Below are 68,735 nucleotides of genomic sequence, written 5' to 3'. Positions count from 1 at the left end.
CGGCCCCATCCACCGCGCATCTGGCTGTGCGGGGCCCCTTGGCCTTGGCTGGCGGCCGCCGCCGGCAGACCACGGCTGCTGAGCGGTCTGCAGTGTCCTTTCTCCCGGCAGCGCCCGCCCAACGTGGGCCTAATACAGGCCAGAGGATGGGACCAGGAACTTCGGGGGCTAAAAACCTCCCCTACTTGAGCCGGCTAGGGTGTGTGGGACTCCTTGACGGCGGCCACCGATCCGGAGGCGCCGAGTTCTCAGATTCTGAAGTAGAGAGAAAATGAGCCAAGTAGGAGTCTTTTGTGTCTGTAAATAGAAAGAGGCTCGGCCCTTCTCGATCCCTTTCGGTCATCTCTGTAGACCCCTTTACTGAGTCGGTGGTAGTCTCCCGGTTGCCCCTTCGGTTTCTTTTCCCCTTGGCGCGATGGTACACAGTGCAACCCAGAGGGGCGTCCTGGGGAGGCAGCTTTTAATTTGTCCCTATCCATCCTATCTCTAAAGAGTGACAGAGGCGGCTCATAGGTCTAATTTAGGGAGACTCTAGGAGCCCTTAGGTCCTCTTAGGCCCAGAGCCTCCACCCCACGCTCCTGAAGAAGACAAGAAAGTGCAAATGCAAACCAGTTTATTATGATGATTATTGATTATTACAAATGCTAATTTCTTGCTAAGGCGACCTTTCCAATTTTCTCTGGAAAGAACTGTGCCAGGGCGACAGTCATCTTGTTACAAATATGGGTCTACATCTCCTTTACGATGCAATATTGACTTATTATTAATGCTAACTGCTCTGGATGATCTAAAGATGATTTTTTTTAAATACCAGCCACTACATTAAACACTGAGCAAAATAAAAGTTGCCCTTAAAGCTGCTGCCTTTTCCTTCCGTTTGCTTTGTGTCGCTTCTAAGGTCTTAAGGCACAGTTTCTGTCTTCACTTATAGTATCTTCATTTTGCTCAAGTATTTAAATTCTACAAATCTAACATATTGACAAACTTGCCTCTGAGGACTCGGTCTGAAGGCAGAAATTCAAAAGAGGAAAAAATAGAATTTTGAGAGAATAGATTGCATTTTTAAATTAACATACACATTTTTTCCCCTGTCTTTGAGTGGAGATCTATTAAACCCTAATCCAATACAAGGTGACTTTGAGCTTGAAGCATTAGGGGCACTGAAACAGAAAGACCCCCACACAGAGCAGGCAGAGCTGCCCCTACAACTTCACTGAAGACTTACCAGTTCAGGAAGGAATTGCTTGTTTTTAGACTGGGTGTTTTCTTCGTGTATAAATAAAGATTATGAAAGGGCATTTGATGGGCATAAAATTCCTGATTAGATCGAACAGCCCTTCCTTGCTTGGGATTAGAAAAATCGGGCAGTCGAATTCTGGGCAGCTCTTCTGGCCGAGATACAAGGCAACACAACGCTAAAGCGCCAAGCTGGCGTCAGGGCGACTGCCGAGAACAGGGAAGGCAGCGGGCACTTTGTCCAGCCCTGGGCACGTTTAGCTGTAGCTCAGGATTTGATCGCCACAATGTAAATAAAAAGGGAATTTTTGAGGCGCTAATCAGTGGCTGTTAGGTTTGATCAGGATCTTAGCAACCTAGAGGCAAACGTTTCAATTTTTTTTCCCCTCTCCTATGCCTTACTTAACACCTCACACCCCTCCCCAGCTTAAACACAGCCACCCCGGTGGAAAGGTAACGTTTAAGTCTCCGGCTTCACCACCGGGGTGCAGCAGGCAGAGCAGTTGGAGGCGCCAGGCTTTTAACCTGACAATGATGTTGTATTTGAACAGCTGCGTAAAGGTTTAAAAGGTCTGTCTCATTGCCACCGTGGAGTTTTTTAAAAGGGGTTATTGTTTGGGCGAGGGCACTGAGAGGGGGCTAGCCAATCGGTCCCAAGGCCGAAAATAACGTTCAACGCCTGTTTTCATCAGGCCAGGAGAAATTCCTTTAGGGGAGGGAGGGGACAAAGGACTTTTTTTGGGGGGGGGGGAGTGAAATGTTTTTGTGAAGGAGCAACTAGGTTTCCCCAGAACTGGCTTAGGCGCCTTAAGGAGCATCGAACCCCAAAGAAATGATCTGTTGAGGTGGAAATCAGATTTACCCACAAGTTCAGTCTCTGGGCCTGAAATCCAAGGCCAGTCCATTCCTGGGTGAGTGGGAAAGAAGAGAACACAGATGTCTCCTCGGACTGGGAACTGGTTCACGGTCACAGTTTCCGGGTCCGTTTTACTTTCTTGAAGGGGCCCCGGAAGGCCGAAAGACAGCTCCCACACACAGGCAGGGACCCTGGTCCAGGGCAAGTCTTTGGAAATCAAGGTTAAAGTTCCCCGCTGCTGTCCTTAGGCCCCGGCTTCCGCAGGGCGGCTCGCCGCCTGCAACCAGAGAAAGAGGGAGGAAGTTGTTCAAGTTTCTCATAAAACTCTGAGTTTCCATGGTGGTGGTGGCGGTGGTGGTTCTTTAATGACCTGGACCACAACCCCAGACCATATCCTCTTTATAAAACTTTCCCTCGCCAGAGGAAACGGAAGACTAAGATTCTCCCATCTCATTCCTCCTCTCGTCCAAGCAAAACCTTGTCAAAGAATTTTAGGGATTGCCTAAAACTATAAAATTTAACTTGTGACAAAAGTATAGCTTTTAATATTTGACGATTTGTGTTAAAACAAAAATTGACCTTCTTGGTTAGTAGCGAAGGGGAAAAATCAATAGTATAATTTTCAATAATTCATAAAGCGAACGCCATTATGCTAAATCTTAACTATTAATCTTATCCTTTACAAAGTCTCGATTGATTTGTTAATAAAATATCTTCCCGTTTGTGGCAACAGTGGGTATAACTCTTTAAAAACCCTCAGAAGCAAGAAAATTACCAAGGAGCCCAAGAATGTAGATGAGAATTTTATTGATCGCCCTGATTCTTCTTAATATGTATTAATAAATTCCACAACCTTTTGTACCTTGCACTTGTCAGAAACCAATGCTTTTACAAAATCCATAAAAGGAAAACATATTTTTCCTTGCAGAAGCCTCAAATGACACCTTTGCTTTGCTCTCTCTTTGCTCTGGCCCCGCTTTCTAAAACTTGTGGAGTCCGAGGGACCGAGTTTTCCCCTTTCTTTTGAAAAAAATGTTTTCTTTTATCCTTCCTTCCTCTCTGCCCTGTGTTGTCAGGGAAAGGAAATCTCGGTTTAGCTGTCTCTGGGAGCCCGAGGAACACTTTCGCGGATAGGGAATGGCTGGCGAGGATTATCTCCATCCAAGCTAGAAGCTCCCAGCAGCCGGTCCCTCAAAGGTCAGGGTGTGGTTACTCTGACAGTCTAGGCTCTAGGAGCTCCTGGGTGCCGAGGCGCCCCGAGTCCGGGTCGAATGGTCGAAGGAGAGGGTAACTACTGGCTGGAATTTTTCTCCGTGCTCCGGATTTGCCCAGCTGCGTGGCCTCTCGACCTTTCGCGGCCCTTTTCGCTAGTGCTTACCGCGACACCTTGGTCGTATCATCTTTGCAGCAGAGAGTTTTTTCCTTTGGGACCCCTAGGGGGGATGTTTCAGAACCAGAGGAATCGGACTCACCTTCCCAACTGCCCAGTACTACATTAACCAGCCCGCGCCCCTACCCCTTGCTCGGAACCGGCCCTCTTGGGTGCGTTCTGCCTGGGTGTGTGTAGGGAAAAACGCTTCTAAGAGCAGGCGCCACCGCGCTCTGACTTTCCTCAGTGCGCGTGTCCTCCCGGAGGGCCCTCGGATCAAGCCTTTCCTTCCGCCGGCGTGGCCCAGTGGCCGGGTGGGGGGACTCGAGTGGGGCAGGCAGGCAGGCCGGCCAAACAAGCCCCGGGAGACCGGCTGGCCGGCCAGCAGCAGAGCCCTGGGCCGGTTGTTTTCAGCGCGCACTATCACCGGCGCTTAGTAGATGTCGCTGTTGTCCGTGCTTACGCGGCCGGCCGGCCGGGCTCTGGAACACGTGACCTGCAAGGAGGCTGCGGCTCAAGGCCATTTTCAAATCTCATTGGCTTGGTTGTCATGTGGTCGGCAGAGGCATCCACAATTACACCGGGAATGTTTTCCTAGAGATGTCAGCCTACAAAGGACACAATCTCTCTTCTTCAAATTCCTCCCCAAAATGTCCTTTCCCAACAGCTCTCCTGCTGCTAATACTTTTTTAGTAGATTCCTTGATCAGTGCCTGCAGGAGTGACAGTTTTTATTCGAGCAGCGCCAGCATGTACATGCCACCACCTAGCGCAGACATGGGGACCTATGGAATGCAAACCTGTGGACTGCTCCCGTCTCTGGCCAAAAGAGAAGTGAACCACCAAAATATGGGTATGAATGTGCATCCTTATATACCTCAAGTTGACAGTTGGACAGACCCGAACAGATCTTGTCGAATAGAGCAACCTGTTACACAGCAAGTCCCCACTTGCTCATTCACCGCCAACATTAAAGAAGAATCCAATTGCTGCATGTATTCTGATAAGCGCAACAAACTCATTTCTGCCGAGGTCCCTTCGTACCAGAGGCTGGTCCCTGAGTCCTGTCCCGTTGAGAACCCCGAGGTTCCTGTCCCTGGATATTTTAGACTGAGTCAGACCTACGCCACCGGGAAAACCCAAGAGTACAATAACAGCCCCGAAGGCAGCTCCACTGTTATGCTCCAGCTCAACTCTCGTGGCGCGGCCAAGCCGCAGCTCTCGGCTGCCCAGCTGCAGATGGAAAAGAAGATGAACGAAACCGCGGGCGGCCAGGAGCCCACCAAAGTCTCCCAAGTGGAGAGCCCCGAGGCCAAAGGCGGCCTTCCAGAAGAGAGGAGTTGCCTGGCTGAGGTCTCGGTGTCCAGTCCCGAAGTGCAGGAGAAGGAAAGCAAAGGTCGGTATGAACAGAGTTGCCACCCCAACGGGGCGCGCAGTCCGGTAAACCCTCGGAAAGGGAGCGCTCGGGTACCCAAAGCGGAGTCCAGGCAGCGGAACCCAGCGCCCGACTGGGCAGGTGCTGCTCCACCCGGCTTTTAGAGGGGAGATCTCAGCCTTGAAAAGGTCCCTGATTCTCTCCCGCTGCTCTGGCCCTCCCGGCCGCTCCTGGCCCCACGCTGATGGCGCCTGGGTAGAGGAAAGGCTTGGCGGGTTTATCTGTCCTGAGCCAGACCCGAAATCCAACAAAGAGCTAAAAGGAGACCAACGGCTTGTAAACAGGGTTCCAGTGGCCCCTTTTCTTAGGCTCAGATTTGAAACCCTAGTTTTGCCTTGCATCCAGGGATCATTTTAAGGTGGCCCAAGACATCGTGTCTGTGTTCAAGGGTTTGCACCCCGCATCCTGCGATCTAAGAGTGGAAGGAAATGGTTTGGCCGCTTGGTGCTTGGGTGAGGAAGCAGAGGGCGTCTTGCCTTTGCTGGGCTAGGTAACCTTGGCTTTGTCTGGGGAAAGTGCTGCAGGCTTTGCAACCTTATACAAAGAGGGCAAAGGCGGAAGAGGGGGAGAAGGGACCTGCATTGCCCACTTAGGGCTGGGATAAGGCAAAGATCCAGGGCTATGGGTTTCTAAGATGGAATCTTACCCACCCCAATCCCCGCAGTCTGTCCTTGAGTGTCTACCGGTGGGCCACAGAGTTATGTTTCTGGAGGCGTGCTTTTGTGTGAAAGCAAAGAAACATTTTAAAATTGAGGGATTTCTTGGGGGACTGCAACAATGTCCAGGCAGGGTGGAGAAGGTATTCTTGTTTGTTTATCTCTTGAAAGAATGTGACTCCCAATAAGCCTTGTTGGGGACTCCCTGTCTGCCCAGGAGAGTGGGGTAAGAAGCGGCCGATTTGGGGCCTTGAAGCAGCAGGGAGATTGGTAAGCTCAAACTGTGACTTCTATTCCTGTCCTGTCATGGACTGACCACTTAGAATGTTGCTGGGGAAATTGGTAAACTTTACTATCATAGTAACGTTTTGTGCAAGTCAGAAAGTTGTGTAGCAGAGAGAGAGAGAGAGAGAGAGAGAGAGAGAGAGAGAGAGAGAGAGAGAGAGAGAGAGAACCAACCCCTGGTACAGAATATTCTTCTGCATTAATCGTATTAATTTAAGTCTTTAGTTCTAATTTGGTATCAATTTAAAATTCCCTTCATGCCCCACCTTTGTGGGTAATGTTTAATACCAGCATTGTCCAAAGCGGCCTGTCTGCCAGCAGGGTCATGGCCAAGGGTATATTTGAATGGACTGAGAGAAAAAAAAAATTCTTGATTTTTTTTCTTCTCCCTTTAATTTTGTTAGAGGAAATCAAGTCTGATACTCCAACCAGCAATTGGCTCACTGCAAAGAGTGGCAGAAAGAAGAGGTGCCCTTACACTAAGCACCAAACCCTGGAATTAGAAAAAGAGTTCTTGTTCAATATGTACCTCACCCGCGAGCGCCGCCTAGAGATCAGTAAGAGCGTTAACCTCACCGACAGGCAGGTCAAGATTTGGTTTCAAAACCGCCGAATGAAACTCAAGAAGATGAGCCGAGAGAATCGAATCCGAGAACTGACCGCCAACCTCACCTTTTCTTAGGTCTGAGGCCCATGTGAGGCCAGGATCCGAGAGGGGGCACCGTGTTCCAGGCCCGAGTGCTGGAGGACTGGGAAGGCGGAAACAAAACCTTCATTGCTCTTTGTTTTGTTTTGTTTTGTTCTGTTCTTTTCCTGCTAGAATGTGACTTTGGGGTCATTCTGTTCGTGCTGCAAGTGATCTGTAATCCCTATGAGTATATATATTAAAAAACTTAGCACGTGTAATTTATTTTTTTCATCGTAATGCAGGGTACCTATTACTGCGCATTTTCATTTGGGTCTTAACTTATTGGAACTATAGGACATCCATCCAACCATTCACTCATCCTCCCATCTAGCCAGCCAGCAATGTGACTTTTCCACGTTTTCCCTCACATAAAACTTCTCTGTGTGTGGTTAGCCCATGAATCCATGTCATTTTGAAAACATCTAGTACTTTAAAAAAAATACATATTATATATATTTCAAACAAATAAGAAAACCCACAAGCTTTGGGGGGGAGGGGGAACTTTAAAAAGCACATTACAATGTATCTTTTCACAAATGAACTTAGCAATTGTCCTTGGTGAAATGGAGTATTGATGACTTATGCCTTGTAGCCTTTCCCTTGTGGTGCATCTGTGGTCTGGTAGAAGTACAACAGCAACCTGTGCTTTCTGTGCATGTTCTGGTCGCATGTATAATGCAATAAACTCTGGAAATGAGTTTGTTCCCTCTGCTTTCTGAAATGGAAATACATACGTCATGGTCATGGTGGAGATGAAAGCCTTTGGGAAGGGTCTTTTCTGACTAAGCTGCCAGCTTGGGGCAGTTGGGGTAGGGAAGTGGGGATGGGCTGGAGAAAGGGGATAGGAGGGGTAAAGCTGTAGGGGACCTAAGGGTGCTAGACTGGGCAATGGCGGTGAGAATTCGTCCTGAGACTCTTCCTAACTGGGAACAGTGTCCCGGCTTCTCCCACCCTCCAATTCTGTTCATATATTTGCTTTCTCAATGGGACGAGCTTCCCCCTAGCCTGAGCCTGGTAAGTAAGCTTGGTGCTGGTTTTTACTTTCAGTTCCCCGTCTCTGTGTTTTCTTCTCTTTGGTTTTTGGTTATGTTATTTTTAATGCTTCCAGTGAGCTCTTGATGACTTCTGGCTGGGGAATCCGCCATCAGGGGCTGGGTTGGAACTAGTAATGCTCACCTGGAACCTGTCTCCAATACAAGAACAAGCAGCAGCCTAGCATGGCACCGGATCCAATCCCTTCCCCCCTTTCTCATTCCTACCCATCCCAAGCTCAAGACAACCAGGCCCAGGGACACCAAGGCTGGGTGAGTTCTCTCATCTTACTTCACCTTGGTTCCTTTCTGAAAGGGATTTATGTTCCGCCATTACCTTTCAGGGGCCCACATGGATTTTTTTAAAAGAAAAAATGGAAATAATTCTCCCCAGTCAAATCTCCCACTATTACAACAAAGTGCTCACTGTAGCCGAGCAGTGAGGCAACTGGAGAGAATTTGCAGGTAAACGTGACTGCCCAACAAGTCCAATGGTCCTTGTACACATAGATTGGAAAATTCAAGCCAGCTTCTGTGGAATGCACACCATTGAGCCAGATTCATCTGGTCCTGCCAAGGAAAGGGGACGAGGTCCTTGTGGGAAGAGGTGACCGAATTCGTTGCCCTAGGTCCAGCCTGTGGTTTCATCCCACCCTCAAAGACCCATCATAAAACAGGTTTGTTTTTTCTTTCTATTTCTTTCCTTCCTTCCTTTCCTTTTTTCTTTTTCGTTTTTTAAACACAGGCCCCGTTCCTCCCCAAGAACAATCTCTGTAGTCTCTTGGAACTTCGGAGTCCCCATTCAAACCGTCTCAGTACCTACTGTTTTAAACTTTCTTCCCCAAACCCCCAATCCTCCCAAGTTCCAAGACAGATCCCCTTTGGGGTTTATTTCCTGGGGCTGGTAGAGAGAGGTGTCTGACTCAATACTAGCTTGAGAAGACTGGAATAAATTTGCCCCTGATTTACCTTGGATAGGCAAAGAAGAAGAAGAGCAATATTAACATCTGCGTTTCTCCCAGCGATGTGGGGAGTGCCATTAGTTTCTGATAGGGGAAAACCTGTGCTACAGGAAAAGGGCAGGCCCCCTGAAACAAAATCAGAGAGCCATTCGTAAAGGCAATCAATCAGGCCCTAAGTAGCTATTTACCCCCTTTCTTTCCGGGGCTGGAGGTGGGCTGGGAGCCCTCCAAGGGTGAGCTGGGCAACTTGTAGAGCGAGGAATATGCCCTTCTCAATCGCCGCCGGCGTGCGGCTTTTGTCTCGGCTCCCAGCCGGGCTTTGTACCATGGATTTGGGAGTGACAATGGGCATTTCTCTCAGATTCAAGGCTGCCCGGCCTTACCTCTGAAGGCAAGGAGGGAAAATTGAGAAGGTAGCGGCTCAAAGACCTGTCCTTTCCTCTGGATTTTGAAGACATCTTCAGAATCCGTTTGCAGGCCTCTCCGTGTGAAAGGCACGCAGCGGTCCTGCCCACGGAGATACGATTCCTGCCGGCCTCACTGAGGCAAGGCTTATTTGGCCAGTGAGAGCTGACCTTGCTGGCGTTCGGGATTTTCCCTCTGTGGCATGTTTTTCTTCCAGGCCATTCCAGAAGGCCAGAAAAAGATGTGGCACCACCACCATCATTGGGACTCCTTGGGACACCAGTGCTCACCGCCCATCCGAGGGCAGAGAGAAGCCTCTCGGAGGCCGCCCCTACAGAGACCGCACTGAGCTGGACCAGGCCAGGGAGTCCGGTTGCCCCAGCTCACTCCTTGGGCCTTGGGCGTGTGCCTAGCCTCACGTCGAGGATGTCTGTGTGGCTGCACAGGGAGTGTGAGAGTGTGGTAGAGGGAGGGGGCCCTTCGAACTGCTCCATCCGTCCGTTTTATTAGGGACACATTAATCTATAATCAAATACACCTCATAAAATTTTTATTGAAAGGCATAATATCATTACAGAGGTCTTCCACCTGTTTTAAACAACACGACAAGCTGTGAGAGCGTGTGTGGGTACGTGTGGGGAGGGGTGGGTTTAGGTAAGAAAAGAGGCGAAGGGAGAACAACTCCCCTTGGGCGCCAGGGGGCCGCCCTTAAAGGCCTGCCTGTCTGGGGCAGCACCTACCCCGAGAGTCTCCGACTGCTCCGGCCTTTGGGTAAGCGCCTAGGTGTGCCATGGAAGTCTGACCCAGGGCTCAGAGCCCAGGAGTCAGAGAGCCAGAGCCGGGGTGGAGACTGCAAGACCCAGAGCAGCAAGAAAAGGCGAACAAATAGTCCCCAGCGCCTCCAGCGGCCGCAGTGAGGCCTGTGGTCGCCGCCGCCACCCGGGCGGGCTGGGCCGGGCCAGGCCGGGCTGGCGCGTGGACCTGGGCCCGGCAGCTCTAATTGCAGAGCTCCTGTTGATGATGATTTTTTTTTTTTTTTTAAATCACAGCAGCCCCCAGTTTAGCGGACTGATTTACTCCGGGTATTGGTAAATATGATCACGTGGGCCGCGCGACCAATGGTGGTGGCTGCAGCCTGCGAACTAGTCGGCGGCTCGGGCGCCGGCGAAGAGCGGCTCGGCGGCGGGCAGTGTAACCTTGGGTGGGAGCGCGCGGCGCCTCAACAATGTCGTCCAGTGGCACCCTCAGCAACTACTACGTGGACTCGCTCATAGGCCATGAGGGCGACGAGGTGTTCGCCACGCGCTTCGGGCCACCAGGGCCGGGGACACAGGGCCGGCCCTCAGGTGTGGCCGATGGCCCGACCGCCGCCGCCGAGTTCGCCTCGTGTAGTTTTGCCCCCAAATCGACCGTGTTCTCCGCCTCGTGGTCCGCGGTGGCCGCCCAGCCCCCGGCGGCGGCGACGATGAGCGGCCTGTACCACCCGTACGTGTCCCCGCCACCCCTGGCCACCGCCGAGCCGGGTCGCTACGTGCGCTCCTGGATGGAGCCTCTGCCCAGCTTCCCTGGCGGCGCGGGCGGTGGCGGTGGCAGTGGTGGCGGCGGAGGCCCGGGTTCCGTTCCCAGTCCCGGCGGCCCAGCCAACGGGCGCCACTACGGGATTAAGCCTGAAACCGGAGCGGCCCCGGCCCCCGCCGTAGCCTCCACCTCCTCCTCCACCTCCTCGTCCTCCTCCTCCAAACGGACTGAGTGCTCCGCGGTCCGCGAGTCCCAGGGGAGCGGCGGCCCAGAATTCCCGTGCAACTCGTTCCTGCGGGACAAGGCGGCGGCGGCGGCGGGAGGGAACGGGCCCGGGGTGGGAATCGGGGCCGGGCCTGGGGCGGGAGGTTCGTCTGAGCCCTCAGTTTGCAGCGATCACCCGAGCCCGGGCTGCCCGCTGAAGGAGGAGGAGAAGCAGCAGCCGCAGCCGCCGCAGCAGCAACTTGACCCAAGTAAGTGCAAAAGAAATTGCCCCCTGATTTATTGCTGAAACCTGTAAGGCTCGAATGTGCAAAACTGATAGTTTTACTAACCTATAAAAACGTCTAGACGCCGACCCAAGCCTAGGCGAGCAACATGCATCCATAAAAAAGCTTCCCATAACCACCTACATTGGGTGCGCGGTTTGTACGGTAAACAGAGCGCGAGTATTAGGGCTTTTTATGATAATTCCCCCCAGTTGTGAAAAGCGTCCATCCTTGGTGAAATTAATTTAACGACCTCTCTTCCCCACCCTGTGTCTCTCCCTGCCTCCCCTCCGCCCCTCGCTCCCTGTCTACAAACCCCCCTCTTCCTAGACAACCCCGCAGCGAACTGGATCCACGCTCGCTCCACCCGGAAAAAGCGCTGTCCTTACACCAAATACCAGACGCTGGAGCTGGAGAAGGAATTCCTCTTCAACATGTACCTCACCCGGGACCGGCGCTACGAGGTGGCCAGGATTCTGAACCTTACAGAGAGACAGGTCAAAATCTGGTTCCAGAACCGTAGGATGAAAATGAAGAAGATGAGCAAGGAGAAATGCCCCAAAGGAGACTGACCCAGTGCGGTCCTGGCCAGCAGCGGTCAAAGGCAGAGGATTTTGGTTTTGTTTTGTTTTTTTTTTTTTTCCTTTGTGGGTGCTTGATTCAGAAACTCTTCAGGAACTCGGACTGTTTTCTTCTTTTTTAGGTAGAAGTGACTGTGTGGTTGGTCTCTGTGAGTTATTTGGGGACACTGTATTTGCTCGCATATGTGTTGGAGAAACAAATGGCTTTGGGGTTTTGTCCTATCCCCCTCTTTCCCTTTCCTGATCCGTTGGTTCCTTAGGAAATGCTCTATTTTGTGGGTGCACGCAGGCTTGATGAAGCCCCCTCCTGTGTAACTGTCCCTCATGTTTCTGAAAAGCTCTGTAGTTTAGACTCACCCCATCCAGCTTCCCAAACAGGGCCAACTATCCAATTCCGAGACTCTGAAGGCAGAGGGAGATTATGGACACCCCCGCTGAGATCCCAGCCTAAACGCAACCCAGCTGCTCACCGCAGGAAAGCCCCTTTCCTCAGAGGGCCCACGGGCTGACTTCCAGTGAGGCCTGCCGAGAAGTCCTGGGCCCTGGGGCTTCGCGGGGTGCGGGGAAGGCTTAGTCCTCTGTGCCCGGGAGGAGCTACTCTTTCCCCAGGAGGGCTGGACTCCCTTGGAAGGCCCCGGGTGCTGGCACTCCATGTTTTTGCTTGAGGACCAGTTGTAAAATGTTACCGCTTCCAACAAATAAATGCTGATCTGAGCAAACGGAGCCCAGCCGCTGGCCCTGAACGTTGTGTGACTGCTCTCTGTGTCTTTGCAAAATAACATGATCATCAGACTGCCCCATCCCTAGGAAGGGACACATTGCTAAAACTTGGAGGCCCTAGCACCTGGAGGGTCTCTAAGGTGTTTTGGAGCTTCCTTTTGTGTGCGCACATCTGACCGAAGAGAACAATTTTGGAAGGTGTCTGGGTGCTTCTCCTTCCGTGCTGCCAGGACTACAGTAAATTCCAAGCCCTAGGCCCTGAGTGAGCCTCTGCAGAGCGCCAGGAACCGCGAACCTTAAGCTAAGGCTTTGACACAACGCCCCGCTGGCCTACTTCTATTCTGGAGACCCAGCAGCCAGTCCCCATCTCCAAACAAGGGAATGGACAACTCTGAGCTGAGGAGTAACTCCCCCAGGCCCGTGAAGCTGGCTGACATCGGGAGGTCCTGGTCCGTTAGGCAGTGAGCATCTGCCCCTCCCCACCACAGCCCCAAAGTGACCTTAGAGGATCCAAATGGTCAAGACACTCCCCCCCATACCCTCCTCCTGCCGCCCCCTTCCCTCCACCCTGCTTCTGTGTATGTTTAGCCCCCAGCTTGGCCCTCTGAGGACTCATTGAGAGGCTAAAATGAAGGTCATTGTGAGGGTTCAGTCGGATCACTGGCGTTGCAGGCCCTAGAGGAGGCCACGGCGCCGGGTAGCCTGGGATGGGCGGAAGGCGGGGGCGATGGCAGAGATCTTGGGGATCCTGATGAAAGAGGGGGACTCCAAGAAAAAGCAAATGGGGGCTGGGAAGGAAAGCCAAGGCCCAGATCCGGCTGAAGGTGCTGCATCCCCCGCCCCTTAGACCAAGCGGATACCTACAGCTCTTTGAAAACAGGAAGAGCCAAGGTGTCATAAAGCCATCGAGTCGGCGAGACGTCTGGAGGTAATGAGTTTACGACAGGCCAGGCGCTTCGCTTTGAAACCATCTCATTTTGATGTTTGTGGGAGGAAAGGAAAAATGCAGACAAAACTGGGTCTTAAAATCTGGACAATAAAATATAAACAAGACTTGGACCAAGAAGGCAGGGGCTAGGAAGCCCCCAGTGAGGTGTGAGCATCCAGAAAAGAAAAAGGAGAGGTGATATATTTCTGAATTTCTTTTTAAACGGGGCGAACGTTAGAGGCAGCATATAACCGGTGGCTCTTCAATATTTTGACTGTGGCCATGATCGATAGATCATGGTTCTTTTAAAAAGAAAAATAAGACAATGATACCCCTCCATTACTTGAGCTGGGGAAGCCAGTGATCTTGAGCCATTAACTCAAGCAAGTATCTCCTGGAATGATGTCTTATGGGGAAAGGGGACATTACACGCCTCTTCACTGGCCCATCACTCCAAATTCCCAGCAAAAATATGGAGATTTGTTCACTTTTCACAGATACAGTCATTACAGCTAGATTAGCAGAAAATATTTCTGAAAATGAGAGACAGAAAGACTAATTTAGAAAAAAAACACCAATTTGGTAATACTTGCTTTTTCAAAAAGGACACATATACCGCTTATACAATTCGGTTCAATCATTTACACAACTTAAAAAATCTCATTTATTATCTGGAGAAATTTGAATAAACATAAGCCCAATAGGGACTTTCCAGACAGGCACGTGGGATGCAGAAAAAGCTTTTAATTTGACTTTAATCCGCCCCAAATTATCCAGTTTAATGGGCCCAAAACGTTAAGATTAGAAGTTGAATTAGCAAATATGCATCATTTAATGTTGAGACTAACAGCCTTTAAGAAAAAAAAAACAATATTTGACTTCTAGAAAATTTTTTAGCTGTCAAAGTGGCCCGTTTCTTGACAAACAAAAGTCTCATCAATTAATATTTTTAAAGTTTTGATTTGTGTTAAACATCGCCTGTCCTACAATTGTGTCTAAAAAGCACAGCTGGGAGATTACAGAATAGGGCACTTGCCGTGTCTGGCAACCGACCTGCTGGAAGCTTTGGCAAACACACTACTTGCAAGCTCTTGTGAGCCCAAATGAGAACTTCCTCTGCATTCAGGAGCCCCCGTTTTGCTGGAATTGACTTGTTGACAGTCGAGGAGATGAAGCATTATTAGTGTCAGCGGTCCAAGCCCAAGCCAAACTGAAGAATTAAGATTAGAATTGGTTTGAGGGGCATGAAAGGGAAATCAAACTCGGTTAGCTCACGACGGCATTTGGCCACTAGAGGGCGCTATTGCTCCACTTTCCGATCTCGTAAAGCTAGCGTTGCGGTGGCGGAAGGTTTTGATTAAAAATATTTACAATCTTACTTTTAATCTTAAATTAGAATAAATTTAACAAAATAAACAACGTGAACTATTAAATTCTCAAGCCGTGCTTGTCATACATAAAATTTTGGCTCACTCAGCATTTCAGAAAATCTGGACGGCTGTGTAGAAACTATAAAACGTTAAGCTAATGCATTCCATCAAAACAGAAATGAGTAAAAGCACAGATATTTACAAAGTTAACTGCGCTCTTCTTCCTTTCGAATAACAAACGGAATGCTTAAATAAAATTGAAAAAACCCACATTATTTTATCATCAGAGGAAATGTGCTGTAGTGTTGTTGTTGTTGTTTAAATTAGGCCAGAATATGTATAAATAATCCTGTGTTCATGGACAAACTCCCAGATATATAGAGTTTTTAAAGTGCCGGTGTTACTGAGATGTAGGTCCTCAATTTGGGCTTTTTGCCCCATTCCATTCCCAAATCCGTGAATTTATTCAGTGTTCAAATATACCCATTTCCCATCAACGTCCATGCCAAACGGTGGAATAAAAGGGCACAATTACCAAGTTTAGTTCCAAGGTTTTATTGAAAAAAATCTTTTAATTGGGTATTGCAGGATTGAAGTTCAAATCCTTAATCGTCAGAATTAGTTGTTACACTTCACAGTTGAAGGATACTTGGAAGGAAAACAAAAAGAAAATGATAAAACACCCTTGCCCTTAACCATCCCAATAACAAGTTGCCCATACTCTCTACCACCAGATTCATTTGTTTACCTTCCCCACTTTCAGCATTCCTGGTAGAAAGAATTGAGTCAGACATAACTACAATATGCCTTTCTGTGTCGACCTTATTTATAAAAACGAGGTTCAATCCATTCGGACTGACCACGGGATCCCGTCCACATGGGCTGAGCAAACCCACAGGGAATGGAAGGGAATCTCTGGCCTGCTGCATCCCTGAGTCCATCTGGGATTTTTGGCATTTGTATTTGGCCGTGGAAAGTCAGCGCGGTGTGATTTAGCATAAGCCAGAGTCTTTGGCGAGCTGGGGTGTATCTTCAAGGTCTGTTCTCAAGATCATAGATGCCCGTCAGACACCGATTATCCCGAAGGATAAACGGTTCAGCACCTAAAGCAGGAGGAAGGAAGGGAGAAAGGAGGGAGGGACGGGAAGGGGGAGGGGGAGGGAGGGAATAAATATATTTATTGGACATTCAAATAAGAGAAAAGAGATGAAGGCGTGTGGGGAAACCGTTGGTAGTGTCTAGCCGCACAGCTGCCGCAATCCTGACTTTTGCCCATCCCCGAACACGCGAGCCCTGGATTTCCTCAGAAGACTCTCCTTCCCTTCCTCACTAAGTAGCCGCTCAGGAGCCTTCTCCTGATTTTCTCTCTGGGGGAAAAATCAAGTTTAAGCTCAGGCCTGCACCCAGTCTCGGTAGTTATTGTACGGATTTGGTGTGTGAGCTAAAGTCGTTAGTAGAGGGCAGGGCCTGCCTGCAGCTGCCTGGAACCGGCGCCATCCGAATGCCAGCCGGGGGACCCGCGAGCCTGCCCCCCACGCTCCACCCGGGGCCACGGCCAGCCCACGTCCGCTGGGCACCCGGGTTGGGACCCTCGGAAATGCCACCCACCCCGGGCGTGAGACCTCCTGCCCACTGGGAACGTTCCTGTCGCTCTTCTCTTCACCCCCTCAGCTAATGTACCCTTCCCACATCCTCCGGCCTCCCCACCCCCGCCCCGCGCCCAACCCTGACGTCTATCAAGGGTGAAATGACGGAAACTATATTCATGGGCATGATTTCCATTAAATATCAATTAACCTGGGAGCCTCAGCCGGGCAGGCAGTGCGTGCGTCAAGGGTAAATGTACGTCTCATTTCCACAAGGCCTGCTGGGCTGGAAAAAGCAGGACTTTTGATTCGCTTTGATAAGGCCAGGATTTGGAGGCCGGATCGGGGCTTTTCATCAGAACCGTGCAGATAGGGCCCCAAACAAATGCGAGGACCAGGTCGGCCACCCCGCCAGTCCACGTTCAGAAATGGGGGAGAAAAAAAAAAAGGCCCCGGCCAGTCCCTGCTGGGCACTTCCCGGAGCTGCGGGGCGACAGCGTCCCCTCCGCAGCCTCCTGGGAGTGACCTCCCCGGCTGCCCCAAGGCTAAGGTTCGGCCGCGCCCCCCCTCTCTGCCGGCCCGGGGGGGGGGAGGGCAGGAGCCCTTGGCAGTGCGGCTTTATGGGCCCCCTTTAAGGCTGGCGGAGGCATCCCGGGGCCGGCGTGAGGCGTCCCGGCCGGCGCAGGGGCCGCTTCGCCGCCGGCCGGATCCCTCCGCGCGGTTATCTCGCCCCCCATCTCGCTCCCTCTCCTGGCAGCGGCGGGGTGCGAAAATGCCTCGCCGGCGCGCACCGGGGCGGCAGCCTCGGCGGCGGCGGGGGCGACGGCGGCGGCGACAGCGCCGGGAGGGGGCGGCGGGGGGTGGGGGGTGGAGGTGAGAGGTGGCACCGGGCAGAGGGTGTGTTTTCTTTTCGTTTCCCTGCAGAGCGGGGGCTCGTGAGAGCCCGAGCCTAAGCGTCCTCCCCGCGGCTCCGCGCGCCGCACTCTTTTTCCCACCCCACCCCCTCGTCCCGGGGCTGCGCTCGGGCCGTCCGGTGCCCGGGGAGGGACCTGGAGGCCGCGGGGCAGGTCACCGGGGGCGTCGGCGAGTAGACCGCGGCCCCGCGGGCGAGCGGGCGCGCGCCGGGGGAGAGGCCCGCAGGGCGGCGGCGGCGGCGCGCGGGGGCGGGCGGGAGAGGCCGCGCGGCCCGCGAGGGAGGCGGCGCGAGGCCCAGGCGGCGGCGGCGGGAGAGCCCGACATGAGCGCCCGGCGGCCGGACGGTCGGGCCTGAGGGGAAGCGCGCGCCGGGCGGGCGGGCGGCGACGAGGCCCGGCGGCCCCCGCGGCTGCAGCAGCCGCCCCAGAGGCCCCCGCGGCGGCGCGGCCGAGCCCCGGCGCGCCCCTCACCGGCTGCGCTCGCCCTCCCGCCCGCCCGCCCGCCCGCGGCCGCCGCCCCGATGAGCTCGTACTTCGTGAACCCGCTGTACTCCAAGTACAAGGCGGCGGCTGCGGCGGCGGCGGCCGCGGCGGCGGGCGAGGCCATCAATCCCACTTACTACGACTGTCATTTCGCGCCCGAGGTCAGCGGCCGCCACGCCGCCGCCCTGCAGCTCTATGGCAACAGCGCCGCCGGCTTCCCGCACGCGCACCCGCACCCGTCGCCGCCGCCCGGCTGCGGCGGAGGGGGCGGCCCGGGCCCGGGTCAGGACTTCTTCCACGCCGGCGCGGGCAGCCCGGCCGCTGCCTACCAGGCCGCCCCACCTCCTCCTCCGCACCCTCCGCCTCCCCCCTGCGGCGGGATTGCCTGTCACGGGGAACCCGCGAAGTTTTACGGATACGATAACTTACAGAGACAGCCGATTTTTACGACCCAGCAAGAGGCCGAGCTGGTACAATATCCTGACTGTAAATCGTCCCGTGGTAATATTGGCGAGGACCCAGACCACTTAAATCAGAGCTCGTCTCCTTCTCAAATGTTTCCCTGGATGAGACCACAAGGTTGGGATGTGCTTTTTTTTTTCTTTAGGAGGGAGAAAGGGGAGAAATCTGCTTTCATCTCACGTTCAAGCTTTAAAACTCCCCTGTCCTTTCCCTCTCCCCCTCTGCCTTCTTGTGTAGCCGCTGTGACTCTTGTACATAAACTAATACGGACTTTTTTTTTTAAGTATGTAAAGATGATAGGGACAGAATAATTGGAAAGACCTTGTCTCTGCTTCTCTTGCCTGCACACCCTTTATCTGTATCAGAATTAAAGGCCACTGTGTATTTCATCTCTTAAGTCCGGTCCAGAAACTTCCAACAGCATTCAGAGGCGTCAACCACTAAAAACCAAACAAAACACGTTGATTTTCCTCCTCTTTTTGTCGTTTGTTTTCATCAGCAGCTCCTGGTAGACGGAGAGGAAGGCAAACCTACAGCCGCTTCCAAACCCTAGAGCTGGAAAAGGAATTCCTTTTTAATCCTTATCTGACCAGGAAGAGAAGAATCGAGGTCTCCCATAGCCTGGCCCTCACGGAGAGACAGGTAAAAATCTGGTTCCAGAACAGGAGGATGAAGTGGAAAAAGGAGAACAACAAAGACAAGTTTCCCGTGTCCCGGCCGGAGGCAAAGGACGGGGAGCCCAAAAAGGAAGGCCATGAGCTGGAAGAAGATGGAGCCGAAGGCCCCACAAATTAACGTCTAAACGTGAAAAATATACCACAGACTCTTAAGACTAATGATCAGCCAATGCTGGTGGACGCCACCTCCCCCTACCCCTTCTTCTTTGGAAACGACTTTACCTGTGTTTCAAGCTACCTTAATGTCACTGCTCTTGAGGTTTCTGCGCTTTGAAAGGGATTTGGGCGTTTTTTAAAAATTAGTTTGTAGCATTGCATAGAAGCAATCCTTGAGCTGCCCCATAGAAGGGTAATTTGATACCGACCTTGTAGCTATATTTTTATAATGGTAGTTTTTAATGTCTGAGCTGGTGATTTGCCTCAACAACGTAAACTTCCTAATGATCAGCACTAAATGATCGAATATAAAATGCTTTATTAATCAAACAAGTGCACTTGAACATTTTAAATCTTTATGGTGAGTAAATGAGTAAATTAAAAGAAGTCTATTGATAATTTTTTTAAAATTATGCCTGCAGAATATTTACTTTATATTATTTGATTAAATGTATTATTTATATTTTTCTCTCTGCTTTTGTAACAGTGGTTCAGGTGTCTTGTGGTTTACCTCCAGGTTTCTTTGAGCATTTTGTAAATGTCTGTCAGGGAAGAGTCTGGGCCAAACATTGGAAAAGCACATTGGCTGAAGAGTGCAATGTACCTTATCGTCCAGGCTCCTGAAGCCTAGGCGAGTGTTGTGCCAGGGACAGGAGTGTAAGGATAATGTCAAAGTCCACATTTGGCCGTGCTTCTGTAGTCCATGCGAAATTATGGCAATTGAAGGAATGATCTAGAGAATTAATACTTGAAAACTAATTGCAGCATTTTCATTAACTTTTCACTCTGGCAAGTGGCCTTGCTTTCATTTTGAACCCTGCTTGTGGGCGCCTGTACTCTGTCTCTGCCTTTTCAAGTAGGTGCCATATTTATTTGTATTCTCTCTGCGCTGCTCGCATGCACCTTTCAAGCCAGCTTGCTGCGTTCATCTCCGATGTCGGTTGGTATGTCCGTCCTCTGCTGTTCTTCAGGAAAGCCATGGCCTTACCTGTTTGAAACAAGCCCTGAGTGTAAACGCAGGAACTCCGAGTGTAAACAACCGCTTCAGAGCATAGCTCCGTAATAAAGAAACGGACCTCCCTAAAGAGCAGAGCTAATGTCTTTGAGCGCGCGAGTCACAAACAATGGCCAGGGCTCACACACACACACACACACAAAGGCAGTGATTTGTTCAAGCCTTCTATTTGATAAGCGGATGTGGGTTATATACTCTCCAAGCTGAATCATAATAACAGTGATAGTAATAATAATAACAATAATAAATGATGGTCTGTGGCTTCCTTCCAGAGTGGGCTGACTATCCATGTGTCTTCTTGCGTTAAATAATCCTGGTATGATACTGTGCCAGCTTTGAACTTCAAAATGATTCCAGTCAAGTCGTAGGCCTGGTGACCTAGAGTCCAGGTTACACCACAGCTTAATTCCATAGAATCCTAGCTGAAGCTGGCGTTTGGCATCTATTATTAACAAGATATCCATTTCCCATTTAGGGCTGCTCATGCAGCTGCCTTTTTTTACAGGGTGGGGGGAGGAGGCAGAGAAGAGGGGAAGGAAAGGAGAAATTCAAGTAAAGTCTTATTTCTTCTTGAAAAATGGAAACGCCTCAAAGTAGACATTGAGAGCTAGCTGCTTTTTGTTAGCCACGTTTACTTTTAAAGATGTGGTTTTTGTTTTATTGTTAATTTCCAGAGTGGTTTATATTACATGGGTAAGAAAAGATTCTTTAGTCTTGGGCCAGGTTCACTGCCAGGTGCTGGTGGATCTCAGGATCGGTACTGGCTGGGTTAGAGGCAAATCCCCTGCTCTCTAGCCAGGGAAGAGGCTGTGGCTGTAACATTTGCTAACCTAAGCCCAGAAAGACAGTTTAAGTCAGGAGTGTTCAAGGCTTAACCATTTGCACAGAGCTGACAGCTGCAAAGGCCAGAGCTGGATTTGGGGACATTTTGCTCTTGCATACTGCTTGAATCAGTGCTGGCTGGAACAGAGCAAGGGTACCTCAGGCTGAGAGCCTGCCTGGGAAACAGCCTTAGGCATAAACTACCTGAAAACCAGTGCTGGCTAAATTCCAACAGTTTTGATTTAGGGAACTCTTTAAATTTTGCTGTCTCTGGGCTGGAGAGATGCCTCTGCAGTGATGAGCACTTGCTTTTGCAGAGGAATAGGGTCTGAGTCTCAGCATTGATGTGGTAGCTCACAGCCATCTGTAATCCCAGGTCCAGGGAATCCAATGTGGTTGGTGCACATATATACATGCTAGCAAAATGTTTATACACATAGAATAAAACAAATTAAAATTGCCATTTCCAACTCAAGAATGCTCCTCCAAATATCACTCTTCAAACTGGAATTTGACAAGATTCAATTAGGAAAAGGACATACTAAGTGGATGAGTGGGAGTGGAGGTCAAAGATGGAAAGTAAGGTAAAAATACCGCTTCTCGACATTCTGGCAATCCACAGTGCTCTGGAAATGCACCTTTGGCCTGCTACACCATGGTAAAATCCCAGCTCATGTTCAGATCATTGCAATAACCAATGTGTGGAGCTTATGCATTTGTTCATATACATATTCACAATGAAGTGTTGGTAATATAGAAATGAATGCTTCCTAAAAAAGAGCACAGGTCTGTCTCCAAGTAAAGACCTTGAGAATCCCTCCCCTACCCCTCTCTCCCACGAGCAGAGCAGATAGACCGCCCCACCCATGATGGTATCTCAGTGGAGGATTAGTGGTCGGGAGCACTGCAGGACGTTGGCTCAGATCTGTAAGCAGCGAAGCACAGCAGCAAGAAACGTCTTTTTTGCGGCATAAATTTACATAAACCTTTGGAGACCCCTTTGCAAACCGGGGAGCTTTTCTGCCCAGAAAGGAGACTTAAGAGAAGTCTATAAAGTGATTAGGGAAAAATTAAGACCCCCCTCCACGTTAACACTGACTCAAAGAGAAAAGCCATCTGAGTGACTAGGCTGTGTAAGAGCCAGAAACACAAAACGAGGGTGTGGTTCTTCTTTCTAGAGGAAAGTCAGTTCAAGGGTACCCTGTTAGAAGTCCCACAATGCACTGCTTGCCTCCGCATAGCGGACAAACAGTGCGCATGGCTGCCTCTCTATCCAGTCCCTTCCCTCCTTCTCCAAACCACAAAGGCAGGTGATAAAGTCTGCTTTTATTCGGGTGGAGGGGAGATGATGCAGAGACAAATTGAGATTAGTTTCTAGAATGTTTTAGAGTGGAACGATCTCTCTGCCCAGTTTCACGCATACAGGGCGATGTAAACTGTTCCTGACCAGGGAAGGAACACCAGCTTGCCCATTCACGTGTGTAATAACGTGGTGTTTAATACAGTGCACAAGATTTCACATCCGGCATCTGCCCTCCACGGCTTTGGTGCTTGCTGAATCCTCGGATGGCTAGAGGTGGAAAGGGGAAGAGAGAAAACATTTTAATGGACCAGTAAAATTAGGGACCATTGGCCTTTTCAAGAAATAAGACTTTTGCTGACAGATGGTGGCAGAAGCCCTTTAACTAAAATTATTCAAGGTCATCAGAACTTTCTCTTAGGGTACAAATGGCCTGCACAAAAGGATGCTGTGCATTTCCTTCTTAAATAAGTTAATACTGGGTGTGAAGATATTTCTGGCAAAGAGTTTATAGTTAGAAACGTCTTGTTAGAATGTTCTGGAAAGACTGAACAGGGTAGTGACCCCTTTTCAGGCAGGCTTTGACAGCTGGCTGGCAGTGCCCATGAGGGCAATGTTGGAGGTCAGCCAAGGACACTGGCCTTCAGGTGGAGTTCACCAGAGAGGTGGCCACCTACAAGGCAAAGGGAGATATGGTTCCAACCTTTGAGGAGAATTTTTTTTTCTAGATTGTTTTTATCATGAACAAGATAAAGCCCCTCTCCTCTTCAGGAAGGCATTAAGTTTTCAATGGTCAAACACGGGGGAGGGCGGTGGCGGAAGTAAGAGCACAGAGGACTGGAGTTAAATTCCCCCAAAGTCTTTACATCTTAGGACCTAAAGTGAGGATATTGAGGAGGGGGGTCTCAGCCGTGGGTGCTCAAAAATTGTATTTCGGAGAGGCAGACAAGTATCTTGAAATAATTACCAGCCTTTGGGATGGGCGACTGCTCTCCCACCGCAGAAACCCCCAGGAGGCCTGAGAGTCCCAGTTTAGGTTGGAGTCAAGTGCAACAAGAGCTTGTGCTTTCTTGGCCTGTGCAGTCAATTTTCTGGGCAAGATTTGGGATGTGGCTTGCCTGAGATGAGCGGGTAAAAACGGAGAGCGCCTGGCATTCCTTCTGGACAAGTGCTTTTGTGAGGGAGTGTAGGAGAGAAGCCAAGTGACCAACGTACAGGAGACGTGATACTGCTGGGGGGAGGCGCTGTGGGGATGACATCCCCTGAGCCTGAGCACTGCCAACACTCATTTTTCTCCCACATGGCGGCCAATTGCACGGAGGTTTTGAGCCAAACAAAAACAAAAATGCCCAATAATTCCTAGAAAAGGTGTGTGTGTGTGTGTGTGTGTGAGAGAGAGAGAGAGAGAGAGAGAGAGAGAGAGAGAGAGAGAGAGAGAGAGAGGAGAGAATAGAGAGAGAGCGGGAGAGAGACAGAAAACGAGAAAGACAGACACACAGAGAGAAAGAAACAGAAGAGGGATTCGAAGAGAAAGGAAAGAAAGATAAAGAGGAAAGAGGAGGGGTAATAAAGAGAGAGAGAGAGAGAGAGAGAGAGAGAGAGAGAGAGAGAGAGAGAGAGGAGAAAGGAGAGGAAAAACATGGCGCTCGCAAGCTGTATGTGCAAAATCCGCAAGGAATTGCAGTAAATTCCTTTTTGTTTGAAGAAAATTTACAACTTGGTAATAGACCTTTTTATGACCTATTTGCGGTCGTCATTGGCTGCGGCTGGTCATGTGCAGGCGCCGCTCGCCTTCACGGCCTTTTTCCTGATTTCCCAGGCGAATTTGCCCCCGCATTCTGCTTTCCCAGAGCCTCACCCCCTCTTTTTTCTAACCTTTGTCTCTGCAGAGGTGGGCTCCAGTCGCCGACTGCGGGATCGCGGGGTCCGCAGCGGCCTGGGCTCCCGCCGTGACTCCACCGCAGCTCGCCCCGGGTGCCGATCGTGGCTGCCTACGGAACCGGCGGGGAGCCCAGAAGGAGCCCAGGGCGCCGAGCCCCTCGTCGCGGCTCACACTCCTGCGGGGAGTCTCTTGCCTGCTCTACCCGGGCGACCGCGGCCGCGTGCTGCTTCCCACTCGGTCCCTCCAGCAACAAGAGCCCGAACCTGACGCCGACGGTGCACGCAGCCCGGCAGCGCCCGATGGATTCCAGTCGCCGCCGGGGCCGACCGCCTGCAGCTCGGCAGCCTCCGGGTAAGAGCCGCCTTCCAGGCGCCCGAGCTGCCCGCGCCACCGCCTCGGGCAGTGGGTGCCACTTTGCCGGCGCCCTATAGTACCCAAGAACCCGGGGGTCGCACTTTGCGTCTCTCTCCCTAATGCATGTCCCTTGGGGCTCAAGGTGGGGCCCTGCTGTGCTCAAATGTGCATAGGGGACGCGTTCATCCGCCCCCCCCATCCCTTGACTTGGAAACCCTCAAATCGGAGGCCCCCACCCCCACCCCGGAATCCACCCTGGGAAGAAGAGTGTGCAAATGGCTTCAGGAAACCTCAGCTTGCCTGGGGGTGGGGGGTCAATAAAGGTTTCCTATAGTACAGAATACTGTGCTCCCGTGGTTTGACGGTGGTCAGGGCTACGATAGGTTAACAGGTGTTTTTCGAGGGTTGGTGCTGGGTGGAGTGGGGGTGGGGTGGATTCTGTGTACTCAGGATGTGTTTCTTGAGTGAGGCCAATTTTTAGGGTTTATAGTTTATTGGGCCTTGTGTATAAAATGACGTTTTAGTCATTTTAAAACATTCTCTAATCCTCAGGGCGGGGGGAGGGGACTGGTAATAACTCAAGCAAGGTACAAAATGGATGTTTGTTTTGGGATGTAAGATCAGAAAATCTGGTGCAGGTTTTAGGATATATCCAATAGATATTAGAGCAATGCGAGGTATTTCTCAGTTCAAATATCGCATATGTTTCTCATTTGTCAGAGTCGTGAAAGAGTAGATTTTTTTTGCTTTCTAAATGCATTATGGTATTTTTTCACTTACCAATGAATGCCACACAGCAACATTTCTTACTTTGAAACACGACTGAACCAACCAACCAACACACACATACACACACACACACACACACAATCTTTGCAGAACCTAATGCTGTTTTCCCCAACAATTTTGGTTGGTGTTTGACCATGCATTTTGCATCTCCTGTTTCCTATTCCTTCATGAACACGTAGGGGAGCAGTGAGAGCTCAGGCGATAAGATCTGCCGCATTGCGCATGAGACCGCACATGGTGGTGGGCTCCAGTCCCCAAAGTGCCTATCGATAAATCCTTATCATTTGCCCAGATATTCCAGTATAACAGTGTTGGCTGTGCAAGTATTTGTGAACAATAGGTGGTATACCTATAGGAACGTGTTTTTAATAGTTAAGAATGGAATCACCCTTTCAAAATGGAGGACTGGTTGATGCCTGCAGAATTGTCCTGGGTCAGTGATTCTGAGTGTTCAGTCTAGAGTTGGAATTTTTTTTTTTTAAATTTAGAGTATCTGCATCTTGTAAGCAGTTTCCCATCACACAATGATGACATTGAGATGATTCTCTGGTAGACAGAAGAAGCATTCCCTTTTGGAAAGCCAGGTCCTTGATGGGTATAGGCCCTGTAGCAAGGTCGGTTGAAGCTGGGTGGGGCTGAGGGGAAGATGTGATGTTCTGAGACCGGGCAGGGCTGGGGGTGAGCTGGATGTTCTGCTGGCCAGGTTGTAGGTTTGGGGTTTCAACTGCTTTTTCCTGGGTTTGGTGGTCCAGTCTGCTACAGTGACTGAGATGGTCGTGATTTCACCGAGGAAGGTGTCGCCATGTGCAAATATGGAGGACGCAGGCAGTCTTTGTAAGCCTCATGGTAACATTGAAAGCTTATTGGGAAGGAGTGGCTGATTGCATCTTGAGAAATGAATATTTGGGAAGTCGCACATTTTCTCTCCAAAGTGTAAGAGGCCATTGCCACCAGAGCTGCTTTCATTGCTTCTGCGAACCTAACAAAAAAAACAAAAAAACAAAAAAAAAAAAAAACAAAAAAAAAAGAAAGAAAAGAAAGAAAATGGAAAGAAAAAAAACCGAAATTTTTAAAATGTTCATAGCCTAAATGCTTAGAGGTTTGTGGGCACAATTCCCAGCGTCCTGGGTCCAAACCTCTATTTATAGACTTGGGAGCCAATGTCCTGGCCTTGGTGTCCTCTGATGTGGACGGGAGCTGGGAGTCAGTCTCTGGGAGAACCACAAAAAAGAGAGAGGCTGGCTATCACAAATGTAGCCAAGAACAAGGGCTAAAAACTAGGCGTGTTTTTCCTGTTATATCTTTTTTACAAATACGTATATTTTGCCAGAATTCTGTTCTCTGAGCCTGAGAGGCAGAGAAACCCGAACAAAGACAGTATTTCACCCTGGGCTGGCAGGCAGCTGTTAGAGGTATTTACGGCCTTGTCGCAGTGCGGCGGCCAGTGAGGGTATGCGGGGGCACAGGAAGCTGTGGAGAAGCAACCAGGAACTCGGAATTCCGATGTAAATCCAATTTAGGTGCACTTTTTCGGAAATGACAAAAATAGATACCATTGTTTCAAAGGAAAGTATCCCCTAGACCTGATAGTTTTGTAAAACTAAAGGAGATATGCTTTCTGAACGCAGGGTGGGGTGACACCCTTCCCCCCATTGATAGACGACTTGGGACTCAGGGGAAGCTGTACCCCAGATGTGAAAATTCTGATCCGAAAGAACGCTGAGAGTGTTCATGAACAACATAGAGATTTTGCTGATTTGACGAAACTGGACCAGCAAATTTAGAAAGGTTAGTTGAGGCGTTAATTCAGATTTTCCTGAAAAAGAAAACTACATTGTCTGCCTCTGCAGATAGGATAGGATTTCCAAGTGCTTCTGCAGCCAGGCGCTGGAGTCTTGTGCGGTAGCAGTCCAGGGTACTGTGCTTGACGGGCATTGCTCAGAGCCTCTGCAGTGCGGGGCTGCGCACGCCCAGCGCATGTGCAGTGAAACAGCCCAGCCCAGAGATTGAACCAGCACTGCACAGATGGGGGGAGGGGGCAAAAGGAACCGATAACCAGATCTAATACCCCTCCCTCAGGACTTGCTGCTCATCTTTTCTTCCAGCCTTTTTCTAAAGATAGTCGCTAACTTTACCCTTGACCACAATTGCTTTAGATCTAGATCTAGACTTACCACCCCACCCAAATTTGTCTGTATGTTAGAAACAGGTTACGAATATGAGCTAGTAGTAGTAAGTAGATTTTCCCCCGGTATGCGTGCACACACCACACACACACACACACACACACACACAGAGAGAGAGAGAGAGAGAGAGAGAGAGAGAGAGAGAGAGAGAGAGAGAGAGAGAGAGGAGAGACCCTCAGGAAATACACAGCTTTTTTTTCAGACTGGTGCAGCCTGCTCTGGGAAAAGGCCTTTCTTCCTGGAGCCTGTTTAAACTACCAAACCATCCCTGGATCTCCTTTCGCCAGCCAGCACAGAGCGTCCTAAGGCTCAGGCAGGCTCAGCCAAGAGCAATCAAGTAAATAAATAAGTAAACAAATAAATGGCCAAACTGGAAGGATTTTCCTCCTGCCACGCTTCTGGGTCACAAGTTTGTTGTCTGAGCTGGGGGTGGGGCGAGGAGAAGTAGCTTCGAGGACTTCTGGGCTTCTTTCGGCCTATCCAATGGACCTGACAGGACCAACCTCTGATGCCCGGAGACCTCAGCCCCAGGAAAGAAGTGCCTAGCTTTGGGTTTTCGGGGCTGGTAGTGTCCCTGTTCGGCTATCTGGAGCTTTGTCCAGGAGGAGGCGCTGTAGGACAAGCGTCTCGCTGGCTTCGCGGTGCGGCAGTTGCCCTGGGCGGGAGGGGAAGGGGAGGACACAAGAGCCACCCCTTCCTCTACTCCGCCCTCCACTTGAGCTCGCACAACGTGCGCAGCATCAGACAAGGGTGGGTGGTGTGGTCACTTATCCTCCAGCTGCCCGCAGCAAAGACAGCTCTTAGGTTCTTGGAGCCTGAAGTCTGTTTCTGGGGGAAAGGCCACGTTGTTTCCCTCGCCTACCCAGAGAGGGCGTGATTTGCGATTCTCTAGGGACAGGCAACTAGGATCTTAGGGCAAGCTGTTCCTAAATCACAGGACCCCAGTGAGATGCCTCACCCTCTACACAGCCTCAGTCCCTGCCTTTCACTGTGCCCTGACTCCTGGTACCCAGAACGGGCAGTTTGAGAAAGCACAGCATGGATGGAACCCCCTCTTTAGCAAGGCAACTGACCTCCCCCTGCTTATTTAGAACAGGGCCTGGGCCCTGTGACAACTTCCTGATTCTGAAAGCCTGGGGAAATCCCACCTTGCAGTCCACAGCTTGAGAATCAGGCAGAGGCACAGGGCTACGGTCCTGGAAACCACAGCCCCACCACCGTGCTCACTGCAGGCCTATTGTGTGCTTTGCTGACTGATCCTCCTCCATGGGCGACACCAACTTCAACTCCTCCTGCCTCACTGACCCTTTGTTATACCCTCCAATGTCCTGCAATGTCCTCCTCTTCACTACTCCAAGGCAATGATTCTGAGCAAAGGCTCTGCACCCAAATGTCTGCATAAATTAGGTTTTTAGGTTCCCCCCAAACACACTGAATTGCAATGTCAATATGGGGTGTCTTGGCATCCTGAAATCATCCTCCTCAAAGCAATAAGGAGGATGCGTACTTAGGCTTGAGAGCCATGGGTCAAGAGTCTCTCTTGCTTAGCTCTTTATTCTCCTGATTCCTTCTCTAAGTGTACACTGTACATTCCCAGAGCCCCTGCAGCTACAATCGTGACTGTCTGGTTTGGTTTATTTTTATGTTACTACACTAGAGCGGAGTAATTCCTTCCATTTTAAGGATGAATTACAGGGTCTGTGGATTCCTCACTTTGGACTTGGAGAGCTCAAAGAGAGCAGTTTTGAAGCTAAGTTCAGTTTACTTGGGTTAAAACCCATACTCTACCACCTACTTGCTGGGTGACTTGAGGTGAACAGGACCAAACCTATAAGCCTGTTTCCTCCTTTGAGAGAAGGAATAATAAGAGCATCATCAAGGGTTCTTCTGAGAACTTTACTTTTTTAAAGGTGGGATCTCTTTATTTTTATTATGTTATCAGACTGCCGTTGGGCTTAAGACAATCCTTCTGTCCCTGTCTCCTGGGTGCCATGGCTACAGGCGTGAGCCCACCACGTCTGTCTTCATCTTTATTTCTCTTAGCGCTGCATTGAGCTCAATACTGGCTGCATTAACTATACTTATTAGCTAAGTAGTTAAATGGTGCTTTGACAAATGAAAATTTAACTCTTGATCCTTGCTATTTTTGGTCCTGCTTCCTCATAAATAACCTTGGCTTTTCCAGTCAACCATAAGAGACAAACTGGTTCACTCACGAAAGCCTTGAATTCTAGAGAGAATGAAAGAGACCTGAACTGGACACGATGGTGCATGCCTATAATCCCAGTACTAAGGAAACTGAGGCAGAAGGATCTGCATTTGAGTTTGAGGCCAGCTCGTCTTTATTTGGAGTTCAAGCCCAGGCTAGACTACTTAGGAAGTCCCTATCTCAACAAAACAAAAGAATAAAATCAAGTAAATCTTGGTCAGGTCTCATCAGCAATGACCTCTTGGGTCTCAATGTCGAGTATCTACACATATCAGGGTTCCACCCAGGAGGAAAGAGCCTTTGGCTCACACTCCCAGAGGCACATTTTGAACTTCTCAGGAGGGTTTGCAGTCTCTCCTGAGCTCACTGCCAGCTCCTTCAGTCCCTTCCAGTGCCACGCTGTCCTATATGAGTCATACCTACTCAGATGGTCTTTCTTCCACAGCTTTGGGGCACCCTAGTCTCGGAAATGAGAATGAGATGCAGTAGGAAAACAAACAGCAGGCCCCTCTCCCTCCATCACTCTACCCGTGTCCTGTGACTTAGTCATTAGGGCTATGGCTAAATCTGAAATCCACTTTGGATCAGAGAAATGACAAGGTCTGTTTTAGGAAGGACTTAGTCTCCCAATTTTCAAAGGCCTTTCCAGTTCTTTGAAACAAACAAGCAAGCACTTGGGAGACAGGATCATGTTATAAAGTTCAAACATGCCACAAATTCAGTTGTCTTGCCTCTGCCTCCCAAAGGCTAGCATTGATTGTAGGTGTGTGCCACTGGGCCTGGCTGAGAGTCTTCTCGTTTATAAAGAATTTCATAAACACACTTCAGGTTATAACCCACACATATGTGCACACTCCCCGAGACCATGTTCCTTCCTCTTTAGCTCTGCCTTCCATGATTCTCGCCTACAGATTTTCCCCCTGCCACCCTTTTTCAAGCTATTTCTCTTGACTACGCCAAGAATCTGAGTTAGATTATCTCCAGAAACATACAGAGTTTCTTCTTCTGCTGTGCCATGTAAAGCTCTACCCAGAGCCTCAGGGAGCAGCACGGCCAGTCATCCAATTCCCTTGCCATCTAGTTAGTTCTCTCTAGCACCCAAATATCCTTCTTGGAGCCACTGGCATCTTTTCTAGCCTCTGACCCCAGGTTCTTTTCTAGACTAAGAGGTTCTTATCTCCTACTGAGGGCCTTCCTTTTGGATCATCTCTTCCTTACAGGAGACCCTAAACTAGTAAAGTCATGGAGGAGAGGGGAACTTCAGTGCCAGGAGGACAGAATTATATTTCTTACTTGCTTAGGAATTCCTGTTCGGCTCTTCTCTGGCTCTATGCCTAGCCTGGGTCCCTAAGCAGGAGTCCTGGGCAGACCCCTTATGCCATGTGTCTTTGGCTAGGAAATTCACCCAAAGCCTTACCCCTTCTGTCCCCATTTTTCCATATGTTTAGTTTGAAAGCTCACATCTTCTCTAGGCAATAGGCCTCTTAGGAGACATTAGCATGATTTTCTATAGGGTGAAGGTTGACCTGCAGTATACTTGAAATATCTGATGCTGTCTTCTGGAACCCCTTCTCTCTCACCTTCCTGGAGCCACTCTGACATCTGAGTTGAAGAAGACTTACAGGAGACCCTATATCATGGAAGTCCACCAGGCAGAAATTCTTAGAATTGGCTCTTTCTGGCTATATGAGATAAAGCAGTACCCTGGGCCCTAGTTTACTGGAAACTAATTCCTTACAGTTTTGAATGTTTGTTTCTTTGTTTTCCAAGGCAGGGTTTCTCTGGGTAGCCCTGGCCATCCTGGAACTCACTTTGTAGATCAGGCTAGCCTCGAACTCAAGAGATTTGCTTGCCTCTGCCTCCCGAGTGCTGGGATTAAAGGCATGTGCCACCAATTACTGCCTCTTTGTTCCTTTCCTGTTTGATTACCACTACCGCCAACATTGAAAATCCTTAGCAAACAGGATGTTGCCTGGGACTCAGAGTTTGAGCGCTTGCCTGGCCTTCCCAAATCCCTGCTAGGGATTTCAGTTGGGGGGGGGGTGAAGAAACCCTGGGGGACCTGAAACAGGTTGGTACACAGGCTCAACTTTCCCTGCTGTTGCTCACTTTCTCTCAGCCGGATCCCCACCCTCTCTTTCATTCACAAATCCTAGGACCCTGGAGGTGGGTGGAATAACAAAGGAGGAGCCAAGCAGGACACACACTTCCTCCTTAATCATTTTGCCTGTGAACTCTCAGATCAGAAAACAAAGATGTCTGTCTCAATGTATCCCCCCCCCATTTTCTTATGTGCGGCCCCTTTCCTGTTACTCTCCTCTTTATCCAGAGTAGGCCGTGTCTCCCTGTGACATTTATAAGCATCTCGGAGTCACCCTTCATCATCTGTCATAAAAAAAGTCTCTCCTGATGCCCAGCGAGATACCAGGCACTGTATGCCATCCACACACTGTTTCCCAAGACCTGTCTTCAACACACTTCCTTACAAAAGACCTGGAAAGCATCTACCCTTTCAATAATCTTAACCTAAAAATTAAAGCTTTTCTCGACTGCCCCAATGTTAATTCTCTCTTCTAGGTGATTAACAAGGATTTATTTCAAAGCTGCTCTTCAAAAACTAGTTTCTGAAGGGTCACCTTTACCCATTACTTTAAAAATATGCCACTAGTTGTGTGTGGGGGGGGATCAAGAAACCAAAACCAACCCAGCAAAAAAGTCACAAGAGTCTCTTCACATCGCTGATGGGATTTTTTAAAAAGGAGAAATGGATACCCTGGTGTCTGGACTAGCAGCCCCCTGTTTTCTGGCTAGTGGGAGTCAAATCAGAAAGTGAGTTTGGAACTGCACATAGAGTGGCTGGGAATTAGCGTGCAAAGTTCTGTGTGCAAAGACTCTCTTCCCTGGGCTGCGCAGCTTTCGGATAGGAACTGTTGTAACTGCATTGATTTAGAAAGCACAGCTCTGTGTGTGCTCTACAAATCCATGCAGCGATTCGTTATTTTATCACAACAGAAAATAATCACATTTTCACAAGGATGGTGGCACTTCTGGAAGGCCACTGAAGGGGGCTGGGGCCCAATTCTCTTTGTGCCTCCTCCTGGGAGTTGAGGGAAATTTCCTCCATCCCCTACTCCTGTGTCTTCTATCTCCCACATTCTCCTGTGGCAGCGCACCCTGACCATTTCCTCGATTTCTCAGGAGGATAGACAGACATTTCTTTCTTTCTCAGTCTTTCCCTGTGATGGGGGCAGCAGTGGGGAGGAGCTACTGAAGAGCCTACTCAGAGGTGGGCCTTCAGGGTCCCTTGAGCCCTGCCTTGAGTGATTCTTCGGGCACACCACAGGGGATTGTGCACTTCTGACTTCCTGGGCTCAGGTTCTTTAAGGGCCTCCTGTGCTTCCTCACACCCTGGCCCTTCACACCAGGACCGTTTTATGGTTTTATAACCTTCTTTAGAGCCTAACTTGCCAGAGTTCCATGGGGGCTATTCTCCAGTTTCTCACTTCACCAAACCCCAAGTCTTGCTGTTTTAAGCAGTTTGGTCACTTGCAAAGGCCTCTCTTTCAGATCTAAGCAAATTATAAAAACCTCTCTAGGCATGTGGCTATCTTCAACCTTCCCCAAGCCCCATCCACAACAATACAGAGGAAACTACGTGCTAATCCCAGCTGCCTCTCCACCCCCAAGGCCACCCAACCTCTCCGGAGCCATTCTTTCTCTCTTGAAACTTGAGCAAAATCGCAAATAATTCCCAACTTTTGTGATCAGCAAGTAAGAGGTGGCCTTTGGCTTTGCTATTTACCACATCTAAGGCTAGAAAATGATTGAAATAAAGGAGCTGATGGTACTCACAGCGAATGCAGCCAGAGTCATAAGACATGCCCACCAACCAGCCTTTTCCAAATAGCACTATCCCCCAATTTAAACAGCCTTCTCTGAAAAGATGCAAGCTGAAAAGCCTAGGGTATTGATATGACTATGACCTCTCTCGCATTCTGGATATTTGGAACTATTTAAATCCAAGGGAACAGTTGCAGGGAACCTTTATTTAGTGAATAAAAGTTTAAAGCCAAAGGTTATTTATGGTTCTGCAGGGAAGGGACCTGAGTGGCTATTTACAAGCACGTGATTCCAATAAACTTTGTTTTATGGCTTGAGAGTTGACAAGCCAAAATATAATTCCCACCATAAATTAGGTTAAGAGCGTACAAGTGCAGATGCTTCGTTCCTGGAGCAGCGATAGGAAAGTGAAAGGCTCCAGCCAGCACCGTGCTCAGAAGACAACCCTACTTGCAGCTACCCTACCCACCAGAAAGGAAAAAGAGTAAGTCACTCAGCTCCTTTTCCGCAATAACTGGGGGGTGGGGGCATGTTCTGAGCCTGGCCTTCTCTGCCTATCGAAGTTATTTCTAATTTTACCCTAAACCTACTTTAATAAATAGAATGGGGATCTTGGATTTCCCCCTCCCCCTCTGTATACACGGGAAGTTAGAAATTGGGGGGCTTCGAGCCCAAAAGCAGGACCTATGCTCTCCTCGCTGTAGTGGACCAACTGCATTAAAAGTAGAGTAAAACAATCATTGTTAGGGGTGCGGAGAGGGAGGGGATAAGTGTGGAGAGAGGCAGCTCTGTGATATCTCAGAGCTCATTGCTTGCTGTTCCTAGAAGACTAAAAACTTAAAGATGAACATCAATGCCTGGGGGGAACCACTGCCCTGTGTAATCACTTCGTAGGTCCTTCAGCATCAAAGTTAGAAAATTAGTATGAATTCCTAGAATTGGATCAGAGTCCAGACCATTCCTTTGAGGTCTAGATTGGTTACCTTTATAACCACACTGATTTTCCTTTCTAGCTATCCTTTGGGTCCTTCCTCCTCGTTTCCCCTTGAAAGGAAATGACTCTAGTTGGAACTGGAGACATGGAAAAGCATATCCCAGTCATGCCTGCTCCTTCTGTGATGAAGGTTTGTAGGCTGGGATGGGAATTGCTGTTTGCGATTGAGGAATTCAAAACCAACTTGAAACTGAAAAAAAAAAGAGGACTGAACTGGTCCCAGAGGGAGCAGACAGGGAATTGGGGTTGGGACAGCTAGAATATCTGCTGCCTCCCCGCTGAATCCGCACCACCAGCCTGCAGCAGGAGATGCACCAAGGCCCATTTTCTCCGACTTCCTATTTCCCAGCTGGGGAAACCCTGCCTCCGGCGCTCTGAGTCAGGCCATATAACCATTAGGGTTTTGCCCAAGGGTACATAAAGTGGGGGAGGTGACCGGGGCAGACTCTTATACTCCCAGGCTCTGCCTTTGAGGATGCCACCCATCCGCAGAGAATTTTGAGCAGCTCCTGAAGGCAGCCACCCAAAGCAAGGAGTTCTAGGTATTAGTGAAATGTCTGGGCCTTGTCAATTTTCTGCATGTCATCTATTTCTGCGTTATTTTTCGGTGGAATTTGAGTGACCCCGTTTTCATTGCAACAGGTTCCGGAGCACAAGGGGGAACCAGGAAGAGCCAGTGTAAGTACTTGCCCGTTTTTTTTGTTTTGTTTTGTTTTGTTTTGTTTTTTTCCTCTTTAAGCAATGCTAAGGGGGGAACCACTGCCCTGTGTAATCACTTCGTAGGTCCGCCCCAGCAGGGATGGGAGGGTGGCAGAGCTGTGCTGCCCCCCTCCCCAGGCAGAATGACCTGGAGAGCTCTTATGGGGGAAGGGGACGCTCCAGGTTGAATCTTTAAGAAACATTTCTGGGGCCTTGTTCACAGTCACCTGCCCAAGTAAACGCACCGCAGGAGCCCATCCTGGTCTTCTTGGACCTCCTTCGACCTTCCAGGCCTTCCCCCGGGTTCAAAGGCTTGCACAGGTGCAGCGGCCTTGGAGTTCATTAGCCATCTATCCTCTCAAGAAAGTGCTGGGAGCTTCCTCCTCAACTGCTAGAATTGACACAGTAAACACCAAGGCATCCGGGGCCCCTCCTGCAGTCCAACAGCTTTCCCTTGCTGTATATGTAATACACATGTTTAACTTTTGAAATCGATGTATTGCAAACAGAAACAAACGTGGAACCCTTGACGACCTTGGGCATGTTGAGTTGCCTGCTTCCCTGAAAAGCTGCCCCTTCTGAGCTTAGGTAGGCATTCCTCTCCTCTCTCTTTCTGGGTCTCAGTTCCTGCGGTGTGAGTTCTAGGTTTGGGGTAGCTGCTGAACAAGAAGAGTACTTGCTTTTTCTCTTTCACCTCTGCTTCTCCTTAGCTGCAGTTGAAGAATCCAGTGGGATTGGGTGGAGTCAGGAGCAGGGACTCCAGCCCTTGGGCTCTGAAGTTTGAATCTGAGGATGCTGGAACACCTTCAGGAGAACCTTCTCATTAGACTGGTGCTAACAGCAGGGAGACAAGGACATAGCAGTGGCTTGTTGCTCCCTGCAAACCCCAAGTGTTTTTTATCTCATTGGAAGGGTGGATTGGCAAGGGCCACAGGGACCAGGCATCCTCCCTTTCCTATGAGATGTCTTCCCTTCAGGGTCAGAGAAGCTGGGACTGGACTCAGGGCCAGATTGCTTTGCTGGGCCCCTGGTGAGGCTGAGACCCCCAGCTTGTAGTCTCCTCTATGAAACAGGCCTGCACAAAGTGAACCTGGCTCTAGGCTCCATGATAAAAATCTGGGATCTCCAGATTTCCCTTGGTCACCCCCTTCCCTTCCTGACACCCTTGGCTGTGGGTGCTTATCTCTACTGAGGCTGCTTGCTTGCCAACCCGAATCTGGCGCCTTGTAGCTGCGCACAGCACAAAAAGCCGGAGAGATCAAAAGCATTTGTATGGGCAGTTGAGTGGGAGGTGAATATTTAACGCTTTTGTTCATCAATAACTTGTTGGCTTTGACCTGTCTGAACAAGTCGAGCAATAAGGTGAAATGCAGGTCACAACGTCTAACAAATATGAAAATGTGTATACTCATCTTGGTCCCAACTCAACCCATCGGGCTTCCCCAATTTGTCTGGATAAAGCTTAGGTAGGCCCAGGATCCCCCAGGAAAGCCATGAGTGAAAAGGCTTGACATTAGTGGAATCTGAAGTGGGGATGCCTTTAAACAAACAGATTCTAGTCCTTTTTAGAATTGGCACCCGGGAAATCCCTTCAAAATAGTTAAAACAGTACAAGTGAAAGAAGGGGTGGGAGTTAGAGGAAGAGCGAAATGCAGAGAAGTGAGCACCCAATTTTGCCAGTTTTGGTGAAGGGAGCCCCCCTGCCCCATCCCATCAAAGTAAGACCAGGCTTGAGAGCGATTATTTTAATTACTGGGGAAGAAATCAAAACAATATTTAGAAATGTGGACATCTTCAGCCTGCTATCAGGCATCCAAAAAACTCGGCTCAAACCAGGGCATCCCTCTGCCCCTGAAATCAGCCCAGCCCCAGAGTGCATCTGGGCTCTTGATGCCCTGAATTGAGGGGCAAGCCCAAGACAGCGGAGGCGCTGGGGCGGCGAAATTCGTGAACTTTTGTACTCTTCTGTGCTGCTGTCGGCAAAGCAAAAATAATGAAACTTTGTGATATGTTTGTAAATGATTTCGAATGACCCCTCGCCCTGCCCTTCACCATTAGCGCGACGGTCTCAGCCCAGGGCGACTCGGTGGCCGCAAACAGCGCCTGCCTCGGGGTCTGCAGCAGCAACAGCAGCAGCAGCAGCAGCAGCAGCAGCAGCAGCAGCAGCAGCAGCAGCAGCAGCAGCGGCCGCCGCAGCGGGATCCGAAAGTCCAGCGGGGCTGAGGGCCCAGGAAGGTAAATGCTTGAATTCTGGGAGGACTAGCTGTGGCCAAAAACCTGGCTCAGGAATTGGTGGAATATATCCCCGCTTGCCTTTTTCAAAACTCCCTGCCGCTGAGGGCCTTTGCTTCGTTTTGGGAAATACCACTTGATAAGGGGGCGGGAGATTTGGATTCTGGAAGGGGGCAATAAAGCCTCTATCTCTGGGGTGAAAGAAAATTCCCTCTTTTTTTTTTTTTTTCTTTTCTATGTTTAAGAAGCAGCTCCTGGTTGCTCAGCTTCTCCATAGCCCTGATCAAGGCAACAGAATAAGGGGACTCATTGCTGCAAATTGTCTCCGAGCCTACCTGAACTGTCTCTGAAAGCCGGGCTTGGGGAGTTCCTGGTGGCTGAGCTGAAGATATCTAGGCTGGCGGCTGCTTGAGTGTCTGCTCTGGGTAGGACCCGAGGTTGTAACGTTGTCTATATATACCCTGTAGAACCGAATTTGTGTGGTACCCACATAGTCACAGATTCGATTCTAGGGGAATATATGGTCGATGCAAAAACTTCATATGTCTCCGACATAGCCAGAGACCGAGGCGCCGAGAATTGGGGCTGCAGAGCCGGTCAGCCACCTCTTTCTTTTTCATTACCTTGGATTCCAGGGTGATCGACTTTGCCTGGTGACATTGTGCAGCCTTTTCTTAGAGAAGCCCTCACCTTTTATCAACAGAGGTTCCAGGGGGTGCTTAAGGGGTTGTCTGAGTGTTAGGCCAAAGGGGCAGGTTTTAGGGTACTGGGGAGGGAGGTGAAAGGCCAACAAGCTCCTGCAGCAACTGTTCCTTCAGGAGTATATTGAGATATGACGGTCCTCAAATGGGGCTCACCTGGTTTTAGGATCCTTGTGTGGGAAGAAAACAATCTGGAAAGAAGGCCATTGGAGACCTTTGGGGTAACATTTAGGTAAAGTTAAAGTTCCCTCATCACCATCCCAACCTGACTAAATCCACATCTACCAGATCCAGGACAGTTAAAGGGCCTCCTGACATTTCAGCAAGACCCAACTTCAACTAGAAACACCCCAGCCTGGACATGGGCAGAAAACCATAGCGGTTACTCATTGCCTAACTCAATTCAGATCCGCCAGATACTGGTAACTTTTGGGTGACCCTGATGAAAACAAAGCCAGGACAGGTCTTTGTATGTCAGAGTCCAGGACTCCCGCCAGCTGGCCAGGCAGGCTGCCTGCCTGGGACACTCTCTACCCAACTCAGAGGCCACATTGCCCACACTCATTCTTCCTTATTTCGCACCCCAATAGGAGAATTCGCTCTTCCTGGAACTGTGCCCACTTCGGGGACAGCTTCAGGCGATGGTGGTGAGGAGGGCATGGGAGGTTAGCAAAGTCGGTGGAAGACAAAAGCCGGGGTAACCTGCTGAGAACAGGGGTACTGGGGATAGAATTGGAACTATATTAACATCTGTCAGGGACTCTCAAATGTGGCATGGCAAGTCACTTGATTACACGTATGTTATTTAGTTAAATTTGTTAAAATTATGAGATGCTCACAAACCCGGTGATAAACTCGCTCCCTTCCTATTGGCTGGCCTGGTCACATGGCCGCCCAACTTTATTCAGTTGACAGCAAGTAGGAGGGCCCAATGGAAGGAGAAAAAAAGACAACACGAGAAAAATTAGTATTTTCTACCTTCTGAAATTAATGGCCATGAGTTCGTATATGGTGAACTCTAAGTACGTGGACCCCAAGTTTCCTCCGTGCGAGGAATATTTGCAGGGTGGCTATCTAGGCGAGCAGGGAGCCGACTACTACGGCAGCGGCGCACAGGGCGCCGACTTCCAGCCCTCGGGGCTCTACCCACGGCCCGACTTCGGTGAGCAACCCTTCGGAGGCGGCGGGCAGGGGCCTGGCTCAGCGCTACCGGCGCGGGGTCACGGACAGGAGCCGAGTGGTCCAGGAAGTCACTACGGTGCCCCAGGAGAGCCGTGCCCAGCGCCCCCGCCTGCGCCCCTGCCTGGCGCCCGGGCCTGCAGCCAGCCCACCGGCCCCAAGCAGCCACCCCCGGGGACAGCCCTCAAGCAGCCGGCTGTGGTCTACCCCTGGATGAAGAAGGTGCATGTGAATTCGGGTAAGGAGCGGGTGTAGGGACCCTTTCAACCCTCCCCCACCTCTACTCGCAGCTTTTGGCCTGGGCCCCCTGGAGGGGGTGCGAGTGGGTGGGGGCTTGTGAAGCTTCCTTGGGCGCCACAATTACTCTCTCCATAAATTTTTATAGCTGAGGGAGCAGGCCGGGACCATGTGGCTGGCTGCTTGGCTGTGGGCGCAAAAGGGGGTGGGGATGGGGGTGGGGTGGGGGAGGACTCCATTTCCACAGCAGAGGGAACGCAGAGCAGGGAGAAGGGCATTTCCAAAATGTTGGAGATCCTGAACCCTTAGTGGGCCAGGGAGAAGGGAGAATCTTTGAGAATATGTGAGCCTGGGGAGTGGGTGCGTGAAAGGGGTTGGGTGGGAGTGTGTGTGTTCTTAGGGAGAGGGCGGGAGGGAGGAAACAGGCAAGCTTGGAGCACGGGGAGGGCCGAGGGCTGCAGGACGCGCCAGGAAGTGAGGGCAGAGGCAAGCCAGGGGCCTAACTAGTGGCCGGGCTCTGACCTGGCTGTCCTGTCTATTTTATCTCACAGTGAACCCCAACTACACCGGCGGGGAGCCCAAGCGTTCCCGGACAGCCTACACCAGACAGCAAGTCCTAGAACTGGAAAAGGAATTTCATTTTAACAGGTATCTGACCAGACGCCGTCGGATTGAAATCGCTCACACCCTGTGTCTGTCAGAGCGCCAGATCAAGATCTGGTTCCAGAACCGGAGGATGAAGTGGAAAAAAGACCACAAACTGCCCAACACCAAGGGCAGGTCTTCTTCTTCTTCCTCATCTTCCTGCTCCTCCTCTTCAGCTGCCCCCGGCCAGCATTTGCAGCCCATGGCCAAGGACCACCACACGGACCTGACGACCCTATAGAAGTGGGGACCCTGGGCCCATCCCTCCCTGCACTCCAGGTTGAGGCGAAGCTGCGGGTGCAGGCGGGGCCTGCTGTCACCTCACTGGGCTTTAAGGTACTGTGGGGGTGGACCTGGGACTTGCAGGCCGCTCTCGGACTAGGTTACCATCCTGCCCGAGGGCAGCCCCCTCCCTAAAGGGATGGGGTGGGAGGGTGGGCGGGCTTCTTTAAGTATATTATCATATGGCAGGAGCTACTGAGAACATAAAACCTTGGCGAGTCATTAAACTCATGAAAACCTCTGCTGTTGGATGTTGAATTTGCAAATGAAGGTCGGAGGCTTACTCCAGTGGGAACCTGGACATTCTCCTCCACACCACCCCTCCAGGGGGCTGCGTGGCTTAGTAGCTGTGGGGGCAGTTGAGGCAGAAAGCCAGCACCCAGTGCTAGGTGTTTTCAGTGTGAACAGAAGAGATGAGAGAGAATCTCAGAACTTTCTGAGTTATCTATAGAATTTCTGCTGTGATAAAAAGAAATGCTTTGCTCCCAGTGACCCAGGCCCAAAGAAATAAATCCAAGAAGGAAGTGGAAACGGGTTATTTTATGTTCTGATTATGTTTGCTTAAATATTTATTTGTTGGGGGATTGGACTACAAGAAAATCCGTGGCACCTGTGTGCCAACAACCTTAGGCTAGTGAAAAGGATCGAGCTTCAAGGGCTGAATCAGAAATCTGGGGACTCACTTCTGGCCCTATTCGGGATTTTGAGCTCCTCCCTCCCACCCATCCCCTGGAAATAAGTGTAGGAGGCCCTTAACCCTTCCAGAGGGAAGCCAAGGACCCAGGAAAACTGAGCTTTGAAAATGTATTTCCACATGTGCTTGCTCCAGCACTGTGTTTGCAAAGTGGTTGAAAGAAAGAGAAGGGGGAAAAAGAAACAAATGGCTCAATATTTTTCTCTGGGGAAAGAAAAAATCACCTATATGCCCTGGGCCATCAGATAATGTCTGAGTTTTCTATTCCAACTGGATTCCAAATGCTCCAAGTACCTCCACATAGCAGGATTTTTATAGGAATCAGAATCAGTGTATGGCCTATGGGGGGTGGGTGGCCCTGTGTAGTAGGGAGAAAGAGGGTAGGTAAGTAAGGAAGTCTTGTTTTTAAAAAGGAACTAATAGACTCTGGACGTCCACAAGTGTTGATCTTAAAAGGATTTCCCTGAGGTGTGTGTGTGTGTGTGTTTTCTGAAGTGTTTCTCAAGACATTACTTACAAGCAGAAACTGTAAAAGTCTCAAAGTTTTCAGGCCCACTTCTTTACCTTGAAACCAGTGGCTTTAGCACAAGCTCAAACAACAGGAAGGATAGTTATTTATTTACTTTTATTTCACGTATGGGAAGAGTTCAGATCTCATTTTCTTAAAACACTAACCCTTAACAACAAGAAAGATAAGAGTCAAAGGTGATGATAGAGTTTATATACTCAAATGAAAGGAGGTTTTGAAAGCTTGAGCCCCAAAGCTTGGGCTTCAGACAGAAACCCCTGATTGCAGACTCCCCCCACCCCAGTAAGAAATAGGGAGAGGTAAACTTAAGTTTTAATCATAAAATCAATAGTGCTATTACTTTTTTCAGTATTTCAGAATACTTTAGAAGGTTTCAATGGTTGTTTTAAAAATAGATTTCAGTGGAGGAGGGAAAGGCCTGGGCTTTGGTTCTGTGTCTTCTGAGAGAGCTGAGGGCAAGGATTCAACTGGAGTCCCTAAACTGAAATTCTGCTTCTCTGAAGTATCTTCCAAGCCTTGGTCTTTTGTATTAGACCCTGGAGAAAGCTCTTTGTTCCTCCTTGGGGTGAGCCTGGCTCTCAGACTTGCACATGGCAATACTTGAATATCACCACGTCGGGATATTAAAGATGGATATTCCTGCATTATTCGCATCATTGTTTCTATCACAAAAAGCACAGAGTTCATACATAGTCAAGATGTCTTTTTTTCTGACGCCCTCACGTTGAGAAGCTGAAAAGGTATTTTACTGAAGTAGGGCTAAATTACAGAATCAGGTTCATCCAGAGGGCAAATTTTCTGTTCGATTGGTTGTATTTCAGCCGGGAGGACTGACCTCTAAACCCTTAACCTTTTGGACTGTAACTACCCTTCTCTTCTTTTCCCCGTCCCTCTAACATGGAGACAGTCTTTGGATGCTGCCTTTGAAAAGGGCAGCTAGCTATCCTTGGGCCAATTGGCAAGTTGCTAAGATTCTTTCCTAAAAGCCAAATCTGAGCATACGTTGAACCAAGGCCTTGGGGCGGGGTAGTATATATTTTCACAAGATTGAACCATCTGTACTTACTATAAAGATTATTATATAGATCTTTCCCCTCTCCTCGGAAGTCCTGGTTATTCCTCCAGCTTCAGACCAAATACTACCCCTTCTTCCTCCTGCCCCAAGGGAAAGCCAAAAGTACCTTTCCAGAAGAAAACCCTGGTTCCTTCTCAAACATAGCCCCGCTACTTTGGAAAGTAACTTAATCCGGGAAACAACTTCTTTGTTTCTGAGTCTCAGCTCTACCACTCAGCTGGGAGGAATTGTCTTTTGAAATGCTAATTGCTCTTGCCTGGCCTAAAGAGCAGTTGCCAGTCCTGAAGTCCCATTCGAATCCTGGTATCCGTTTGGGCCCAAAGGAGTGGACCAGGAAAGGGGTAGCCCCCGCTCTCCCCCCCACCCTGGTCACCTAGGGCAGGGAAGGAACTGCGTCTCCATCTGGGAACGTGCTGTAGAAAAAGCAAGAGGTAGAAAGGCCCTAGTGCCCATTTGCTGTTATTTGTTTCCAGTTTGTTCCCCCAAATATGAGCCAGAAGTGTTTATTTGGGTGTTTTAAAACCTGTGTCGGGGTTGGTGACTGGGGCTGAGGAGCGGAGCGTTTGCTGAGGACAGTGGGCCTCTGGCTCACACCTCATTCTGTCCATGGCAGCCTTTTGTTGAGAAGTGACATTGTCAGTCAGCCCCTTGGAGTCCGCTCACAAAGATGCTTTTTAAAAATAGAATTGACCATGTTTTACTGCCACCGATTAAAGTATTATTTATATTAATTGTTGCCTGTAGTTTTGATGTAATTCATTGATCTATATTTGAAATAATAAAAGGTGTAGTAAAATCTCCCTCCTGTTTGGTGCCTTGATAGAGACTCTTTGTTAAGTTTCCTAAAAGCCAGCATTCATTATAAACAATTTATCTTTTTATTTTCTGCAATAAAATTGACACCAAGTTATTTGGTGCCTATGGTGTGAAAATTAAAAGTCATGTAGGGTCTAGCAATTCTACATTTCCGTCCACTCCCAGTCTGACTTCTTTACTTTGTGAGCATTGGAAAGCCTGATGCCAGATCCAGGCTGCAAGGTGGAGGGCATTATTTGTTGAAAGAAAGAGAAGAGACTGCTTGAACTACTAGGGGGCTCCAAATAGGCTTTCTGTCTGGCCAGTTCTTAGGAAACCCCCCTCCCCAGGAAGTTTTCCTTGTGTGAGAATCCTTCCCACTCTCCAGAGGCTGGGTGAGTGCTTGTTCTGGGCCCAGTTGAGGCTGGCTGGCTGGTGATTGTTCTGACCTGACCTGTCTAGCCCCTCATCTTGGACTCCTACTTTTCTGGGGCTGCTGAACCCCTCTGGGGTTACCAACACCTGCCTCTCTTCCCTGAATCCTCCTGGCCCCTCAAACAACAATAAACACTCTCTAGTATAAAAAGTATCATGCACTATTTTTATCACGAGGGCTTTCCCACATCTTGGCCTCAGCTTTGAAGAGGGGGCCAAGACAGGAGTTCCAAAAGAGATAGGGGGTGTCTTGCTGGAGACAGGAAATGAGTAGAATACATAAAATAGAACATATGTCCTTAATATATGGAAGGGCTCGACCCAGACGCGTGGACATGTGTATTTATAAGTGCGCAGACAGAAGTTTAAATATTCAGACACATTTTATGATTGTCCTCTGCCCGTCTTCTGGTTAATGGCTCCTTCTGTGCCCACCAATACATCAATACCGCTGTGTGTATTGAATCACCGGCAGGGATGAGGAGGAAGCGAGTCCATAGCTGAGCCGGCTGAGTACAGTACAGTAACTGGGACCCTCGGCAGACGGCGCCATGTTGGGGAGCCCTCCCTGCCCCCCACGCCGGGCTGGGCGGCCGGGGCTCGGCGGCAGCCGGGGGAGGGCCGCTCATAACCCGGAGAATTTTCAAAGTGCGAGGAAGATGATAAGAATAGATTTCTACAAGTCGCGACCACGTGATTGGCGAAATAATTAATTCAGCACGTCCCTTAAGAAACACGGAGTCGTCATTAATCTGCCACGCAAAGGGCTCTCTCCGACTTGGAAAGTGCAGGGATCCCGAGAACACGGCCCGCCGAGGGGGGTCCCCCCGCGCCCGCAGACCCGGCCCCGCGGCGGGCGCTGAGCGCGGCCCGCAGGTAAATATTTGGGCTACTTTTATTTCATCAGATTTCAATCCTTAATGAACTTAGCTGTCAGAGCCGCTGACTAATAGTTGCCGTTGCTTCCCTGGTTTGGAACCGCGCGCCGGCCAGAAGTTGTTAGTGGCTTGGATCGTGACCTTTGGTTCAGCGAAGCTTTGCACTTATGAAAAATTACTATGGGCGGCCGAGAGTGTGTGTGTGTGTGTGTGTGTGTGTGTGTGTGTGTGTGTGTGTGTGTGAGAGAGAGAGAGAGAGAGAGGGGGGGGGGCGGTGTGGATGAGGGTGCCGAGGGTATGCGAGGGGTGAGGGTGCAGGGGGTGAGGGTGCGAGGGTGCGCGCAGGCTGCTCCCCAGACAACAGGAGTTTAAAGAAAAAAAAAAATCCCGTCGGGCTGGGGACACTCCTGGCGCACGCGGGCCGAGGTTGCCCGGTCGCCTGTGTCTACCGGGAACAATGGTCGCTGTCACCGCATCTGCCGCCTATTCTTAAACCAGCGAGAAAAGGCCCTGGCCCTCTTTTCAAGCGAGGCTCGTAAATTTTTCTTTGCGTCATAATAGAAGGCTATAAAATCAAGTTGAAATTTTACCCCAGGCAGATTTTAACCAACAGATAATGATTCCAAGCTACTTCTCTCCTTCTCTGCCTTCCCCACCCCTAGCTCAGCGGCTCATCGCTCCAGCGAGCAGTTTCTCCTTGCTTCCTCTTTAGTTTCGGATTTGTAATTTTTTTTGAATATCTAACAAAAGGAAAAGAAGCCCTCCAAGTCGGAGCAACCAAAGCAAGGGGAAGCCTTCGAGAAAGGCGCGAGGCTGTGGTGAGCCGCAAAGCGACAATGTCTCTTGCTCACTTTTTTGGTCTTTTTTCACCCCCACTCCAAGATTTGACGTCCTGAAGGCAGCTGTGCTTCGGTCCAACCCCACCACAGCTAGCCACGGCCCTGAGATGGGGGGCCAGTACCAAACATTCTCTTCTTTTAACTGCAGGCTCTGACCCGGGATTCTCAATGGACAGTTCTTTCGTTCACTTCCCCCCACTCCCAACATCCGTGCCTCCACTGACTTTGAGGAGAATTCAGAGAGCAGGCCTTGTGTAATTAGAGTTTAGAGTTGTGTGTATGTTTGTTTTAAAATTTTTATGTGTGTGTGTGTGTATTTCTCCGTCAGAACAACAACAAAGTTTTTCCCGTTATGAATTATACATTCAAACAATAACACATTAATTCAATTATTCAAAGATGACAAATGTTTATGTGCTTAGCAAGTGACTCCTGCACGCAGATTCCGGGTGCTTTCTCTGCTTGCGTTTTTTCTCAATGAGAATCGTCTCCCCGCTCACCCCACCCACTTCAATCCACTCAGACATCCCCTGGTAGGTTCAGAAAGGAACCCACAAAAAGGCTTCCCAGTCTCACTAGAGGTCGGGCCTCCAACAGCCTCCCAAGGCCCGGCTTGGCGGGCACAGGCCCGGGCTATTTTATCAGTGTGACAATTGCCCTGGTTGGTGTGATAAATCATCGTAAGTAATTCCTGAAAGGGTGTGAGGCTGTTGGGGGCCGGGCGAGGACTGTAAATCTTTCCGGTTTATTGCTCTATGAACATATGCTCCGATTGAAGAAGGCTTAGATCCTTTCCTGGAGACGAATTCCCGCAAAGCAGCCCCCATTTGACTGGGGAATTAACACTTGCAGTCTGCCGCGAGCTCAACCCCTGGCTGGAAGCCTGGGGGCGGGGTCCTCAGAATGGGGGTGGAGTGGGGTTAGCCTAAGGTCCATTACGGGCAGGCACCCCAAGTGGGTCTGAGCCCTGGCCGGGACAGGTGAACAAAAGGAGGGGACTCCCTGTTAAGTTTGGGAGAAGGATCTTTTCTTTGGACCTTTTCTTTGGAACCTGCCGGGTACTCTAGATTGGGGTTTCAAAACCTATTTTCTTTCCCTGGAGCTCATATATAGCTTTGGGGTTCACTTTGCCTCTTAAGAGGCCATGCAAGCCATGGGACATCAACTTCTTGGCAGAGCCGCTAAGAAACTGAGAAAGCCAAATTCGGGAGGGAGTTTCCCATCATATGGGATTCTAGGGTGAAGGCGGCCTGACCAGAGGTTAGACAGGAGTGAGCCCTGACCGAGATTCGAGATTCGCTTAACTCTTCTTCCTACATGCAGAATATCTACCGCCAATCTCATCTAGTCGCTTGCAGTGTGGTGAGATCGTGTTCTGATACAGTAATTCTAAAATAGAAATCTCCTTATCCCCAGATAAGCCCGATTCAGTAGGCCCCCTTGCCCTCTTGGAGTTACTGCAGGAAGCGGGAAGCTGCCCCGGCTGTTGTTGGGCCTGCGGGATCCCGTTGGCTCTGAGCAGATCTGGACTCACACAGATCAAGGTGGGCAAGAATTCCTCGCCTAGGTGACTCCAGACCCCAAAACACTTGGGTGTAGTGCTCGGAGGGCCAAGAAAAGAGGTCACGCCAGGGCCTGCCCTGCTGCTAGGCGATTTTTTTCCTTCAGGTTCAGTAGCGGCAGCTTGCCTGCTGAGTCCGCGAACCCCAGCCAGCGCCCCCAAGGAGTGGCTGGGGTGGCAGGGTGACAGGCCAGAATTGGGAACCAGCGGGTCCTACCTTAAGGCAGGAACGGGTGCTGGGAGACTTAAGTGCCTGGCTGGGAGTGAAGAAAGCAGACAGACAGCAGCCTGGGGGACGGGCAGGACATCTTGTCTAGGTGCGTGCAGATATGGAGTATAGAACGTTGAGGAGCTAGGGAAGCCCCGGATTTCTTTTTTCATAGTCCTTTCCACAAAGGCTTCTAAGAGGAAACCTCTAAAATGTGTAATCCACTGGTAGGTCTGGCAGAAGGCCGGGCCAGGGTCAGAGGTCTTTGCCCGGAGAGACTCTCAAGTCCTCACCCCACTGCAGTCGGCCAGGCTGTGGCTGCGCTGATCCCAAGCTGCGAGGACGGAGGCTTTCCTTCTCTCCGCCACCAGGGTCTTGCCCCAGGGAAGGCGCCTGGGTCCCAAGCTTCCTGCGCCCCTCCTCCCAGCCCCCAGGCCTGGCTGCGCTCTTGGGCTGGATGGCGTGAAAGTTTCAGCCTCAATCAGTACAATCTTCCCTCGGGGTCACGTGAACAAATATGCTCGCATTTGAAGGCAGCGTCTGTATTTCCCGACTATGAGGGGGTTTCCGGGGCTCTCTCCAAATTCAGAAAGGACCACGTTCCGAAAGCAAAACAAATCCCGAGCTCTGGGGGGCCTGGGAGGGCTGGGCAGGAACCCAGGAGTGGGTGGGGGAGCAAGTGGCCTCCGCTCTGGGCCTGGGAGCGGACCGGCGGGCGGGTGGACCGACCAGCGAGCAGCGCAGGCGAAGCCAGCTTGGGGACTACAAGCTCGTTCCTCCAGCGTTTATTGGTAGCTGAACCTCAGCCTGGTTCCGTTCTACCGGGAATTCCGTGTGTTTGGGTATATGGCCGAGTCTGCAAGCGCACAAGACCAGGGTTGGGACACTGCTGTCTGCAGACAAAGGGGGAAGGCTAGCTCTGCCCCCCACTGGCGCCCACTCTGAGACCGAGGACACCAGGTTTATGATAAATTGGGATCCAGGTAAGCAATTGCATGACAAAATGGAAATCTTTGGGCACGGTGTTGTTTGCTGCCCTGAGCGGGATACTAAATATGATTTATTTTGTGTAATCTGTGATCTTGATTATTGCCAATTGGTGAGGCAGCCCGCAGACCTAGATGCGCGCTCCTACATATACATCGAGGACGGTGATTAATCGTAACGAGGTGCTTTTATGGGGACATTCCCCGCCTACCAAAAGGTTAAGAGGACATCACCTTACCAGGCTTGGAGGGTGGCCGGCAGCTTTGGGGAGGGGTGTAGCAGTTTAAGGAGTGGGTTTGTTGAGCGGACTAGGGGCTGGAGTGAGTATTTTGAGGGTAAATGTGTAGTTATGAGAATGGGCTGAAAATGGGATGAATAAAAAGAAACTTTTTTTTTTTACACTGTCACTGCCAAAGTAAGATGGAACATCATATTAATTCTGCGTCTTGGGCTGCTGGGCTGGGGTGCAGGCGGGTTGATTTATACGCATTTAAAATAAACTGTGTGACCAGCCAGCTCCCTGCATTGTTCTGGTAGCCACCTCCAAACACTGGCGAGCCTTTACCTCTTGCTGTTGGCTTTCCATTTTTTCCCCACAGGAGTAAAAATGTCCCCCAATTTGAAAAGAACCCCCCCCCCCAACTACCCTGAAGAGTTTGAGAGGCTTCTCCAGTCTCTCATCATAGGCTTTGACTCTTACAATGATGAAGAAAGGTTTAGTGTTTCTGGGTCCTTCTACCCAAATAACCCTAAGTGGTAAAAGCTAAATCATATTGGTTTCTGCATTCCACATATCCTTTTGTTGACTTGTTCCTTCTAACTTCAGCCTACAAGTGTAGAAGACAAACTATCCCAGGTCTTTACCCCCAACCAAGGCATTGGTGAGTGGCTTCATGAGCGGGAGTGGGCCAGATTCCACTGCACTACCCCATGGAAGGAACCCCAAATTGAAGTACACTCCCGAAATTTAAGTTGGGCCAGGCCCCACTGGGAGAAGGGACTAAGTTCCAGGGCCCTTGCCTTCAAAGGGAGCGAGACAAGTTGTTTTGTCAATCAGCCGCACCGGGCTCCATCAGAATTTGAAATCGGTGGACGTTTTTTACTTTACTCACTGCCTCGGAGCTGCGAGCCAGCCAGCTTAGTCAGCTGAATCCAATTACTGCGAGCAGCATTTCATTTGGCCCCATGGAGCACTCACTTAGAACTTCCCCGAAATTTTCAATAATCTTCACCAAGTCTCCTCTCTGGCCCCTATCCTGAAGAGTTTTCCCTGGGTGCGGATGGTGGGTGGGGTATGGGGGTCGGGTTGTCTGGAGCCAGCTCTTCCCCAACAGCTAGCGGGCAGGACCCTTCTGCTTCTGAAGTTTCTGGCTGAGAAAGGGGTACTAGAACTCAGACAGGACGAGAATCCAGCCGGGTTCAGACCACGATTTGGGGCACCCAAAACACAGAAATTAGGTCAGTGCCGCCTAGTTTGAAGAAGAGGAGAGGAGGGAACGCAGAAGAAAGCTCTGGGGGAAAGGTGTTTTGATTGTGACCCAACTAACCAACTTGGGATCCGTTTCCCTTTCCACTTCCCAAGCCCCCTGTGCCCAGAGCTCAGAGCGCACCATTCACCATAAAAAGCCCAAGTACGAACTTACCGGGTTCCTCAGCACCTGGAAAATAAAATTTAACTAGATCCATCTTCTTGGGGAGTGATTCTATGTCTAAAAACGCCCTTTTCAAAAATAAAGATAATCGCAGGTTGATGTCTGCCCACGCGATTGCATAATATAAAGTGATTTGAGGACTTCGGCCACGGCCACGGGTTTGAGCATCCTGAGAACCCCTGCATCTCTACTACGCCATCCTTGGGGGCCCAGTCAAGCGGGTTGGGGTATAGTAAGCAGGCAAATGACATGCCCCCTTGGACCCAGGTCGTCTGGGAAGCTGAAGCCAGGGCGCAAAGTTAGGAATCCTACCGGGCTGGGATCTCTCTGAGGCGCTTCCGTTGGGTGTTCATTAAGGGGTGAGTTATTGCAGCGTGAGCCAAAGGTCACTTCAAAGGCTTATGGCTACGCTCTCTAGTCTTTAGAAGCGCCCTGAACGCTTTGTGTGGGGTTTTCCCGGGCGCAGTTTAGTGTTTGCAAACTACTGAGTCGACAAATTGCACAGGGCAGATCAAGAGAGAGACAGCGTCTCTTTCCTTTCACCTGACCAGGGGCCAGCGCCTGCTGGAGAGCGGCTTGGGGTGGAGGTAGGGAGGGCTGTTGGTTTCTTAGGCACTTTAACAGAGTGGGTCCGCTGTCTTCAAGGCGATTTATAGCCTAGTCCCGATTCAGAATTGAGCAACCCAGTCCTAGAACGGTTTGGGTATTCTCTGATAGACTCAGGAAAGCTAGCTGAGCCAGAGATACAATGTGCAAACCGGGATATAGCCAGTGCCTAGCTCCAGGTTCACTCGGGTCCTTTGGGGGTCCTCTAGCAGCATCCACCCCAGGTGCACTTAAATAGTTAACCTCCTTTCCTAACCCGTCTTCCTCCCACCTCCATTCAACGCGTTCTCTGCGCAGCCTGACCCACTTGGCTCACCTCGGGGTCCTTTCCTCACGACCAGGTTCTCTCCCCTCCCCCACCCAGGCAAGGATTTTTGCCCTCTAGTTCCCCTGGAGCCAACTGAGTCTTCATTCTGCTGGGGCCAAAGCATCTGGAATGGCTGCAGGCTCCACATACAATAGCCACATTGATTATGACACCCTTAAAGGGGGTAAAGGCTCTCCTGGCAATGTTTGCAAGACAAAACCGGCTGCTCCTGAGTTTTCCATTTTTGTTCCAGATCTGCTTCTGCAGAGTATCAAAGAAAACTGAAGAGCCTACAAAAAGAGTTAGAAACAAAATTCAAGACAATATACTCACACACAAAACTGTGGCGCGTGGGGGGTGATTTAAATAAATAATCCCCACCGCATTTCCATGTTCCTTCCCTTCAGCTCAAAGTAGCCATCCCAGGATTCCCACATCAAGACATAAAACAAAGGGCGGCTTTGAAGTGGATCACCTCAGTGTGAGCGGCTGCCTGTTACATGAGAACCGATCATCGGCCTTCAAATTTATGGCGCTTTAATAGAGTAGGTCCGCTGTCTTAAATGCAGGGTGTGTTACTGTACTGAGTTATCCGGGCTAAACAGAAGTGATTTAGAATGGGCGCTCTGGGCTTCCCAAAGGGCAGAAGAGGCTCAGGTTGAGGGGTGGGAGAATGTGGGCAAATAGTTCTTTTCCCAGCAAACCTGCTGAGGAGTGGTTTCCCAAACCTGAAGTTGCAAAGCCATCAGGGAAAAGAGTGTCAACACTCGGTCCCACTGAATTAACTAGAATGCCCAGTAAGAGTCGAGACCCGTGGGTTATTTGAAGACCCGGCTTAAGCAAAGTAAAGCGTTAGATTAACTTAAACCTCTGAGAATTTTAAGAGAAGCTAACACAAGCATCACCTCCCACTTCTGTCTTAACTGGCACCGACTGACGGTGGAAGTCCCGTTATTTACTACCATTGCAGCGCTAGACACAGCCCGGTGCTGTCGGCTCCCTCCCAGCCCAAGCCTCCCTCTCCCTCGGCCTTCCCGCAGCCACGGCGGGCGAGCAAAGCCCACGGCCGGCTAGCAAACGCCTAGCGGGTCTCTGCGCGTCCATCGAGCCTCCCCGCGTCGGAGGCCAGGCGGGTAGCAGGTCTGTGGTCCTCAGCTGGGCTTGCGATCCTCTTTCCAGCTCGGGCTACTGAGCATAGCTGCTGGCCCAGGCCGGCGTCGGCCACTTTATATAATCCCGCAGCTCGCACGCAGGGTGTGTGGACGGGAAAAGTGCGGAGTAGGGGATTCTTTTGCTGCTCTGCCTCCTACGCGGAGCCTGCTTTCCACTTCTGAAAAGTGCCGGGCCTTGGGAAGTGTTTTTCTTTTCATTCCTTACTGAAGCGTTTACTGCTGCCGTGGTCGCAGTCATAAATTTTGTTACAAACCACAATGACAGGTGCATTGATATGCACCGTGAGAGCTCCAGCTGCTTAATAACCCTGTCCCCTGGCCGCTGTGAGCGCCTTTTATTTATTCGGTATCATATTAGGTATTGATCTGGGCAGAATTAAGTGCAGTGAGCAAGTATAAGGGCTCCGTTGCTTCTGAGGCTAGGCCTAGTGGGCGGGCCAGCGCGGCTGGGGAGCGAGGGATGCGAACTCTGAGAGGGTGCCTGGCCTTCCTTCCGGCTGGAAACCATTTGGCCCTGTCTTCTGGGCCTGCGGTTGGGCCTCCACGCTGGGTTGGGTAACTTCCAGGGACTTTGGAAAAGAACTAACCAGTTCAGTTAGGCGACCCTTCCCTAAGAGGAGAGGAGTGCTCCAGAGGACAGGGTGGCCGCACCACACTGTGCTCCTCTGGCCAGGGTGTGTGTGTGGGGGGGGGGGGGATAGAAAGAGAAGGAAGAGGGGGAGGGGCTAGGAGGAGAGGAAAACTGAGGACTACTCCAAAATAAGAAGTCCTGCTCAACTGCTCCTCCCCCAAAGCTGTGCCTCCTCCCCCCCCCCCAAGGCATTTGGATCTTGGTGCTCTAATGAGCAAAGGTACCAAAGGGTGAGAAAAGAAAGCCTTAACGGGAAGGGGGGAGTGATCGAAAAGATGAGCCACTGAACAGTTGACCATTGTCCAAATGATTTATGACCCAGTCCCGTTTTTAGGTTCAAGCAAAGTTCACAAGGAGTAGAGATTTCTGGAAAGAAATAAACTTTTTTTTTAAAAAAATCAGTTTTGTAACAATATTTTCAGGTTGTGCTCTGGAAGCGGAGCTTCTTCAGGGCTCTGTATGGTGGGTGCTGCAAAGTTGTGAGTGTGTGCGTGTGTTTTCCTGAAAAGAAGAGCACCCCTGCTACCTTTGATTGTAAAGAAATGGACATTAGCCCATCAAGTGGGCCTGGAAATTATTTGAGACAATGTAAAGAGGCAAGAGATGACTCTGGTTGTGAGGGCTATCTGTGCCTCCAAGGCCTTTATAGAGAGATTTTTCTAAGAACATGCCACAGGAGCAGAAATAATATGTAAAAGCCATCTGTCTCATGGGCTCGCTTGGTTCCTCAAGAAGCTATTTTAATGTGACTGGTCCACCTCCCAATACAAACTTGGTCAACACGGAGGCAGAAGGGGGATGTTTTGCTTCCACAGCTGTCAAGGAAGTGATAAAGCAGCAGCAAACAGAATCAGGTGGTCTCAGAAGCCTGATGCAAACAACCACTCAGACTTCCAGAATGGAGCAGGATCCCTGAAAAACCTTAAAACTTAGTCGACCTAGTGTGGCAGCTTCTTTGGCCTGAGGCAAACGTATATAAATATTAGTCACAGAAGGAGGATTTACTGTTCGTTTGCTCTTTGGTAACTTTAATAGTCAGGGGTTGGTATTGAAAATTAATCAAAAGAATTAGTCTAGCTTTGTTAGGTGGATATCTTAACTGCACACATTTATGGATACTAGCAGAAACAAGGCTTATGACAAAACATTTCAGTTATTACTGCAACCCATTGAGAAGGACCCATCTCTCTCATCAAGATAAATGGTATATTCACTTGTGTTCTAAAGCAAAATGGGCAACCAAACTACCAAACAAAGGCTAATTTGGAGACTTTTCTTCAGGGGTTGGGCTTTCTGGTGGAAATACAGGGAGATATTAACACACAAGTGTTTTGGTTCCTGTGTTTAAGTCTGCATGATGTGGTCTCTCATGATGGAGGAAGCCAGGGAGAATTTTGGGATGAGCTCAAGCACTGAGGCCAAAGAGCTGACCTGTGGGTTTTCTTTATCAAACAGACAAAAGTGATTGAACGATATTAGTTATACTTTAACTCCTCAGGAGCCTTTCAGGATGGGTGGAGAGAGCACCCCCCTCATGAAGAGTCAGAGCACACAAAAGGAGAAGAATTTTTCTTAGTTCCTTTCCATCCTTCTAAGTCTGGGTCCATCCATCATGTCAGGAGAACTTCTCTCATTGGCTACAGGTTGGGTGACAGGTGGGGCAGAATGGACTGTCCAGAGCAGAGGTCAATATAATATCTATTTATGTAAAGATCCAAAGGAAAACGATAAAGTTATGAGAGCATTCACCATTCACTCACACTGCATGCATTTTAAGATCTAAATCCTTTCACTAGTTTTTTAGGGACCCCCCTTCTAAAAGTAGCAGAAAGACAAAGTAGGGGTGTGGGAAATGCAGATTTAAAAAAAAAACCACAACCTTTTTCCCCCTTTTAGCTTCAAAGTGAGTTTGGGAGTCTTTAAGTCTTCCTTTTTTTTAATTTTTTTTTCTTTCTAGTTTTCTTCACTGTAGATTTCAGAGTGCTGCCCCATAAAACTAACTGTGTGGATTCTCAGCCTGCCATCAAAGTGGACTGTCTGGGTCTTCAAAAAAGAGTGTGATTCTGAAACTAAGTGGGAAGTTCTGGAAACTCTGGGTGTGTAATAGAGCTTCTCTTTTGTCCATCCAGACACTGAGATTCGGGCTTGGAGGTTTGTAGAGCCCCTCACAGCATTAGGGCTTGGGGGTTTGTAGAGCTCCCTCACAGCATTAGGGCTTGGGGTTTGTAGAGCCCCTCACAGCATTAGGGCTTGGGGTTTGTAGAGCCCCTCACAGCATGTACAGAACCTTGGAGCTGATCTCTAGCATCAAGCAAAACCAAGCCCCAGGATTATCCAAAGACTGACTGTGACCTATCCACTCATTCATCCATCGATTCAATAAACACTGGCATTGAATGCTAGAGTTATGTAGATGAAAAAAAAGCAATCCTTCCCTTTAAGAAGTTCATCTTTCAGAGGAAGAATCAGTCAGCCATAAATGTTTTCCCATGCAGGCTCAAAAGCTGTGTTGACAATCTTGGAGAAAGACAATTCTCCAAGAGAATCTTGAGGTGGAAAGAACTTCTTCCTTAGGCTAAAGTTGAACTCAGGAGGAAAGGTCTTTTCTTACATTTAAGAGAAATACTCCAACTTTTTCAAAATTTTGTTTAAATTGAGCTTCATAAAACCCCAATCCAGAACCTTGCCCATCCTTCTACTTCAAAGTGAGTGGGCAGCTGAAAGCCTGCTCTAGTCTGTTTGTATTGACTGGTCTTGCCAATGGCAATCCCTCTAGGATCTCTCCCCTTTCTTTCTTGGCAGGTCACCTGGAACCTGGGAGCTGACCCAGCTCTCTCAAGATTCAGCAGACATTGGCCTTGGTGGTGAAGGGCAGAGTGGTAGTCAATGTTATTTGAGCAGGGTCAGGAGGCCCTGGAACTTCCTGAGTGCACCATGCAGAAGGCTGCATACTATGAGAACCCAGGACTCTTTGGAGGCTATGGTTACAGCAAAGCCACGGAGGCATATGGCTACAGCACTCCTCACCAGCCCTACCCACCTCCTGCTGCTGCCAACTCCCTGGACAGTGACTACCCAGGTTCTGCCTGCTCCATCCAGAGTTCTGCACCTCTCCGAGTCCCAGGCCATAAAGGAGCTGAACTTAATGGTAGCTGCATGCGACCTGGCACTGGGAACAGCCAGGGTGGGGCTGGTGGCAACCAGCCTCCTGGGCTGAACTCAGAGCAGCAACCACCACAGCCCCCTCCTCCACCACCCACCTTGCCCCCCTCGTCGCCCACCAACCCTGGAGGTGGAGTACCTGCCAAGAAGACCAAGGGTGGGCCTAATGCTTCCAGCTCTTCTGCCACCATCAGCAAGCAGATCTTCCCCTGGATGAAAGAATCCCGACAGAACTCAAAGCAGAAGAACAGCTGTGCCACTTCAGGTAGCTCTCTGGGCATCTCTAGACCATAACCCTCCAGACTGACCTTAAGAACCAATTACCTGGAAGCCAAGAGACTCAGGTCTATAAGAGCAACCTTAGCAACACTGTATCCAAATGTAGAAATGTCTGTCTTTTCTAGTGATTCTCATTGGATACATACTCTTGCAGAGACAGGGCAGTGCTTTCCTCGCTGATGCCCTTGTTGGACTGATCTCATGCTTATTCATAGGAAGTTCTTTCTTATGCTGACATATTATCTGCCTTTCCAGACACTGGTCATAACTCAGCTTCCTCTTTTACCCACCAGCCCTTCAAATGTGAAGACAGGCAGGGTGTGGCTTTGTACACCTATAATCCCATCACTTGAGCCTGAGGCAGGAGCATCTCGAGGTCAAGGAGCGCCTAGGAAGCGTAGTGAGTTCCTGGACACCATTAAGAGATTTTTGTCTCAAAACAGAAAGCCAAGTCAAGACAAATAATACCCCAAAGAAGAAAAAGAACCATGCCCAAATAAGTTATAAACATTATCCATTTATTTTATTTAACTTTCCAAATACCTCTTTCAAATAGACACATGTTAACACCATCGTTTTTCTCAGATCCCCAGAACTGCAAAGTGGTGAACTTGGGATCTAAGGGGTATGACTTCAGGACCTTCAGGGCAAAACTGTAAGACTCAGCTCACTCTAGGGAACCCATAACAGGGAAGAGCAGATACTCGGGGAGAGAACAAGAGCAGCTGTGGGCTTTCCTGCCCTGGGAAGGGAGACTCTAGAGCTGAGGAGACTTCTGTTGGTCCATTTTAAATCTGAAGAACATGGGTCCAGTGAGGAGCCGATGCCTTCTCTCTCTGCCCAGGCCGTTCCTTCTTGAACGGTTCTGGCTTTGCGTTCTTGATGGGGTTGACTTTCCTGGTTCAGGGCTAGTCTGGAGCCTGGGATGTGATTTGTTATCAGGTCTCTGCTCTGCCTGATGCTCCCTGGGCTTGTGGCTCCTAGAGGAAAGCTTCTTCCTGCTGGAAAGCTCCCTGCTCTGCCCCTCCCTCCTCAGCTCAGACACAGGCCCTCCCTCCCAGGAGAAATCCATTTGTCTTCCCAGTGAAGGAGTGGACATGCAGCTGAGGGGTGGCAGGGGAGGTGAAGCCAGTGCTGAGGCTGCATGGCCATATGCAACATGCTTTCAGCCTGGCCCTGGGATCCCCTCAAACTCCAGGGCAGTATCTTGGTGGGGGGTGTATTATCACCTCCTGGCCTTTGGGTGCACCTGGCTGGAGTCAGGTGCCAAGACCCCTCCCTCCCTACTTCTTCACTCTTTGGAGTGCTTGACTTGTAAACAAACCGGGTAGGCTGGAGCTACATCAGACACCCCGACCTCCAACCCCTAGTCCCCAGCAGCAGAGCTTGGGAGGGGTGTTCAAAGAAGCCTGGCTTTTTTGTTTTTTTTTTTTCTTTTTGACAGGGGAGTGTCTCACGAGTTGCTCTTAGCCTCATAGTAAAGTCCTTCATGGCCTGTGGGTTGAGATGAGATGGTGGGGTAGGGTGGAGAGAAAAGGAAGGGCAGGGGAAGGCAGCAGCTGCAGGTGCGACTGACAGGTAGGCCTAGAGGCGTGTAGAGTGAGTGTTCCTTCAGACTTTGACCGATCAAAGCTTTCTACCCCACTGGAGGGATTGGAGGTGAGAGCAGAGGAGAGAAATGAAGACAGGAAAGCACTCCTCTCTATTCTGAGGTTCCTTACCCCTCGCTCAGCACCCTCTCTGTCTCTACCTCTGCCCAGGAGAGAACTGCGAGGATAAGAGCCCGCCGGGCCCAGCATCCAAGCGGGTGCGCACGGCGTACACGAGCGCTCAGCTGGTGGAGCTGGAGAAGGAGTTCCACTTCAACCGCTACCTGTGCCGGCCGCGCCGCGTGGAGATGGCCAACCTGCTGAACCTCACGGAGCGCCAGATCAAGATCTGGTTCCAGAACCGTCGCATGAAATACAAGAAGGACCAGAAGGCCAAGGGCATCCTGCATTCTCCGGCGGGCCAGTCCCCAGAGCGCAGCCCACCTCTTGGAGGAGCGGCGGGCCACGTGGCCTACTCCGGCCAGCTGCCGCCGGTGCCCGGCCTGGCCTACGACGCACCCTCGCCGCCCGCTTTCGCCAAATCGCAGCCCAACATGTACGGCCTGGCAGCCTACACGGCGCCGCTCAGCAGTTGCCTGCCGCAGCAGAAGCGCTACGCGGCGCCCGAGTTCGAGCCCCACCCCATGGCGAGCAACGGCGGCGGCTTCGCCAGCGCCAACCTGCAGGGCAGCCCGGTGTACGTGGGTGGCAACTTCGTCGACTCCATGGCGCCCGCATCCGGGCCGGTCTTCAATCTGGGCCACCTCTCACACCCGTCTTCGGCCAGCGTGGACTACAGCTGCGCCGCGCAAATCCCTGGCAACCACCACCACGGACCGTGCGACCCTCATCCCACCTACACAGATCTCTCGGCTCACCACTCGTCTCAGGGACGCCTGCCCGAGGCCCCCAAACTGACACATCTGTAGCGGTTGCCGCCGGCCTGGTAGCTCGGTGCAATTACCTCTCTGGTTTTGGTGGCAGGGGTGGTGGCGGGGCGGGGCCCGAGGGGCAGCTCGGGGCACCCCCCCTCCCTGATCTGGTCTGGCCGCTGCCTCTCGAGTCTCCCGGCTTCCAGCGGCCGAGGCTGACACTACTGGGCCTCCCCTCCAAGCGCGTCTTCCTTTGGGTGACTCGCTATAAATCAGCCGCAAGGATCCTCCCCTGTAAACCTGACAGTGCCATATACTGCGGACCGAGGGACTCTAATCTGGTAATGGTGTCCCTAAGGTAAGTCCGAGACCCACCCGTGGCGTGTCCTGAAGAGGGACTAGAGCCTGGAGAATCCCAGGCCTGGCCCCTCCGTCTAGCTTAGTTTCAGAGACCTTAATTTATATGCTCCTTCCCCTCCTGTAAAGATTGCATCGGACTAAACAATCTGTATTTATTATTTGAAGCGAGTAATTTCGTTTCCCTGATTATTTATCCTCGTCTTAATGTATTTATGTGTATATTTGTAGAATTCTCCAGCCGGGCCTAGGTACGCGCTCCCGGGCCTTGGGGGCCACATTTCATCTCTTTAGTCCCCTTGGTCTGAACTAGTTGAGAGAGTAGTTTTGAACAGTTGTAACCGTGGCTGGTGTTTGTAGTTGCTGTAAAGGATTGAGATCACAATCCGCCCTTCATGGTTAGAGGCAGGCAGCCCGGTGGCATAGCACGGCGTTTCTCAACAACCGAAGCCTTCACCACTCGACACAGTTTATTGATTTCAAATTGTCTGCTACTATTTGAACAAACATTTAGAATAAAAAAAATTTTCCTCAGTTGGAAGTGTATCTGTGTTACTCACACACATTTGCAGGCAGACAACTCTGCCTTGATCCCTCTGTAAGCCCCTCCCCCAATAAAAAAGGACCCTCTGAAAAATATTTTGTTCATTCGGAACCCATTGCATAACTTGTCTTGGAGGGATGCTTGATTACATTCACGCTATTGAAATCGGGCGGCAGTAACCAGAGGGTGCAAACCTGGAGATATTCTCGGAGCGCGATTGTAATGGGGTTTTGCCAAAGCAGCACCTGCATGACTCTTTCTACCACCTCTTTCTGGACATAATTGTTACATTGGAGTGAGGGGGAGGCAGAGCTCATTTTTCTGCATTAAATAATAAAAATTAAACTTTTGGAAAAAAACCTGACAATCAAAGAAAAAGCATAAGAGAAACAGGAAGGATTAAGCTATGAAAACCTAAGGTGCAGGGGTATAAAAAGAAATGACCACGCAGAGACAAGCACCCAGGCTTTTATCTCTAGGAAGTGCTCAGGATTTTTTTTTCCTATGTAATGGTCAGTAGTTCATTTCAAAAGAAAACAAATGTTCTCCATAAATGTAAAATAATAAAAGTTTCATGAATGGAACATCACACACAGAAACACCTTGTTTACTCCTGTTTCTTTGTGCAAAATGGGCAAAAAGCCTACAACATTTATAATCGTCTTGTAAATACTAGTGTGGCCCTGGGTAGGGCCGGGCACTTACACCCACTTCTATAGAAGGGGGGCGCTTGGAAAAAGGTCTTCAGACAAGGTTCAGTTACTTTGTATTTCAACAAAGTCCACCCACACATCTCTATTTGGTTTGGCAAACATGCAAGCTCCACGACCAGCCTGGTGACACGAGGTGGAATTCCTATTGTGTGGAAATAGCTTCTCTACTGGTGGGTCAACAAGCGTTTTCTATTTGGATCTTTGTGTTTCGCTCAGTAATGATGACGCAAAATAATATTTAGTTTCCTTGTTCCTCTGTGCTGTTTTTTAAAATGGCATGTTAGGTTGCGGGTGGGAGGGGATAGCCTTTTGCTAAATTTCACTCTATCTGAGCAAGTTTAAAGTATATATGTTGTAGAATTGTATCAACAGAATAAATGACTTCAACCGAAGGCATATTTTACCCACTCTCAAGGCTTAACATTGTTTTCTATGAAACTTGCATTTATAGACAATCTATAACGGCAAGAAATTATTATTTTAAGCTCTTAAGGAAATCAAAGAAGAGCTAGCTGCATTGTAGGAAATCACAGCCCACCTTTCTTAACTGGCTAAATATTAAATAGATGAATTGTCAAGCTGTTTAGATTCAGCCCGGTTTCTCTCCTCTCCTCTTCCTACCATAAATAATAATAAAAATACATAATGCATCATGTCTCCAGGCATTTCCCAGCGCGGTGGGTTACCGCAGGAGTATCTGCTGAGTCTGCGGGTGTCTGTAAAACCCCAAGTGTCATCTGTGGCTTAGGGTTTCATGGATTAGACTTTAAACAGTGTCTAGCCCGGTTGACATCAGCTTCCTCTCACACATGGGCTCTAAGGAAGTGTCAGGTTGGGGGCTCCATCTGTACGCAGCGGCAGCCTCCCAGGCCCTGTGGGGGAGTAAGGGTGTTGGGAGAGGGGGGAGGGGGTCGCTTCGACCAAATCTGCGGCCTTCTCTCAGATCCCGAAGTTGTAGAGACAGCAGAGAATTGCTTGGTTTCTTTCCTGCCACTGACGTGAATCACGTGATGGACACACTCGCTCCTAGCGTGGGTTGGGGCTGCGGCGAGTTCTGGGAGGGCGCACTCCCACGCGGCCGCCCGCCGGAGAGAGCTGGGCCCGCGGCACAACCATTTAAAACTTCATAAATTATAAACAAGCCGCCTTGGCCTTCGCCATAAATTCCGCTCCTCTTGAGCCTGCAATTAGTGTTAGGAAGCACCCAAGTCTAAACACAACCAAACGCCCTCTGAAGGGCCCAACTGCCCGAGGTTGCAAGCCTTTATTTATTTCCCGGTGCCACCCCCTCTGCACCCGAGGTTTGCACACAGTCACCTCCTCCCCCGCCACCGCGGGCAGTACACACTCCGCTGGGTTCCCGCTCAGCCTGGGAAGGTCACAATAGCAGCTCTATCCGCAGCCTGCCGCCTCCTCCCTCCCGGGTCTCGGAGAAGCAAAGAAAGAAGAGTGGGGGAGGGGAGCCTGGCCAGCAATGGCTCCCCACTCTCAGGCCTCCGCTCTAGCTTCAAGACCCCTGGCAGGACACTATGCGGGAAGCTGGCAAGAGAAGGCAATCACCACCCTATTTTGTCTTTCTCCCACGACGCACTCCGTGGGGCAGAGGAGCACCGACCCTCATCGCCAGGTTGAGGATGCCCAGAAGCAGACAAGTCTACCCGAAGCACATTGTGCCAGTGGCTTCCTTTCCGGACCTTTGCAGAGAAGGCCTTAGCCAGAAGGGAGGAGCACCCGGGCCTCTCCTGAGAGTGTTGGTCTTGGGAAGTCTACCTCTTTTGCTGTAGGGGAAGGATAGGTTTAGTTCAGGCCTTGACCAGCCCTCCTTTATTCTCCATAGCGGGTTTTTTTTTTTTTTTTTTTTTTTTTTTTTTTTTTTTTTTTTTTTTTAGGGGGAGGGGGTCAGGAAGGTTGTAGATCTCCGTTAGATCTGAAAAAGCTTTAGCTCTGAAGGAAAGAAGTCAGGTTCTTGAGCCTGGCTCATGGATGGCGGGCTCATGGATGGCAGTCATTTAGGCATCCCTGGTTGTTCTGTCCAGAGAAGCAAATGCAGTTTGAAGTAGGATGACAATCAGGCCTAAGAGGGTAGGGGCCTGCTGCAAAATGGAGGTGGAGGCAGAGGAAGAAGGGAAGTTTTCCCTGCAATCTGGGAAACCTCGGGATACATTCTGGTGTGCAGCCAGCCAGGGGAAGGGAAGTTGCCACGGAAAGCCTTGGAGAGTAGCCCTGGCCACTGGCTACTCCACTAAGGTGATAAGAAAGGGTGATCAAGTACATATTCTGCCTCCTGGCTTTCAGAATACAATCTCATCCAGGGATGTGACAGAGAAAAATCCGCCTCTGATGGAATCATTAAGTTAACCATCCATTTGTACCATTTCTTTGCACAGCCTTTCGAAGGGGAGAGAGGAAGAGAATTCAGAGCTAGTACTCTCCTTTGGTCCCGACCAGAGACACATCAGCCAGATTGGCTTCTGAGGTCCCAGAGGCTGCTAACCTTGCTGAACAAGATTTTTTGAATTTCTGTCTCTAAGAAGTATTAACTGGTAGTGATCACCTATACTAGCTACCCCCTTTTTCCTTCCTTACCCAGTACCACACCAACAGCCCTGGGGTGAAGAGCTCTTCTCAGCCCGCAGCCTTAGAAGTCCAGGCTGTCCTTTGTTGAGGGTTTTCAGTAGGGAGGGCATAGGAGCCCTGAGTGGGTGTGTGTTTGAATAACAAAGAACTTAACTCTTCCTTCTAATAACAGTGAGGGGGAGGCGCAAGCTTGTTTACACCTTCAGTATTCAAGGAACTGTCACAGGTCTGTCTTGACTTCACCAGGAGAATTGACTGAAACTTCCTTCTGAAGTCAAGAATTGGGTAAACCCAGCTTAGAGGTCTAGGGAGGTCTTCTTCATCTGGAAGTTCTTGACAAAACTTCTGTCTTTCTTTCAGAAACTCAAAGAAAATCACAACGCAAGTTTACAAGGATGCAAGAGAGGCAGGAGGCCCTTTCCCCCAGATTTAATCTCCTCACTCTTGGGCACTGCAGTTCCGCAGACAGGGTGTATATAGAACCCGGGTCAACAGACCCTTGGGCACTAAGACACTCAGGGAGCTGAGACTGTATTGTCCCCAGCCAAGCCTTACCTAACCCGTACCTTTGAGCTCTTTTAGATTTCTCTCTCAGAAGAGTGGACAGCAAAGGGTGGGAGAATCCTCTACCCTTACAGCTGGTCTCCTGCTGAAGGGAGGGGTGGCTGGAGAGGACCATCTCCTTGTTACCTCGGTTTCTACTCCACTACAAACAAACGTTCTTGCCTCTGGGGTCCAAGGTTGGTGTCAAATGGACTTAGAAACCTGACTGAAGTCTTTTCTTAAACAATTCCCTTGAGTCTCTCATCCTCCCTGTCAAGTTGCAAAGTTCAAAGACAATCCAGTGTCAGGTCCAGTGTGAAGCAAACTGATTTCCCACAAGGGAAAAAGCCCAGGGCACCAGGGTGTCCAATCTTCTGCAGCAGTAGAGAGAGATGAATGCCACCATGCCTCCCCACCCACTCCAGTCTGTGGGACTGAAGCCATTGCATGTGTCTTGTTCTACATCTTGTGATAACTACTTTTTAAAACAACCTGGGAGCCGCTGAACCGACGGTAAATATGGAAGATGGCAAATATTCACCCCCATAGCCAGGGGCGGAATACCTTGATGGTTCCTTTGGCCAATCTGGCTCATTTTTCAATAAGGTCTGGAATAATGACCAAAGTGGGGTTTAGCATTAGAGAGGACCAGAGAAAGAGACGACCCCGGTATGAATCAGGATTCATGAAGAGCTTTGGTACAGATATAACTGATGGGCGCGGGAGGCAGAGACTTAAACCAGGCCGGGAGGGCCTGTGGACAAGGACCTTTCTTTAAAAAAGAGACTGGTAGGTCTTTTAATGGCTCTATTGTTCACTTCCTTGGCCTGCAAATACTCTGTCCCTCCCCACCTTCTTCTCAGGGCCGCGCGGGAAAATGGGTCACAGGAGGAGATCTCTAGGGAGTTGGTCCCAGTGTCCCTCATTCCTGTCTGCCATTCCTTAGAGCAACGCCGCCGACGCCATCCCGTGGCTGGCAGAGAACACAAAGGAAGCCCCGACTCAGCCCGGGACCTAGGGTCACTGTAAGCAGGAGGCTGGTGCGGTTTCCAGTCTCAGCGTCCCGGTTGCCCTCGGGAACAATAGCTGTCGCCAGCCCGGGAGGTCGGGCGCTCAGCACAAAGCCGGCTTGGTCCACGCCGCCCTGAGACGCGCGCGCTGACCCGGCTGCCGCCGCCCTCCGGTGTTCCCGCATCCACCTAGAACTCTCTAGGAAAGACAAACGGTGAGTTAATCACCCTACCGGCTGGCGGCCGCGTCTTCTGCGCCCGCCTTGGAGGCGGGATGGGGAGTGGGGTTCCTCTGTGTGTGTCTGGGGTGGGGGGCGGGAAAGGTTAGTCCTATTAAGAGTTCATCAATCACCCGGTGTGCACTTTTCGCTCGACAGCGGTTCCTCCTACTTTAGAGCAAGTCTGGGCCAGCTGGGAGCCGACCAGAAACCGCGAGCCGTGGAGACGCTGATGCTCTGGGTGAGCTCTAAGGGAGGGTGCGACGCAAGTCCCGCGCCCTCCGCGCAGCAGCTAGGACAGCGCTCCAGACGCGCCTGGGGAGGGGGAGGGTCACTATCAAGCTCTAACTGCAGCCCACCAGATGAACCTCGAACTTCGCAGCAAGCCAGCACCCACGCTAGCCCCTGACCCGTTGTGACCTGGCATTATCCCCCCACCCCCACCCCAGTGACACTCACACAGGTCCTTAAATTCCCAGAAAGGGACACCTCTTCCCTGAAGGCAGGGCAAGAAAAAATGCCAATGGATCAAGGTTTCTTGCTGACCCCAAATCTCGGCCTGCAGGCCTCTGTGCGTGGGAATAAGTAGGTCAAGGCTGCTATTGAACTTGGAGTAAACTTGAATGCCATTTAAAGTTACAATAAAAGTATGTCTAAGCACCGTCCACAACATCCTTCCTGTCTACTGTAGCGGCAAGACTATTAAGTACTTTTACTTCAGTTTTTTGGGGGGTTCATTTTAGTACTATCATAAAGGAAAGACTGGAAATTTCTAGAGACAGCCACGAGCCTTGGAGTTGTTTGCAGCAGGATGGTTTGGGTGGAGTGGGTGGTGACAACATTCCCGTACCACTTCTGGAGTGGCCAATGCTCTCTGTAAATGCCCAAAACTCTGACCTAGACCCCCCTAGAGCCTTTTTTCTCTGGGTGGCATGGGCTGGACTGGTTCTTAAGTTAGCTAGACTGCACTGCTTAGCCCTCATCAAAGTGCTAGCATTGCCCTTCCTCCCCCAGCCTTCTTTGTCCTCATTATTTTGCATGGAAACTAACTTATTTTGGAAAAATGTCCTACTCCCATTTTACTTCAGACAGGAGGTGAGTCACTGAAGCCTCACGCAGTACTCCAACCCATGGAGCAATAAAAACATTAATCCTGGTTTTCAGTTTCCCCTGCCTCCTGCCTCCCACCAATCCACCGAGCAATTCCTGTGTGCACTGTGTTGTGCTGTGGAACACAAGGCTGAGTAACTAACAGGTTGGTTGTGCCCTTCAGTCTAGAGAGGGAGAAAAACAACCTGATAGTGCTGTAACGCCATGGTGGCACACGCCTTTAATGCCAGCACTCTGGAGGCAGAGGCAGGAGGATCTTTGTGAGTTCAAGGCCAGCCTGGTTTACAGAGCTAGTTCCAGGACAGGCACAGTCAGGGTTACATATAGAAACTTTGTCTTAAAGATGTGTGTGTGTGTGTGTGTGTGTGAGAGAGAGAGAGAGAGAGAGAGAGAGAGAGAGAGAGAGAGAAGCCATACTGTAGTGTCAAAACAGATACTCAGGTGATTTGGGGCTCCTGAAAAGAGTTAAGAGTTTTTCAGGCGGGCTGGAGAGATGGCTCAGAGGGTAAGAGCACTGGCTGCTCTTCCAGAGGTCCTGAGTTCAATTCCCAGCAACCGCATGGTGGCTCACAATCATCTGTAATGTAATGAGACCTGGTGCCTTCCTTGCCAGCAGTATATTGTATGCTTAATAAATAAATAAATCTTTTTTTAAAAAAAGAGTTTTTCAGGCCAAAGGAAGAAAGAACATGCCAGGCAGAGAAACAACTTGTGCAAAAAATGAAAAAGGAAGGAAGAGCAGGGGGAATAGTTTGGAGTAGGGCACCATGGCTGGGGAGAAAGTTTCCACAAGGTTTGCATAGAGGAGTCTGGACCTCTCATGCAGGCAGTAACTGCTGTAACTGCTGAATCAGGTCTTAAGCTGAGACAAGTGGGCTCATTATCTGGCCGGAAAGCTAACTCTGTATTTAACTGGAGAAAGGAGAAGTCAAGTTAGAGAAAGTAGCAATAAGGCTGAGGAGAAAAGGCATTTAAGAGGAACTCACAGAACTTGGTGGTAAGCGGGGTATGTAGGAGAGGAGTGGTGACATTAATTCCTAACTTTCCATTTGGAGGATCTGAGTGGGAGTCAAGCCATTAACTGCAATGAGTAGAAGAGGAAGAGCCTGGAGGGGAATCTAATGTGTTCAGTTCAGGTCTACACTGTGCTTTCCCCTTTGCTGCTGATACACCGCAAGACCCTAAGCGATCCAGTTAATCTATCAGAACTTCACTTTCATCATTGAAACAGTCAATAAAGATATCTCCCTCATAGGTTTATCATCAGAGCACGGTGTGTGTGTGTGTGTGTGTGTGTATGTGTGTGTGTGTGTGTGTTTTAGAGGTGCTATCCTCACCAGGCCCAAATAAATGTTGTATATAAAATAGCTGAAACCTAGGGGAAATATACCCCCACCCTCCCCATTGATCAATACTTAGATCCTGGGTGGCCACAGAGAAATAAGTCCCATGGAAATTAAAAACAACACCCTCCGCTTCCCAGATATTGAACCCAAGCTAATGCGAAGGGTGAGGTTGGATCAGATTGCTAATCAGAGCCCTCCACTTCCAGATGGGTGATCTCAGGAGGATTCCCATGGAAACGTGGTCTAGGTACCAGACCACTAAAGAGGAGGCCTCTTAGCAGATGTCAAGACGCTTTCTTCTTCTTTTTTTTAAAAATATCATCTGTCTATCAGAGGATGCTTAGGTTCCGTACCCTCACTGAGGAACAGCGTAGTATAGGAAAAGCACCGGGTCTCTGACCTTGGCTATTTACAGGGATGTGGATACCAGCTGCTTGTCTTTTCTGTACCAGTTTTCATCTGTGAAAGAGTCAGACAAGGAAAAAAGTGACATGTTATGGGAGGTTGTAAGGGTCAAGAAAAGATGAAATTTTCTATTTGTCAGGTTGTTAAAAACAAACAAACAAAAAACCTTTCACATTCCGATGGTTTGGGAAGGCTGTCAGGAAACAGGAGCTCTGATGAGTTACTGGTAGACGAGTTTTTGTTTTGTGTGAGATAAACAAACAGGGTCTTTCTCAATTGCCTGAACTGCTTTGTGCACTTTCTTTTTAAAATAATTTATTTTATTGTATGTGTATGATAGCTATGTTTGCCATGTATATTTTGTACACCACAGTTTGGCTGGTATCTCAGGTGTGTGGAAGAAGGGATCAGATCCCTGTAAAGTGCAGCTGAAGACAGTTGTTGGCTGATGTGTGGGTGCTGGGGTCCTCTGGAAGAGCACGGCCTGTTAATACAGCCTCTGGAATGCACTCTTTTTTTCTGTTTTATTTTGTTGTTTTTAGTTTTTTGGTGTAGTCCTAGTTGTCCTGGAACTCACTTTGTACACCAGGCTGACCTCAAACTCACAAAGATCTGCCTGCCTCTGCTTCCCAAATGCTGGACTTAAAGGCGTGCGCCACTACGGTCCCACACTGGATTTCACCCTTGAGTTCTGGGATTCCAAGCTTGTCTAGCCACACTTCTACACCTTGCTTCACTTTTATAAAGAGCAATTTAGCAAAATATATTTAAGATGTCAGCCCATATATTCTTTGTCTCAGTAATTCCACTTCAAGAAATTTCTTTATGGGTAAAAATTTGTGTATGTGTATTTTACTAAGAAAAGTTTTTTTTAATTAATTAAAAAATTTCATTTATTTTACATCCTGATAGCAGTTTCCCCTCCCTCCTCTCCATCTCCCATCTCCCCCTCCTTCTCCATTTCTGTTCAGAAAGGGGCAGGCCTCCTACGTGTGTCAACAAAGCATGGCATGTCAAATTGAGGCAGGACCGAGCTCTTCCCCCTGTATCAAGGCTGGCTGAAGCAGCCCAGCATGGGGAATAGGTTCCTAAAAGCCAGCTCAAGTGCCCGGGATAGGTCTTGATCCCACTGCTAGGAGCCTCACAAATAGACAGCGCCACAACAGTCACACTCGTGCCTATGTCGCCTATGTCGTTCCCATGCAGGCTCCCTAGCTATCAGTCCAGTCTGTGAGCTCCCAGGAGCTCAGGTTGGCTGTCTCTGTGGGCTCTTCCGTCATGATTTTGAGCCCTCTGTCTCTTACAATCCCTCTTCCCTCTCTTCAACAGAACTCCCAGAGCTCAGCCCAATGTCTGGGGATCTCTGCATTTGTTTCCTTCAGTTTCTGGATGAAGACTCTCTGGTGACAATTAGGGTAGTCACCAACCTGATAAAGGAGATGGCCAGTTCAGGCACCCTCTTCACTTTT

General features: G+C 49.9%; 5 protein-coding genes across 6 annotated transcripts; all 5 read left to right on the top strand.

Annotated features, from left to right (window-relative positions):
- Nucleotides 1–4,112: 4,112 nt before the first annotated feature.
- Hoxd10 (homeobox D10) lies at nt 4,113–6,647 on the top strand. Its single transcript, XM_057755037.1, has 2 exons — nt 4,113–4,857; nt 6,242–6,647. Exons 1-2 carry the CDS (start codon nt 4,113–4,115, stop codon nt 6,517–6,519), a joined length of 1,023 nt encoding a protein of 340 aa, XP_057611020.1. The 3' UTR covers nt 6,520–6,647.
- A 3,382-nt stretch (nt 6,648–10,029) lies between these two features.
- Nucleotides 10,030–11,549, top strand: Hoxd9 (homeobox D9). Its single transcript, XM_057755038.1, has 2 exons — nt 10,030–10,914; nt 11,260–11,549. The coding sequence occupies exons 1-2, from the start codon at nt 10,149–10,151 to the stop codon at nt 11,499–11,501; spliced, it is 1,008 nt and encodes a 335-aa protein (XP_057611021.1). The 5' UTR covers nt 10,030–10,148; the 3' UTR covers nt 11,502–11,549.
- A 5,443-nt stretch (nt 11,550–16,992) lies between these two features.
- On the top strand, nt 16,993–19,952 carry Hoxd8 (homeobox D8). Of its 2 annotated transcripts, none has more exons than XM_057755042.1 (2): nt 16,993–18,090; nt 18,476–19,952. In XM_057755042.1, exons 1-2 carry the CDS (start codon nt 17,550–17,552, stop codon nt 18,766–18,768), a joined length of 834 nt encoding a protein of 277 aa, XP_057611025.1. In that variant the 5' UTR covers nt 16,993–17,549; the 3' UTR covers nt 18,769–19,952. The 2 variants fall into 2 exon arrangements, with proteins under 2 accessions (XP_057611025.1, XP_057611024.1); XM_057755041.1 differs by having other exon boundaries at nt 18,473–19,952.
- Nucleotides 19,953–38,748: 18,796 nt separating this feature from the next.
- Hoxd4 (homeobox D4) lies at nt 38,749–40,273 on the top strand. Its single transcript, XM_057755043.1, has 2 exons — nt 38,749–39,246; nt 39,797–40,273. The coding sequence occupies exons 1-2, from the start codon at nt 38,820–38,822 to the stop codon at nt 40,129–40,131; spliced, it is 762 nt and encodes a 253-aa protein (XP_057611026.1). The 5' UTR covers nt 38,749–38,819; the 3' UTR covers nt 40,132–40,273.
- A 15,154-nt stretch (nt 40,274–55,427) lies between these two features.
- Hoxd3 (homeobox D3) lies at nt 55,428–58,500 on the top strand. The gene is made up of 2 exons (XM_057755036.1): nt 55,428–55,968; nt 57,743–58,500. The coding sequence occupies exons 1-2, from the start codon at nt 55,428–55,430 to the stop codon at nt 58,498–58,500; spliced, it is 1,299 nt and encodes a 432-aa protein (XP_057611019.1).
- The last annotated feature ends 10,235 nt before the right edge of the window (nt 58,501–68,735 follow it).

Source organism: Chionomys nivalis, chromosome 22, assembly GCF_950005125.1.
Source record: "Chionomys nivalis chromosome 22, mChiNiv1.1, whole genome shotgun sequence".
NCBI classification, from domain to species: Eukaryota; Metazoa; Chordata; class Mammalia; order Rodentia; family Cricetidae; genus Chionomys; species Chionomys nivalis.
Note: the sequence above shows the minus strand (reverse complement) of the source record. Positions and strands in the feature narration are given on the sequence as shown.

Bases quoted from the DNA above. Each gene is read 5' to 3' on its own strand.
- Hoxd9 (XM_057755038.1), top strand. From the start codon at position 10,149: ATGTCGTCCAGTGGCACCCTCAGCAACTACTACGTGGACTCGCTCATA. The intron at 10,915-11,259 runs GTAAGTGCAAAA...CCCTCTTCCTAG, and splicing joins GCAGCAGCAACTTGACCCAA to ACAACCCCGCAGCGAACTGG.
- Hoxd8 (XM_057755041.1), top strand. From the start codon at position 17,550: ATGAGCTCGTACTTCGTGAACCCGCTGTACTCCAAGTACAAGGCGGCG. The intron at 18,091-18,472 runs GTTGGGATGTGC...TGTTTTCATCAG, and splicing joins TCCCTGGATGAGACCACAAG to CAGCTCCTGGTAGACGGAGA.
- Hoxd10 (XM_057755037.1), top strand. From the start codon at position 4,113: ATGTCCTTTCCCAACAGCTCTCCTGCTGCTAATACTTTTTTAGTAGAT. The intron at 4,858-6,241 runs GTCGGTATGAAC...TAATTTTGTTAG, and splicing joins GCAGGAGAAGGAAAGCAAAG to AGGAAATCAAGTCTGATACT.
- Hoxd3 (XM_057755036.1), top strand. From the start codon at position 55,428: ATGTTATTTGAGCAGGGTCAGGAGGCCCTGGAACTTCCTGAGTGCACC. The intron at 55,969-57,742 runs GTAGCTCTCTGG...ACCTCTGCCCAG, and splicing joins GAACAGCTGTGCCACTTCAG to GAGAGAACTGCGAGGATAAG.
- Hoxd4 (XM_057755043.1), top strand. From the start codon at position 38,820: ATGGCCATGAGTTCGTATATGGTGAACTCTAAGTACGTGGACCCCAAG. The intron at 39,247-39,796 runs GTAAGGAGCGGG...TTTATCTCACAG, and splicing joins GAAGGTGCATGTGAATTCGG to TGAACCCCAACTACACCGGC.